Source organism: Lytechinus pictus, chromosome 4 (assembly GCF_037042905.1).
Source record: "Lytechinus pictus isolate F3 Inbred chromosome 4, Lp3.0, whole genome shotgun sequence".
NCBI classification, from domain to species: domain Eukaryota; kingdom Metazoa; phylum Echinodermata; class Echinoidea; order Temnopleuroida; family Toxopneustidae; genus Lytechinus; species Lytechinus pictus.
The window spans coordinates 19,858,983-19,931,071 of NC_087248.1; the positions used below are offsets into that span (position 1 = coordinate 19,858,983).

At 37.5% G+C, this 72,089-nt stretch overlaps 3 protein-coding genes across 4 annotated transcripts; 2 read left to right on the forward strand and 1 right to left on the reverse strand.

Annotated features, from left to right (window-relative positions):
• The first annotated feature begins 4,629 nt into the window (after positions 1 to 4,629).
• On the forward strand, positions 4,630 to 22,879 carry LOC129259396 (organic cation transporter-like protein). Its single transcript, XM_064098573.1, has 11 exons — positions 4,630 to 4,885; positions 10,107 to 10,388; positions 11,405 to 11,508; positions 12,033 to 12,187; positions 13,585 to 13,753; positions 15,519 to 15,660; positions 16,299 to 16,393; positions 16,862 to 17,070; positions 18,594 to 18,702; positions 19,429 to 19,638; positions 20,473 to 22,879. The coding sequence occupies exons 1-11, from the start codon at positions 4,736 to 4,738 to the stop codon at positions 20,522 to 20,524; spliced, it is 1,677 nt and encodes a 558-aa protein (XP_063954643.1). The 5' UTR covers positions 4,630 to 4,735; the 3' UTR covers positions 20,525 to 22,879.
• A 1,791-nt stretch (positions 22,880 to 24,670) lies between these two features.
• LOC129258331 (solute carrier family 22 member 13-like) lies at positions 24,671 to 40,172 on the forward strand. The gene is made up of 11 exons (XM_054896619.2): positions 24,671 to 25,298; positions 26,039 to 26,320; positions 27,232 to 27,335; positions 28,566 to 28,720; positions 29,688 to 29,856; positions 30,892 to 31,033; positions 31,902 to 31,999; positions 32,286 to 32,494; positions 34,872 to 34,980; positions 35,427 to 35,636; positions 39,735 to 40,172. The coding sequence occupies exons 1-11, from the start codon at positions 25,149 to 25,151 to the stop codon at positions 39,784 to 39,786; spliced, it is 1,680 nt and encodes a 559-aa protein (XP_054752594.2). The 5' UTR covers positions 24,671 to 25,148; the 3' UTR covers positions 39,787 to 40,172.
• Positions 40,173 to 41,004: 832 nt separating this feature from the next.
• Positions 41,005 to 50,898, reverse strand: LOC129258330 (uncharacterized). Of its 2 annotated transcripts, none has more exons than XM_064098575.1 (5): positions 50,535 to 50,898; positions 47,539 to 47,798; positions 44,682 to 47,142; positions 44,120 to 44,237; positions 41,005 to 43,745 (listed from the first exon to the last, which is right to left on the reverse strand). In XM_064098575.1, the coding sequence occupies exons 1-5, from the start codon at positions 50,567 to 50,569 to the stop codon at positions 43,140 to 43,142; spliced, it is 3,480 nt and encodes a 1,159-aa protein (XP_063954645.1). In that variant the 5' UTR covers positions 50,570 to 50,898; the 3' UTR covers positions 41,005 to 43,139. The 2 variants fall into 2 exon arrangements, with proteins under 2 accessions (XP_063954645.1, XP_063954644.1); XM_064098574.1 differs by having other exon boundaries at positions 41,412 to 43,748.
• Between the last annotated feature and the right edge of the window lie 21,191 nt (positions 50,899 to 72,089).

Consider the following 72,089-nt stretch of genomic DNA (forward strand, 5'->3'; position numbering starts at 1 on the left):
AAAATGACAATACTCGACTCATTTATATTACATTTTCCGCTTGCTATTATTATGGGAAAGGTTTTGACTGTTTTTTAAGGTTGTTGTGGCTTCACCCTAACTGTAGAACTACTCATCAATTTCTATTTGGGTTCTGTATCTACTTTGAATAATTTATATGTACCAACTCAACATCCCTTTAAATGGGCAATTAACTGTGGTAAAACACTATACATTGTGGATTTTAACTTTAATATATTCTCTTCCAAACATAGTGGTATTATTTTTACAAAGATGGGGAAATGACAGCTTAGTCTTAAAAACCATGCGATTTATCGGACAAATTCAATATTTCTTTAACTTGTTAACCAACGTATCAAATTCCGAATTACTATTTTATTTAAATATCAGTTGTACGAAAGACATGTTCCCTCTTTCAATTTACTCCCTTTAATTTACCCTCTCTGTATAGACATGATAGAGGTAATATAATATATATATCAATGCCTACGTAGGGGTATTAGGCATTTTATGACCTGTTTGAATATAATTATACTGAATTTTTACTCGGTACAAATTCAGCCTTTCGCTGCGAATTTGATTTCATTTAATACATATAATTTATCTATATTTATTGGATAGATATGTTCAAAATAATTATCTCTCCTGTCTGAGCTAATTATGTAAACAAATAAGCAAACTTTGAAGGACACAAATCATATTTTGCATCATAACAAAAAAATTGACAGATATGTTCAGTTATGTAAACCTTGTTTCTAAACTGATATCATTTCAAGTTATGCAAAAGTTTTTTCTGAGCTTTAGTTTCAACAATTTATAAAGTATCAGGGGCAACATGGTATTACATCTGCCCCCCCCCCCCCCCCCAGAATTAGGGTGGCCACATTTGGAAAGATTTTTTTTCTATCATAGCATCAGGGCACTGGGAACGATTTTTTGACAAGCAAATATATACACACACACACACACATATATATATAAACATATAAAAAAAGGGTCACTGAAAAATGAAGGTCACTTTGCTCCAGAGAAATTTGACAAAAAAGGGGGGGTCAATAAGAAAATCAATATCATTTTGGTTACATTTATCCATTTATTCACACCTATACCAGAATTCCGGGGGGTGCTGCCTATATGGAGAATAAAACACGCAGCACCCCCTAGCATGGCTAGTATGCACCTCCGCCTCCCAGGGCCATGTCGCCCTCGGAGGTTATATATTTCTTTTAAAATGCTGTTTAACCATTACCAATGCTGTGAACATTTGACACCGATAATAAAAGGGGACTTTATTTGTTTGAATATCATCTATGCCTTTCTCTACCATGTCTACTGCAATTACTTAATCGCAATTCTCAATCTAGGGAAAACAATTACAATGACTCTTTGCTTTGGTTGTAATCTCAGACACCAATCATGATATAATATTTCGCTATGAAATTTTAAATTTGGGGTGCATTGTATAATAAAAAGTGGATTTAACTGAATTGACTTTTACACTGATCTAGGACTTTGTTTACAACCACTTTATGTTCTTCAGATATGGGTTTTGTCAATAACATGAATAATGAGCATACGGCCACAACAAGAATTATTTGTTTGTGTGCTCTTTTAAAAAACAGTAATGTTAAAACTACACCGCCGGTGTTTAAAGAGGACGACCATACCAAGCATTGTACACTACAGCGTGTCCCACAAAAAAATTTAATGACACTTTATTTGAGTATAATGTGATAATTACTAGATTCTTTTGTATATATTTTTCATAATCGTAAATTAGCATCTTTTGTATACAACTGGTTTAAATTTAATGCGATATTATTCATTAAACACAGAGCTATGAGCCTTCTTTCAGAACTCATCAGAAAACCTCTTTATTGCGTTAAATAAAGTACGCAGTACAATCACAACTTCGTTCAATCTTTTTTTTTAAATAGATTTTTGACCCACAACTTGCAGGAAATTGAAATTGAAGGTTTAAGAAGATTGACATGGTATCTTTAATCAAACGTGAAATTGATTGATTGATTATAGGCCATATCTAAAGGACAAATACAAGGGAATGAATTAAAGTTGATATTTTATAATCCATGATCTCATCTAATAATCAGAGGGAACAAATGAATACGTCATCCCATGCAAGGTTCTCGGAAAAAAAGGAAATCCTTGCAAATTTACGCCCATGGTTGAACGTGACTAAATATTAGTACTTGGCTGGAGAGGTTCCCCGATGTGTAATGAACAAATGCTCATATTTTTGTTATAATTGAATCGTATCACATAAATCTTAATCCAGCTGTAGGAAATGAATTGTTTACGGGCATTAAGAATACAAACAATATGTAGTAATTCTAATATCATACCCATCTAGATTGCCATAACATTTTTCGTGGGACTCGCTGCATTATTTAATTCATGTTGTTATGTCAACACCACTGGCGTATCATAATACTTTCCATTTGATATTTTAACACTAGGCCGGCCTATATATTTACACGTGCAAACTCCCTGGTGCATATCAAACCTGAGGGTGAATATGATTCTCATGACACCGATTGATTCTACAAGCACTAGAGTGCAGAAGGGTAGCTTGTCTACATGCAGGGATAGCAAGGAAATGCTACCGCCCCCCCCCCCCCCATCGAAAAATAAAAACATGAAAAACGTGAAAATGGAAAGATTGTTCAAGTAAATTGAGTCAGTGAGTGAGAAACAAGGAGAAGAAAATGGGCAGACTACGTGGGCGTGACCCTTACCTCACACACCAACCTCGCTCCTTCCTCCTCATTGGTGGAAAAGTTGAGGCACGTGACCCCTTCGGTATCTTGGGGACCCGTTGCAGAAAGACTTGCAATCAAACGTAACAAAAAATGACTTTAAACCAATGGGAGGCACGGTAAGTGACTTGCAATTGATGTTTAGTTGTTTTTAAACGCAGCTCTTTCTGCAGCAGGACTAGCATTATGCCACCGAGAACATTCTGTGAAAATAGTCGATCCGAATAAAGAAATATCTATTCAGTCACTGGTTCTTGAGCTCAGAATCTACCATGAGCTGATGGTGCCTATATATATATGATTAGAGATCAGGGGGAAAATACACAGAGGTTGGGCATGGCCCTTGGAACCATATTTTAACAGGGGGTGCTGATGTAAATTTGACAAGCAAAATTTACCCCCCCCCCCAAAAAAAAAGCTAAAAAATGAAGGTCATTTTGTTCCCGAGAATTTTGACAAGCAAAAAAAAAAGGGGGACAAAGGGGGTGCTGTCAAGGGAGAGTTACACACGCAGCACCCCCAGGTAAATCTTGGGGGTGCTTCACCACCCCCGCTTCCTTGGGCCATGCTTAGCATGAGTATCCGTCGTTGAAATGTTAGTAAAATTCAGAAAATACTTTCTTAACATATAAAATTAAAGCTATCGCTCATTTACATATTTTTCCAGAAGAAAAGCATTATGTAATGTAAGGTATTACTTTCCTACCCTCAAAACAATTATTTTGCTGTACAAAGTTCCACGAACCATTATATTTACTCACACTCGATCCGCATGTTGATCGATGAAATGCGCGTGCTCTGATAAAAGCTCATCCTTGGAGCTTGTTTCTGCTAGCAATGGGAGTCTCTGTTACATGTTCTCCGTAATGCAATTGTCCCGGTATCCCCCTACGCATATGCGTACATCATCCGGCGGTCAATAGAAACAACCATTCCAGGTTGGAATGGTCACGCACCCCCATTCCCTCCCCTAGCCACAGCCTCTCCCCGAGGTTCAAGTTCAAGTTCATTTTCCAACAAGATTCCACGAGACTCGGGGTCAGTTTGCAGAGGTCACCTGAGGTTGTTATCTGTTGAACTTTAAACATATTGTTAACCCAGAAACTGCTACGATAGGATCTAGAAAAATGTGTCCCTTTTCGAGAAGACTGGAATAATTGTAAATGAACATCTTCTATGTTACATCTGCCGGCACCAGGATTTTTTTATTGGGATTTGGCAAGGAGAAATTTTTCGCAATGGTGTCGAGTTCAACGACCTATACCTCGTTAAAAATTGGGGGGGGGGGGGAGGGTTCAAGCCCCCCAAACCCCCGATCTGTACGCCAGAACAACCACAGTGGTTGTATCGCATCCTGTAGAGCTGTCCCTGTCATAATTTTTGAAACTACAAACATGAGAGCTTCTTTTTGGTGGGTATTATAATGTACACAAATAACTGTAAATATTTGTGAGATCAATAATTCCAGGGTGAATGCCTTTGACTGACATGTATGTCATAAATGGCTTACTAATAAACCTATATCCATTCGGTTTATGTGGCTATAAGAGAACATACAAAAAAGACAACAAAAAAATTATCACAAGGTCATGTGTGTCATTGACCATGTGTCATGAACTTGATTTGATATTATCAGTGGTTCAAAACCAAAAAAAGATACAGCTGTAGTTAAAACAATAGATCATTCTACTTTTAACAGTCTTTTACAGTTAATCCCCTTAGCGGAGAGTTATTGATACAATACTTTGAATCAATTGAATAAATAACTTGTTAATTTCAGTACTAATATTTGCTCTTAAAAGTTTAAAAGCTGGCATTAGTAGGATACTTCCGAAATTTATTGCAAGCGCATGCGCCACGATCGTGACCGTTTTAGTGCGACTATCGCTGAAGTTTTGTTCTTTATATAACATACACAAAGTTTGACTGGTCTGGTGTATACGTTTATAATTTGTATCATGGCTTTTGATGATATTCTTCTAACTTTGGGCGAGTTTGGAACCTATCAGAAAATTACCTATGCGTTGGTTTTTCTATTTTGGTTTCCGGCAGCTGCAAATGTTCTCGCGGTGGTGTTCTTGGCAGGACCAGCGGATCATTGGTGTAAGGTAAGTAGAGTCATAGCCACAACACTAAAAAAAACACCTGCGGAGTTAACAAAAAAAAACATGAGGTGTTAATAAACCTGAGGTGTTAAAAACCTGGGGTGTCAAAAAATGAGGTCTTAAAAACCCAAGGTGTTAAAAATCTGACGTTTTGATTTTGAACATATACCACCAAAGCCGTGCAAGTAAGAACCAAAGGTTATTACACCCATGGGTGTTGAAATAACACTGTCAGGTTAACACCATAATTAAATGCCTCTTATGGTCCTCTATCTACACCAGTCTAACACCACATTTTTTGATGCGCATTGTAAAATTGTCATTGTTCAAAATTCCACTGTTTGTTTGAAGCAATGATCTGCGTTCCCATTATCATAGGAAATGTAAACGTTATCTCTGCAGTTTTGCTGGACTCCGGTTAGATATGCATCGAGTATCTTGTCAACTATACGTTTTGTTTTTCAGCAGGCTGTCAATCAAAAACGAAATGACTTGCAAGACATATTAGTGATACAAGCACCATTTTACAAAGACAGAACTATTGAATTCTTGTTTGAAATGAAGATACATTTTTGGTTCTCTTTCTCCAAATAAGACCTAGTATAGCGGCATCAATCTAAAAAGAAGAATCTAAGCTTTAATTACCAAAATTGCGCCATTCATTGACTATAATTGTGATCAATTTATATTGACATCTTTCGATTTTTTCTGGAACACACTGTGAATATAGATCTTTAATTATGGAATGTATGCGAAAGCAGTTAGTGAATTGTGTTTTTGTAAAGTTCCCCCAAGCTTTGTTTATACCCGTTTGGTCACTTTGACAATAAGGTTAAAGTCTCCGCCGGAACTGACCCAGGCCTTTGTCAGTATATTGTTTTCCTATGTGAACGCTAATGAGTAACACATTCACGTTATGGCTTATAGATACATCACTTTGTGGTAGACAGTTTATAGAACCATACCATGGATATATATTAATTTGATATGATAGTTATTCACTCTCGACTGACGATGAAAACTAACTCCATTTGTTCCTAATAAGCATGAGAAATACAGTAATTTTACAGGGGCGGATCCAGCCTTCGCCAATAGCTTTATTCTTATTAATCAACATGAATATGTAATATCATAATCCTTATTTATATAATGCGAGCGCGAAGCGCGAGCTAAATTTTTTGGAAATCTTTCGTATTTTTTCCTAAATGAAAAAGGTACATGTTAAAGACTGCATGCAGTAAGCCATGAAGACGTTACATATTTTAAAAATCAAATTTTTGGACATTTTTACCCAAAGAATGGAAATTCTAACCACTTTTTGAAACTTAAACAGAATAGTTATATAACTAAACAATTGATGCGAGCGCGAAGCGCGAGCGGAAAATCGAGATTTAACGTAGACCTAAAAACGGGACACTCTATTCTTGTTTTGTAAATCATGAAACGAATGAATGATAGGGGATCTTTCTACATTTATAATGCGAGCACAAAGCGCGAACAGAGAATTATTGATATTGTGATCTGAAACTGGATAAAGATTTAAATAGAGAATAAGTTGAGTATCAAATAAACATGCGCGCGCGTGTTTCATATTTAGACCTAGAATATAGGCATTCTAAATCATCTTTTATCGTGAAAATCAAAGCGAGCGCGAAGCGCGAGCTTAAACTATTTTATATCCCGATATGAAAAAAGAGTCAATTTCAGCTCTATATTTCAAGCACTTTGTATAGGAAAATTGTGAGGTGGATAAAGATCGCACTTAATAAAGAGCTGATATTTTTCATTATTATTACTTTGAGTTTTGACATAGGACCGGCACATCCTTAGGACATGTCATCATATGAAAATGAAGACTGTCTTCCTATTCCTCTTGCTAAGCGCGAGATGAAACAAAAGGGACAATTCAATTATTAAATTAATATCTTATTCATTAATGCCTAATGAGGGCGCGAAATCTTATGATATGATGGCCTGAAAACTGAACATTTCAAGCACCTTTTGTAATTATAACTAGGATGCATCGATCGGTTAATATATTATTAACCATTAATGCGAGCGCAAATTACGAGCCTAAATTTTTATACTCTATAATTTTATACACTGTCATGAAAAGGGGATTTTAAGTAATTTGTTGTACATAACTCGCCAATCAAAATGCGAACGTGCAGCGCTAGCTGATACGTTTTGACAATCAGACCTGAAAAGAGATATTTCGAAAAATTTATGGAATACACGAAAATAATAGATACCTGATAAATCAAAATTTGCGAGCGCGCAGCGCGAGCAGAAAATGTCAATATTCAGACCATAAAACTGACATTTTTACAGAGCACTTTTTAAAAATCAATTTGTAAATCACACAAAATAATGAAGGTTCGATTTCCGAAATGAAAAATGTGTTTTGTATATTGACTTCCAAACTTGATATTTAAACTCCATATTGAACAAGATATGTAAATCACCTAAAAGGCAATGCGAGCGCGAAGCGCGAGCGAACATTTTATATAGTGATATGAAAAATTTGATAGGGGGGCGGGGCCCTCGCCCCCCTGGATCCGCCTATGGTTATTACATTTGTGGGTGCAACAGACCTCCCCCCTAAATTTGAGGTGGGGGACATTCCCCCCCTAAATTGTTAGTTGATAACCTTTTTTTTTTGCTTGACAAATTTGTACCCGTGTCCACCCCCCGTAAATTTTTTGGCTTCCGCCGCCAATGATCACACGGAGTGGACAAGAGAGTAGATACATATAAGATATGGGACAAGTAAATGCTTCATATGGGAAATGTAAACAATGCTGGTACATGAACTTGTTAAGAAGGAAATAGCATTTGGCTATTTGGTCATTACCATTTTATATGAACCCCCCCCCCATCCCCGGAATAACAGACTGCAGCTACACTTCCAATTGGGGGTAACCAAGATATCTATGTAGGGTGAATAAACTAAGCTTATCATGTTATGAAATTCATAACTCTGGGCCCGTAACAATATTTATCTTCCTCTTTATCATACAATGTGAATTTAAAGATGATTATAAATAGGTGACCCCTACTCAGTTCTAAATTTTGAATACTACTACCGTAAACTCACAGGATCGTTCGTGTGGCTGGGTGTCTCGACTAGCAGTTACCACTTTTTTTTTTACTTCTTTTTCGTAGCACATCAGGAATTATTTTATAATTTGCCATAGTGATATATCTCTTAGTGTACTCAGATAGGTTATGGTTGTTTATATATGCCTAATAATGATATTTGTTTTCATTTAAGAGAGAATTTATGCGTATAGCTCTGTGATTTATTACTGGTTTGCTCACTGGAATATTTCTTTGACAGTATAATGGCCTGTATGTTTTTCAGTGTTAGTTGAATATTACAAAAAAGTAGAAATTGATAATTTAGTACTGTCAAAACGCGGATTAAAGTTTCAAGCACGTTGGATAAGCACTTCACTGTAATAACTACTGTCAAGTTCTGAAATAATTGTTGATTTTTTCTAACAGTTTTAAAATAGTTCTTAAAGCTTTAGATAAGTTGTTTCAAAGAGTTTAATCATTCCAAAAGTCTAAAGTACTGTTTAATGTTTTGAGCAAGTTCTTGACTTGTTAGGAGTCTTATAAAGAACATGCCTAACATTTTAAACAGCGTTTTTACAGTGTATTCGTTTGCACTGAAGGCACACCTCGGCGATAAAATATTTTGAAGGTACACGTACATCCATTTTGAAATCTGTTTCAATATCAATAACTTTTTTTACCACCTAAATAACAACACAAAACAGAGAAATGTTTATTTAGTCAAATCTGGCTAAGCTTACGCGCTCTTATCCCCTCCATAATAATAATTTAAAAAAATGATCCATTATGATAGCAACAAGCACAATAATAATCACAAATATTCGCATAATACCAACTATTTGATATTACTATTTCGATGTGCAGTCCCATTGGCCGACGGACAGAAAACGTATTCATAAATGATACAGCGGACAAGCAAAATTTCGGGGTGGCTCCATCCGTTATTCATCCGCTCCAGACAATGGACAAAATGGGTAAACAATAAAATCACAGTGGACGGATGCTCGATGGGTAAAGAGCGTATGAAACATGTATAGTCGATTTAAAATTTTCCAAACCTAGAAATGTCTTGTTTCTTGATTCATTGGGTCCTAAAACAAATTCAACGTGGTTGCCCAAACAACAATTTTGCACAATTTTGCTAATTTGCATAAATCCAAAATGGCCGCCAGATGACATCTTGAATACTTAATTTTTGAACCCCTTACCTCAGAATGATGAGGAATAACACTTTTTAGGGGTTTAGGTGTGTGTAAAATCAATTTCTATTATCATTTTCGCAATATAAGGCCACCTTCAGTTCAAATCCAAGATGTCCGCCAGATGCCATCTTGAAAACTTGAATTTGACCCCCCCCCCCTTACATGAGCCCCTACACATAAGTCTCGGGAAGTGTATATATATTTTTCAATATGGCGTTTAGCAGCCATCTTGGATTTGATCTTAAGATGATCCTGTATTTAAAATTCGATAACAGAAATGGAATAATAACTCACGAGACTCAAATAACTCACGAAAAGAAATATCATTCATGATTCTGGGGCAAAGGGTTCATATGTTAATTTTTCCAAGATGACATCTGGCGGCCATCTTGGATTTGACCTGAAGATGACCTTATATTGCAATAATGATAATAGTAATCATCACTCTGAGGCAGCTGGAGGTTCAGGAGTTAGGTTTTCATCGCAGGATGGCACCTGGCGGCCATTTTGTATTTATGCAAATTATGCAAGTTGCCGTTTGGGCAACCAAGCTGACTTTGTTATAGGATCCCATATGGTCACGAATCAAGAAAAAAAAATGATCGGAAAGAACATTTCTAGGTTGGTGTATTGAGCCTATGGAACTTTCAAATCGACTAGTATGCAAAGAGTACACAACGGATTCATAATGTTTTCCAACGGATGGCCAGATTCTTTTCCGTTTTACATACATGTACTTTCTGCATCCGTAGGTGCGGTGAGACCAAGCCTTTATAGCTAAACTTTCGCTTCCAGCACTCTTTCGTGCTGTATAGGAAATGATCCTGCCGGGCATGCACCCATTCATGTAATCCCCAGGGTTGAGTTCATTACAATTCGGGTCAAAAGGCCGAGGGAATTAAAACAGAGCAGAAATAACATTCCATGTTTTTCCTCCTTAGGTACCAGAATGGGATGACGCAAACTGCACTGGGATGGGACTGAATGAGAGCGATTGTGCATACTACAAGAAGCATCTTAGCATTCCCCATACATTAGCAGACGACGATACCATTTTGTACGATCAGTGTCGCAAGTACGATGTATCGCAGGTATCGTTCGCGGATGCGATGACGTACTATAAGGAAGGCACCAATCAGAGTGAGAATATTTATGACGTCATTACATGTGATCAAGGATGGATGCATGACATGGCGCTATCAACATACACATTTACCCAGAGGGTAGGCAGAAGCCCCATGAAATTGAGCTTGTTCTAACATAATCTGATAATTTTTTTGATTTTTTTTTTTTACTTCATCTTTTATTTTTATTTTAAACACTCCCCTTTTCTACAGGACCCTGATGACGATTTTTTTTACAGGAATTTGACAAGCAAAAAAAAAAGGGTTCAAATACAAAATGAAGCTCATTGTGGTAATACTTGTACATTTTGCAACGCCTACCAGAATTCTGGGGGTAGGCAGATAATAACACACGCAGCACCCATCACCCCACTTTCCAGGGCCGTGCTATTCCCCCCCCCCCCGGTACTTCTCTCTCCTCTTCAATCTGTCTTTTTTCATCCCCATTTAAAAAAAATCAATTTGCATATGAATCACATATGAATCAAACCCCTAAATGTGTTTTTATTTCCTATCCCTTCTCACTACAGCCCCTCTGGCTGTGTTTAAGTGGTGCAAATTATGTTCATAAATTGATTGTATCTATTCATTCATCATCTTATCTCTTGGGGGTGGGGTTCCGGTATTTCAATCGCAATATTCGGTCTGCCTTGAAAGTTACATGTTAATAATCGTGAAGATTGGCACAGTTTCCCCTAAAAGTACGGTTTTATTTTCATCATTGTAACCAATCACCTTCATTGTAAAAAAAAAGAAAAAACAGGAAAAGTTATCTCAACTTGATTAGAATATCCCGTATAAAGGCCTTGCCTGCACACGTAACAATAGTGGCCGGTTTAAGAAACTGTTCGACTTTAGAACTGATATGTATAAATGTATATGGAAAGACACATTAATTCATTTAAGACAAATGCCTATGCAAGTATCTAAGTGGGGGACTCTTTAAACATATCATCATTTACTTGGAGCCTCTGTCTTCGAATATTTTAGGAATTGAATTTTACGCTTTAATGCAACTGTCTTCTGGAAGTTTGAAGGAGAAGTGTATATAAACAGAAAAAAAAATAATATATATGATTTCTCAATCAGGATGATTTTGTCTCCTTTGTTTTCAGTTCGACCTGGTTTGTGACCGGAAGTACCTGGTCAATTTGTCACAATCAATCTTCTTCGTTGGGGTCTTCATTGGTTCTGTAATACTTGGTGCAATTGCAGACAGGTAATATTACACAGGGGCCGATCCGTATTTAACGGGGGTGGGGCGAAATTGTCTCTAAGGAGCAAAAAAATAATAAATTAAAAGAGATCAAAGGTCACCAGCATCGTAGCCAATATTCTTTCCATTTTGATTTCCTGACAAGCAAAGAAAATATTCATATCAAAATATACCCCCCCCCCCTTAAAAGTGTCCATTGTACCCCCTTCCCCGATCCGCGATATGCATATTCATTCTAATATATATTCCAATCTCTGAATAAACATATAACGTTTATAAAAGTAAACACAATTTATGAATTTTATAGAAGTGCAAATATACATATAACTATACATATATAAATGGTGTGTCCAATAATTTTAATTTTTTTTGTTCAGCTATATTTCATCTTATTTTAATGATGTTGCTCGTTTTATTTTTCTTACTATCAAATCCTTTTAGGCCCCGTTGGCCGTTTTATATCTCCCCGCCGATGTGTTTAAGGTGCGTTTGAACTTAATTGAAATATCTCGCTGTTTTTCTGTTAGATATGGAAGGAAAATATCGTTAATCATTTCAAACATCATCGTTGTCTTGTTTGGTGTCTGTGCTGCATTTTCTCCGAACTACATCACTCTTGTTACCCTGAGGGCGCTCTCGGCTGTCGGATGCTTTGGGATGCTTCTTATATCTACGGTGATAGGTAAGTAGTATATTATTATAGAATGGTGTTATGGATCCGGATCAAAATTAATGATTGGGTAAGATCCATCACGTGACAGGTCATTTAAAAGAAAAAAATACTAATGACTTCTACTATTAACCAGTGCCGGTGTAGCGGCGGATTCGGTTCCAACGGCGGATATGGTATCCGTCGGCATGGTTTGACGCGTTTTGATGTTTGCAGATTTCGTTCCTCGGCGGATTTGGCTCAGATTGACTACGTTTATTCATTATGACGTCACCCTCGGCAGCACATGCGCGGCTCTGGCAATATCGGGAGGGGGGGTGGTTTAGTTTGAGATATCGCGCGCGGCCACATACCACGTGATGTATACGTATGTACGGTACGCGCATGAACGATAGCAAGAGCGATATCTGCCGAATAGAAAATTGGTACTGAATCCGCCGGAGTTGGAACACGATCCGCCGGCGGATTGTGTGCCTAGTACCGTATCTGCCAGGAACCGAATCTGCCGCTACACCGGCCGCACATAAACGTTGTTAGCATCACAGAGCGCTAACAGTAAATACAGTCACACCCTTCGGATTGTGAAGTGAAAAAAATTGTTTCAATGTGTAAGTAATGCACTGTTGTAACATTAGGCATTGTTGCCACATTTCCGGTTGTAACAGAGCCTCTATGTTAGCGCTAACAATGTTCCTGTGCGGTCAATACAGTTCTATTGACTGATGTGGGTTTTTTTTTAGATGACGATGGTTTCTCAAATAACTAGGATCCACATCACTATCTTATAAAACAAATAATACACACCATTTTGCTCAGGAATAAGAATAATAAAACATAACAGATTTGAAACAGTCCTAGCCCGTCAGCTTTCATATTTCGCATAATCACGCCTTTTACATGTTCTAGGGTGGAAATTGGGTCATTTTGCACATTTTGCATTCGTTTTCATTGTCATGTGGCACCAGAATCCGTTCTCCGTGGTGGTGCAAAAAAACATTACTCGCTATTGTGACATTTAGGTCGCATATTTTTCTAAGTGTTCAGATCTGTTTTAGCGATTTTAATCATCATGGTTTTAATGCTAGACAATGGATAGGTCTACATGAAAAAATCTGAAGACTTATATCATACATGTATTTCAAAAGAGAAAAACATGTAAATGTATATCAATCTGATTCACACTGGCTTTAAATACTATACAAAAAGTGCGAGACAAAATAACGCGTTTTTGGAATTGAGGAATCAAAGCAAGATTACCACTGACCAGAAAAAAAATATAAAATTCAGGAATCCTGATTTCAGTTATAACGTCGTAAAATTCATTCATAATACCACTTGCAATAGACATGTGGTGTACTGTTAACAGTTTCGTGAAGCCAGACCGAATCTCTTCAATTCTGTTTGCACAGGAACTGAGTTTGTCGGCCCATCGAAACGTGCCTTTGTGGGAATCTTCATCTCCGTGTCGTTTTCCCTTGGATATCTCCTACTCACAATCTACGCCTATTTTATCAGAAATTGGCGCTATCTTCTACTATCGCTCAATCTGACATTCGCTCTGTTTTTCTTCTTTTACCCGTGAGTATAGTTTTGATGCCCTTTCGTCTCAGCTGCTACGTGCGGAGGATTTCGAACAGAGTAAGCGTATTAAATTGCCTGTAAAAACAATTACAAAGAATAGCTGTGAGGTCTTTGTCGAAAATTGGTGAACCGGAACGTCAGTTTTGCCTTAAGTTTGAGAGCTAATGAAAAATTACAAATGTCGTTCATGTTTGCCAAGAATGAAGGACTAATCATCTGCTTTGATTCACCAATTTTCGACAAAGTCTTCTGTGCCCTGTTTGCTGTTCTTTGTCATGACGGTCATTTGACAATACATTTGCTCTGTTCTTGATTCCTCCGTACATAGCTGAGTAAAACACCTATCCTATCATGTGTTAGAGAATAAGCATTGTCTACATCGTGATTATACACATACACAAAATAAAAGTGTGTTTATATCCATAAATAAAGGTTCATGCATAATATTATTTTTGGTTCATAAGCACATAAGAGCCCTTTAATAAACTTTAACTTACTTCGATTACACCCATGACCATAATCACCAGTGGCTCTTGCCCTTGACTGTGTAAATATGGGAATTAATCCAAACGTATTTGAAATAATTCTATTAACTTTTCATATTCCAGGGCCTCTAAGTATAACAGTGTTTGAACCACTGACAGAGTCACCCTAGTAAAATAAGACGTAATAAATAAATAAATATTCATTAGTCTTTTTTAATTGCTTAATCGAATAAACAATCTATACATATGTATAGATCATACATCATAACACTTTTAGAAGTTACTAAGAATACCAAAGTATTGAAAATCAGCTCATGAAGTGCAGCCACAATACGAGCTCATAGAAGTGCTGGTTTAGCAACTTTTTTTAATATTAAGAGCGTATAGACTTCCATAAAGGTTGCTATTATAACCAGAATTTACCCCTTTTTATTTGTTGCCATAAAACCATAGGTTTACATTGCTCAAACGTGATGAAGAAATTGATTTGAAATACGATCTTACGTATGAACTATTTTTGACTTATTATGATAAATTTACAAAAGCATTTATCTCGTTGATTTTTACAATTTCATGATAATAATTTACAATTTCAAAATAACTATAGATGCACGCTTGTTTTTAGATAATGTGGAGTTTTAGCTCAGCGACTGTCGGAAGATTCAAGAACATAGAAAGCGTATTGTCAAAATATGATCATCATGACAAAGACAACAAAAAGTCTTTGTCGAAAATTTGTGAATCAAAACAGCAGTTGACTAGGACCCTGGCAACGATACATTCGCAATTGTTTGTCAGCTCCGAAACTTAAGACAAAACTGCTGTTCCGGTTCACCAATTTTCGACAAAGGCCTCTTAGTTGTTCTTTGTCATTTGATAGGCATTTTCAATACATTTACTGTGTTCTTGAAACCGTCCTCGTCGCAGTTGCAAACACTCCATAGTTTTGTAATCATTCAGTGTGTTATATGCTTTTCACACTGCACTTTTTGTCCTAAATTGGTGGGGCTAAGGGGGGGGGGGGTCTTAGCATTAGCCAATTACAGAAGTCGAAATTGCACGTTAATCGCGATCTGTATGGTAGAATCATCAATATTTATGAGCTGTGTGATTGCCCGGGGTCAAGGCGTTAACCCCGGCTGTGCAATAGTACGGGGTTAAGAAAGACAGTGTGAATCGAAAAAAAGATAGTATTGGGTTAAGGATAGTATGGGGTTAAGGAAATGCAGTGTGAAAAGCATATTAGTGTACCACATTTTATCCCGTTTTGGAATTAGGTTTATCCCTGAATCGGTAAGGTGGCAGATCTTCAAAGGTCGGTACAAAGAGGCGGAAGCTACCATCAGGAAAGTTGCCAGAATCAACAAAGTCAATCTCCCGGATGGCTTTTTCCACAAACACGACTTTTATAATTCAGGGGTATGTATATCTAAATGGGTGTGAAACACCTTGACCACGTATACATTTTCTGACTGGAAACTACAGGCGACTTGCCATGAGCACTGGTCATTTTCAACAAGATCCAAATAAAAAGTAGGTTGCCGTTTATCCTGCTAATGAAGTCGAAAAGCAAGAAATGTAAAAAGCTCACTTCTTTTTAGAATTACTAATTGAATACACAGTATAGCAAAATTTATATTTCAATATGTCATCTGCCCCCCCCCCCCCTTCTCCCACTTTGAAATCCTGGATCTGCCAATCATAAGTAAAGAACAACGAAAAGATTGCATAAACTTATGATAATTACGATGCAGATCGTGAGGATAACCATCGTCCGGAAATTATGGTTTAGTGGTAGAGTGCCCGCCTCAAGACGGAAGGTCACGGGTTCGATCCCCGCCCGAGTCATGCAAAAGACTTAAAATGTGACGTCCTGTCTTCTCTTTGTTATGTTATGCAGGACCCGCTGGAAGAACAGTTCACAAGAGCCGAAGTGGCTACCCTAGGCAAAATAAGATTATTATTGTAATTATTATTATGATTATTATTACTATTATTTTATCATCATTATCATTATTATTATTATCATTATTATGAATTTGTTCCCATAAACCTAGGAGAAACCAGCTGAAAAGGAACGTGATCCAACTCTACTTGATCTTTTCCGGACACCGGTCCTGCGAAAAAGGACGCTCGTTTTGATTGTTATTTGGTAAGTACGATTTTACACGTGCATGAGTGTGAACTCCACTATTAAAAACAATGATCTACAAACATAAGCGACAGTACCAATTTGTTTTCACATTCACATAATTAATATAGTGTGTGATATGGATATTATTGAAAAGGAAATTTACTACAGGCATTCCTCCTAAGGAGAGTATCAAAATTGGGGGAAGGGTACACTTTTCTCAGACATAGAGTGTATAAATTATTTTAATGAAAATGAAAATAGAATATTTTATGCAAGTTCTTAGAGAGGATGAGACATGTACAATTAGAATGAAGGATGATTAGAATCTGGGGTCCATTTCAAAAAGAGTCCATAGCATGGAGAGAGGGGATCTACATTCTAATGACAGTGTCCAGCCCCATTCTCCTCTTGTCCTCTTGACACTCCCCTGGTTTATAATCTCCGCCATGCTGATGGCGCTACACTTTTATTACCCCTTTTTTTTAGGTTAACCAACAACCTCATATTCTATGGCTTGCATCTGAGTACCGGGTCCTTTGGAGTCAACATCTATCTGAGTTTTGTTATATCCGGAGTCGTAGAGATCGTTTCTGTCTGCCTCTGTATCCCAGCGATAGAATGGATTGGTCGTCGGTACAGTATCATAGCCTGCTTCGTCATTGCAGGCGTGGCTAGTTGTATTGCCATTTTCGTCCGTAAGTACATAATAATAAATGTGAATTATATATGAATTGTAAATTTAGTCTGCTTGGCTTTCAAAGAATACAATAATCACGATTGGTAATAGTCCCAGGGGGGGGGGGCACTTCCATTGACGAGTGGATACCATGCGCGACCACGGGGTCTCGAAAAGCACCCTAAACACGTATTTTCCAAATTCTGAAAATGCACCCCTTAATAAGTATTGGCGTCTGAAACCCTACCCTTAACAAGTATTGGAAACAAAACGATACTCTTGGCAAGTATTCCCTGAAATGAACCCCTAAACAAGTACAGTGATGGGTCCGTCGGTCGTCGGTACCTTTTAATACACACCATTTGGTTTAGTACGGCCCCATGCACCTTCTACACCTCGCGCAAATCGGACTCTAAACACGAAGTGCTGGGGCAAAAAGGACATCCTTTATAAAACATTTTAATTTTGTTTTATCATCCCCGCAAATATGACCCTAAACACGTAGCTTTCCTAGCGAAATAGATACCCTTTTTTCAGTATTTTTGTGTTTTTGACACCCTTATCACGTTACGTGCGTAACGTGCCCTATCATGAAAAAGACATCATTTTTACGTGTGTTTTGGTCACGCGTGGTATCCACTCGTCAATGTAAGTGCCCCCCCCCCCCCGGGGTAATAGTAGAATGCAATAAACATAATTCAAATCATATATCATAAAATGAAACGGAGCTAAATCTCAACAATGAAATGCAAAGTCACACTTTTCGTTAGTCAAAATCCGTTTCTGAAACAGACGATAAGAGTGGACAGACGTAGTTATCTCGTCTGTTTCAGAAAGAGTACGTATTTGAATGTTATCTTTTTGTCACACCATGGACACTGAGACTTCTGTTTACGCGTATCCCTATGTCCTCTGAGGGAGGGCGCTATGAGATAGTGATGTCACATACTAAGGTCTGTTGCCCACCATGAATTCTTGATACCAATATCAACTAAAGGCAAAACAAGAAAAAAAAAGAGGGGGTCATCAAATTCTGACGGGAGGGTGGGGGGGGGGCACTCTGCCGTCCCCTTCAGGACTGATATGCTAGTGCCAACCATTGTTACCAAGATGCTGATCTGGACCCGTCTTACAGAGAGTTGCGATTGATCCAATCAACCACAACTATGGATGGCCAGCAATGTCACCATCTAATTTGTTTAAAATACTCATCGTTCTCTTGAAGGTTCAGTGTGATTATCTTTTTTTACTAAGGAGATTGTGGAAATTGCATGTAGAAAAAAAAATGGTATGGATGGATTCCCACACAGTTGTGATTGATTGGATCAATCATAACTCTTTGTAAGACGGGACCCAATAAAGGCCCATTGCAGAGGGGACTTTTAAAAAATAATATGCAAGTCACCAATATGCACTTCCGATTGGTTGAAAAAATTCGTTGTTATTGATATTTGAATTTGCAACTGATTGCAACTCTTGGTGCACCGCGCTCTAGATTCATCTCTGCATTTATTGATGTGGTTCTCTTTTTAATTCGTACAGCTACTGGGGTGGCCAAAACGACAATAGGTATGATCGGAAAGTTCGGTATCGCAGGGTCCTGGGCGATCGGTGGCATCTTTGTCCTTGAAGTCCTACCAACTCCTACAAGGTGAGTGAGGGGGGGGGGTACCTTTCTGGACGGGAGCTTTGAAGGAGGGTAACAGGGGAACAAAAAATATTCATCCAAGCAGCCCCCCAAAAAAAAAAAATAATAAGTAGATAAAAAACAAAATTCCAACACTCAGCGAATGCTTGGAGTTTGGATAAACATGATAGAACAAGGTTCCACTCCCACCCCTTTAAAGTAAAAAAAAAAGAAAGATAATATGATTGTACGCTTGTTTTCTGTAAACTATGTGAAAGCGCACGTGCGTATTGCTAACAGGAAGATCTGGGGGGAAATATCAACATCTTCCCCGATCGGCCGCTCAAAGAGGTAAAAGCATTTTTTGTTGTTGGGGGGGGGGGGGGTTAGTCCTAAAGACTGAGGTTTGATTATATTCTAGTTTTAGTTTCACAACAAGATAACTTATCCTACACTGTAAAAATATTGGGTAAAATTTTAACCAGAACGAGGGTAATTATGTGTCCAACCAATTTTGGGAAGTATTTTACCCAATGCGGGAAGCATATTGTCCAGTAAGGTTAAAAATAAGCAGCAATTACTTTAGAATGGGCAAAATTTTCATCACTTTGGATAAATAAAATGCCCAACAAAAATGCCCAATGTTGGTTGGACACGATGATTACCCTCATGGAGCATTTTTACCCAATATTTTTTAGTGTATAGGGCCAAAGTAACAACTGCTCTGCAATTGTTTCACCATTAACGCAGGAGTGTTGGTATCGGAATATGTTCCACGGCATCCCGCATCATTGCCATAGCAACCCCTCTCCTTCTCATTCTCTACGATGTTTGGGCACCTGGTCCCCTCGTTCTTCAGACCATAGCTGCTTTAATAACAGGGGGATTGTGCTTCATTCTCCCCGAAACCCGAGGCAAGAAGCTCCCAGAGACGCTGGAGGACGGAGAAACTTTTGGAATGTAGGTTAACGCAACCATTTATTAGTGATTTTCCCCTAACACTTTTTTATTTTATAATTGTCATTATTATTCTTTATTATTACTATTACCATTGTTGTTATCATTATCATAACCATTTTACATTATTTCAGTATTATCGGTTATCATTACTATTATTATTACTATCATCATCATCATTATCATTACCATCGTCATCATCGTCAGCTTCATATCCTTGTTATTCTGTCAGTACTATTAGAAGTAGTAGTAATAATATTAGGAATAGTAGTAGTAGTAGTATAGGCGTATTAGCAGTAGTAGTAGAAGTAGCAGTAGTAATAGTATTAGTAGTTGCAAAAGTAGTTGTAGTAGTAGTAGTAGTAGTAGTAGTAGTAGTAGGAGTAGTAGTAGTAGTAGTGGTAGTAGTAGTAGTAGTAGTAGTAGTAGTAGTAGTAGTAGTAGTAGTAGTAGAAGTAGTAGTAGGAGTAGCAGTAGTAACAGTAATAGTAGTCGTAAAAGTAGTTGTAGTAGTAGCAGCAGCAGTATAGTAGTAGTAGTTGTTGTTGTTGTTGTTATAGTTGCATAGTAGTAGTGGTGGTAGTAGTAGTAGTAGTAGTAGTAGTAGTAGTAGTAGTAGTAGTAGCAGTAGTAGTAGTAATAGTAGTAGTAGTAGTAGTAGCAGTAGTAGTAGTAATAGTAGTAGTAGTAAACGTAGTATAATCATTATTACAACCATCGTTAACATTATCACGATTATCTTCTTCTATTGTTTGATGTTGATTTTTCTTTTCTAATCGTTATCTTCGTTACTATCAAATACGTAAATTGATATTTATGTCTCGATTCTCACTCCAGAAAAACGCAAAAGGAGAAGGAACTTCACAGCATGGAAAGTGCTCCTTTTTAATTTTCTGGACGATCAGGTGCCGTAGGGGATAGAACAGGTATTATGGAGTTTTTGTACAACGACCTACGGAGGATCCAAGGACAGAGCAGAGGAAATATTTGTAAAATGCCCATCGTGACAAAGAACAACCAACAAGTTTTGTCGAAAATTTGTGAACCAAAACAGGTTTAGTTGTGAATCGGGACAAATTACATGTTTTCATTTTTCGTCAGCTCCGAAACTTATTAGGACGAAACTGTTGTTCCTGTCCACCAATTTTCGACAAAGACCTTTCAGCTGTTCTATGTCGTTTGACGGGCATTTTCAATATATTTGTTGTCAGGGGGCGGATTCAGGATTTTCAACAAGGGGGGACACATTTTCCCCAGGGAAACAAAGGGTTCTCACTTGTGTATGAACGACATAATTTCAGTGCCTCTCAAAGTGGGGGGGGGGCGACACTTGTGTATGAACGGCATATCTACATAAGAAATATTGACTATGACTCTCAAGGGGGGGGGGCACGGACTTGAAATGCCCCCCCCCCCCCTGGATTCGCCACTGTTTACTGTGTTTTTTAATCCTCTGTACGTCACGGAGCAAAAACTCCCTATTCTATCATCTTGTAACCCAATGCGCATGGACCCTACGAAGTTCGATCCACCGACTGCTTCAGCATCCCGTACTGTTAAGGGACAGCACCAATGGACCTACAAGAAGAGATGGACGAATCGAGTCTTCCAACGGTAGTTACCACTTTCCGATTACGTGGATCTTAATGAGAACATACTTTGCCAATTGTGCCGATTCCAAGGAGCCGGGGGGGGGGGGGGGGGCAGTCAATTATATTGCTGTACACATGCGTGACAAAAAAGGGTGTTTTTTCAGTTTTGGACGCCAGCCGCGCGTGCACTCGTTAAGGGTATCAAAAACACCGATTTTCAAAAAATAAAAAATAAATAAAAGTGGTTTTGAAAGACTGGTCAATGGTCAATCGCGGGGTCGAACGTATTTATGGGTTTTTTTTTCAAAGCTTTTTTTCTATTAAGACTAACCAAAAGTGTTTAGGGTATGTTTTCCCCCCCAAGTTTTTTCCCTGAGGCTTTTTCCTGAAGTATTCTAGTTCTTTCCGATTGTGGTATTTAAACCATAATTGTACTGGGGGTATGCAATACCCATGAATATAGTTTTGTCTAACAAAACTTGTTTAGGGGTCATATTCTGGCGACAACTTGTTTAGCAAAATGTGTAAATGATGCCCGCGAAAATTTTGTTTAGGGGGTTTATTTTGCACACATAGAAAAACTCGTTTAGGGGATGTTTGGAAATAATTTGGTCACGCATGTGTAGACCGATACATTTGACTGGCCTCCCCGGGCCAAGGAGTATCTGATCACTTGCAAAGGAATGGTTTCCTGGTCTTGGTGCAGAAAAATTGGACACAGACGTTTTTTTTTTCTGATAAAGAATTTGTTACTGCCGATTCGCGGGCTTCCGCACACACATATAATGACTTCAACAACAGTGAGAAATACACAATATCTAGGGGCTACGTGCCATGTATCTCTGGAATAGTCGGACACGGTCGGAGGAAACTTGAAATATGCAATGAAAAACAATAAATCACATTATATCCTCTATCTTGAAATATGCAAACATACTAGAATTTCACTTGTAAACAAGAATTGGACATTGATCTGCCAGGAATGAAGTGAATTATCATCTTCTGCGCATACATCCATACTGAAAAAACAGCGTTCCACAGTGTGTGCCACGGTGTGTTCACAGTGTGGAACACAATGTGAAATCACCCTCACACTTTTAATTTTGATCATTTCAATAGTGTGAATCACATATTCACAAAGTCGACCATGTGAACACGCTGTGAACACTCACACCGCGGTGTGCGCGACGCGTCGAGGTGTCCACAGTGTGAAAATATCTTCACATTATTTAATTTAAGCATTTTAACAGGTGAGTGTGAATGATATTTTCACATTGTCCACTATGTGAACATACTGTGATCTCATTGTGTAATACTGTGTTCTTTTCCAGCAAGGATTCGGGGCAAAATTGGGGTCAGATGTACAACAACAAAAAACACTGATCATTATACGAATTTTAAAACGTAATTTCAGTTTATAATCGAGTGTCAGTAAGACACATATCTCACACTAAGCCCACGAATATTCCGCTTCATATAAGTTTTTCTACTTTTTGTATGTCAGCAAAAACATATACGTAAATATTTGTCAACAAGTTTCTATACGTCTTTTACATGTATTATTCTATGTGGATTTCTAAGCTGAATAACAATATCAGCAGTCTGTCACTGAAATGTAAATCCATGTACTTTGATTAAACATGAATTCGATAATTTTATTGTCGTGAAGGTGTTTTATTGTTGTGTATTGTTGTACTCGAGATTATACTCAAAGAGTGATTTTTTTTTCATTAGGTCGCGAGAAAAATTTAGAAAGAATGTTATGATTATTTCAGTTATTCTCCATAAAGCTCAAGCAGGTTTTATTAAAATAAAATATTGAATTGCATCGCAAGAATTGAATTATAAAATTGTATCGTCCTGAACTAATGGTTGTGAAAATTAATTGAAAGAAAATGAACCCCAATCGAACAAAACTTTATACCTTCTTCTAGATAATAGATCTAACTCTGTGACTATATCCGAAGAGTGTCTTCCTTTGGATAATTGTATCCAAAAGAAAACACTCTTGATGATATTGTTGAAAGATAGTTCCTTTTGTATTATGTATCAATTTTATTCTCACATTGCTATACTGTGGATAATGTTATCAACAAATAACCCATTTCCTTATATTTCACACTGATGATTTTTTTATTATATCTCTAGTGTGAAAGTGGTTTGAAGTGTCTTGGAATGCCTGATGGTATTCAAATGTGAATAGGGATGAAAGGATATAATCAGAATAAAAAGCACAGAAATTGAAAGAATAAAGATTGTGAGGTTAATGATACAAAATTAGGAAAGATTGACTTCAATAGTCCACTGACATAATGTAGTGGAGAATAGGAAAATAATGAGGTTGTTCTGAATGATGTGGACGATCGAGAGAGAGAGAAGTGTTGGTCATGGTGCTGGAGAAAATGAACCCCTTTTAAGGGAAAATGCTGATGTAAATAAATAGTGATGATGATGATGACGATGATGATGAATAACGTATAGAATTATCATATTAATTCCATGCATTTATATCTGCTATGCAAATTGTCATGTTTCTCACAAGGAAATTGACAAGGTCAATGAAACTTGAATTTCGAGCAAAAGTGAACGAAAATTGTCCATTTTGAAAAAGATATACTTAGATGAAACAATCCTATACGTTAGACGCATTTCATGGGAGTAGGACTAAGGCGCCTTGGTCAGCCGGGTTAACAAAAATGGACCAAAATGGGGGGGGGGGGTGATAAAATGGGCATTTTGGGTTGACAAACTTTTTTTAATTTTTACCTAATACCCGGGAATGGCTACTTAACGTGTATAGTGAGGGTACCGAAAATCGATAGCGGGACAACAAGTTCTAGAAATCAAAGCCGGAGAAAAGGATCTGGCTGGACCAAAAAAAATATCCCAATTTATGAGCGACAGTGTAGTTCTGAGCTCAGGTATGGACATCGAAGATATTCCTTTTATATAATAAAGTAATGCTAATCAAGGTAAGCATGATATTTTAATCTTGAGCAAAATAATGCATATGACGATTCATAATTACGCTTACAGTTGTCCAGATTTTTCCACAATTTTGGTTGCAATAGAGCCCACATTTTGAGCCTAAATTGCAAATTGCCCCGTCCCCTCTTATCTAATGAACTTTATTGGTTTCCTTAGGCACATTAGCGTCAAACGAAATAGAAAACGGCAAGCGTCTAACTTTGCTCTCATTAAACTTTACGATATGAATGTAAACACGTCCTTGGTATGGCATTGACATTTTCCTTTGAACTTGACTAGACTGTTTAATGATCACTTGATACTCAAATATTGATATTCCTTTGCTTATAAAAAAAACACTTACTTATGCACATAAACATGCACACATGTGTGTTATTTTAGAAGAGAGACAAAGTAGATACAAAGGTCAGAAACCTTGAAGAACGTGGTAATGTATATTTGCAGAGCAGAAGGTCGAATCTTCGGAGTTTCTGTAAATGTTTATGGCATTTTCAAAGACCTTTTAAAGTTCGGATTTGTTTTATAATGGCCTATTAAGAGCTGAAACTTGGTAATTACTTTTAGGGTGATTTTTATATGGGGTAGATTTTCTTAGCACTCAAATGGTTCATGGACTAAATGGCTATTGGACCATCTGGTTATCAGACGAAATGGTGTAGCGGACGAATTTTTCAATTAGACCATGTGGATAGTGGACGAACTGATGGTAGACCAAATGAAAATAGACGAGTTGGCAATTGGACGAATTGGAAATAAACCCTTACAAAGACCAAAAAGTGACAAATCAGAACTGTGCTCTTCGATTTGCGACTGACAGTAAACATTCGTGCTACGGTGCATGCGTTGTCGCCCACGAACCGTCCCATTAAAGTTGTAAACTTTAGGAGGTGAGGAATTGGCACCCCTGGCACCTGAAAGGATAGCAAGAGAAACATGGCTTTCGACGATCTTCTACCCACACTTGGTGAGCTTGGTACCTACCAAAAGATCATCTCCATCCTGTTATATGCCTTTAAATTTCCAGCAGCTGCCAATGTCTTGGCGATAGTTTTCATCGCTGCACCGACTGAACATTGGTGCTCGGTAAGTAAAATGAAAGCACAATTTGATAGCTCGTGTTGTCTTTTTTGTTACACCGGCTACACTAGACATACCATTAAAAATAACATGACATATTATTTAATAGTACGGGGCAATGTTCAGATGTATCGATGGATTTTAAAGTTATTGATCAACCCTTTGTTCTTGTTTTGTTGACAAGTTCGCGTAAAATTTTGGACATTATTATTTTTTAAATATTAAATCAAGTGCGGCATGAACCGCCTCTTTCAATATTTTCAAATATTGAGAATAAAGAGAGAGGAGAAACAGAGAAATACATGTATGAGGGATAAAAAATGAATAACAGTTTAAAAAAGATAGGCCTGAGCCGTGCAATAATATCCGTAAGATATCTCTATTATGCTACCAAGAACAATTATGATGTCGCATTTAGATCTACCCTCCCACTTAAAATTGTCTTGGCATCGGCCTCTCTCCATCTAACAAAACCTTCCTCTTTATTTTTTCTAATCGAACTGAATCTCAAATTTTGTATTTCGCCTCACAAGTTTCGGTTGAATTCTGATTAGATTACAATTTTTTTATTTTCGAAGCATTTCTTTTTGCACACAACCTAAGCGTAATGTAAGAAGTTTTAAAAATACTTGGAAAATCGACAAATATTTTGGATCGATATGTTTATATTTTATCACATTTCTTCTGCTCTGCCGTTTTATCCCTCTTTTCATTTGTCAACATGACATATTTATAATTTTTATCAGGTATCGCATTGGGACAAAGCCAATTGCACGGAGCTGAGATTAAATGAGAGTGAGTGTGCTTTCTACAAGAAACACCTTAGTATCCCTCATAAAATAGCAGACGACGATACCATTACTTACGATCAGTGTCGCAAGTACGACGTAGCGCGGTTATCGTTTGTTGATGCAATGACGTTCTATGCGGAAAACACCAATCAGAGCGGAGATGTTTATGACGTCATATCATGTGATGAGGGATGGACACATGACAGCGAATTATCGGGGCTTACAATAACCCAATCGGTAAGTGGAGTGAATACTTAATCCCTTCTTAAAATGAATAAGGTATTCTTTGTTAAATCAAATGCTTTACGAAGAAATGACACCATTCGCAATCAAACAGTTCAAACAGTTCTCTTAGGCATGTTTGAGGTAAGGCCGGGGGGGGGGGGGGGTAAGTATAGTAAGTGAAAGGGTATGCATAGAAGTAGTTCAAATATGACTATTTTGTCTATAATTGATCAAATCTGTCACAAAATTAGTTCATTTAAAAATAGTAATATGTTTAGCTCGGATGCGACTATTAAGACCCCACGAACTCCCATGTATATGGGCGGCAATATGGGCCAAAAACACCATGTTTTTGATCGTCCTTTGTTTGTTTTTTTATCGTCCTTTGTTTTTGCAACTATCCTGTTTGTTTGTAATTGTCCTTTGTTTATTTCTACCATCCTTTGTTTGTTTTTAATCGTAGTGTCTGTAATCGCCCTTTTGTTTGTTTGTAATAGTCCTTTGTTCGTTTGACATGGACCTTTCACCGTTCGAAGTTTTTGTTTGTATTTATATCCTTTGTCTGTTTTTGACTGTATTTTGTTTTAGTTAATTTTGCCCTTATGGCCGCCCATACATGTATGGCATGTTCTGTCCCTAAGAATTTATTTTATTCTTTACGCTGCTACTGATTATTACAATTGGATAATAAAGCGTAATCCCCCAAGTTAAAATCGTGACTATCAATATATCTGGGAGAATTGGGCCCGATTCACCTTTTCAATGTTTTTGTTTAATCTCGAATCATACCGATAGTAATAAAATAGTAAGGAAGTAGGAATAATATAATCAGATCATTATCGTACACTACAAATTTGAAATTTTATCATAATAATTAAGCAATGTATCCTCTGAATTCATTATTTTCTTCATTTTCCAAACAGTTTGACCTGGTTTGTGACCGGAAATACCTGATCAATCTATCCCAATCCCTCTTTTTCGTTGGCGTACTGATCGGTTCTGCAACCTTTGGGGGAATAGCCGATAGGTAAGTGGATTTGAATTTGGTTCAATCCGGGCTCAGAAAAAAAAGGATTTCACTGTATGAAATGTGAAATATTGTAATTTTCTCTTTGTTGTCAAGTGAAACAAAGTTTTCGTTCCTCTCTTAACATGTTAAAGTACCATTGTTTTAACATTTTTGGGTTCAGTCAAGTTGGTCATTACCGCCAAATCTGTAGAAATTGAAATGTTGTATAATTCAAACAATAAAAAACAAACGAAATAGTGGATGATGTGATCAGTTTCCTCATTTGCATACCGACCAGGATGTGCATATAACTATTTTGTGAAATTAGGCGAAACTTTAAAATGTCCTAACTTTCTTATTTGACATCCGATTTTGATTAAATTTTCAGTATTATGTTTGTTGGATTTTTCTCTTTTTATTCTATCAACTTTTGCTTGGTGTGGACTTGTCCTTTAAAGCTCTTATGAACTGCGCCCTCAGCGGGCCCTGCACAATATATATTTTATGTTATATCCTACATAAAGTAAATCCTGTATAGTGATTGGTTCAAGTAGCATCATGTGACCGAATATATTTCAACTATGATGTTGCGTGACGTCAGACCTCGATATATTTTTGGATATATACCAATATTCTGACGTCATTATTTCACAAAACTGGATATCACGGCGCACCGGCTTGCGCGCTCTCTCCCGGGCAAGTCCAGCGCGATGCGTCAGCGCAGACACTAATCTGCGTTCCGCTGAGCGCGGTGGCTCGGAGAAAAGTAGGTAATTCAATGCAAGTAACAGGACTTTGCATGCTCAGCGCATAGATTTTGGTTATAAATCATTAAAAGTAGAATATAAAACAAATATATCAGGCGTTTCATTCGAAAGCATGGTGGGAATCATTAATCCTCGGTTGGACTGGCAAAACTACTATATTTCCCTCGGGGCTTCGCCCCTCGAGGAAAAAATAGTAATTGCCAGACCAACCTCGGATAAATAATTCCACTATACTTTCTCAAAGCCTGATATATTTGTTTATTATCATTTTCCTTGTAAGTCAGAATGTCCCAGTACAAGTCTTTGGTATACTCGGTCGCCGGTTGGGGACCGAACCGACGACCGTTCGTGTGACATGTCGCTATACCACTGAGCCGGTTCATTGTCCATACGTTTTTGTGTATATAGGTTGTATTAGTTTTCCGCTCTTTCACCTTCATTAATGGTTTGTTTATTCTGGCGCTTTCTTTCTTTTTTTCAGATTCGGGAGGAAAGTGTCTCTCATCCTTTGTAACGTGATCATTGTAGTCTCTGGGGTGGTTTCTGCCTTTTCACCAAATTTCATTACTTTGGTTGTGACGAGGTCCGTCGATGCTGCAGCCTGTTTTGGGTCAGCTATCATCTCATACATTATAGGTCAGTCGGCAAACTCGCGTATTTTAGCTTTCTGTAACCATGGTAACGTTCAGAACCCTTATAGGCCTTAGGCTGATATCTATACTAGATCCAATATTTAGATCCAATTCTTAAACATGGCATTATTCGACTGCAGGCATCAGACAGGTACAGATTTGATATAAAGTTAAAACCCTAGCCTAGGCTAGCCATAGCCATAGCCTAGCCTAGCATTTTGTCTTGTAATTAATGGCAATTTGATGAGTGTTTAACATGTTTTATAAGAATTGGATCTAGATATAGATCTAAGCCTAAGGCCTATATAAGGATACAGAAGACGCAAGTCATATTGGGGTCCGGAACTCTGGTGGGAAAAATAATTTCGCGTCCCGCTTAGCTGAGAATAAGACCCCTGGGACCCGTAACACAAACTTTTGAGATGGATTGCAAGTATGAAGGAATAATTTTAATTGGTTCCGGGTGTATGCTACGATGGTCTTGATTGGCCATTGCAAGTTAACAATGGATTGTGCAAGATTTTGTGTTACAGAGACCATGCAAACAGAAAGAACTCGTAACTGATATGATGGTACCCTTATCACCAAATCATAGCTATCTTGCACTGACGTACAGATGGGAGATCTTGGAGACCATGCCCCACAAAAATGAAATCACGACTAAATACCCTAAAAAATGAAGTGCTAATTTAGCACTGACAGAGCTAAATTAGAAATGGACTTTTTAGAGTAAAGAATAAGAGAAAAAAATGAAAGGGAAAGAGTGAAATATTTTATTATCCTCTAAATCCCCCCCCCAAAAAAAAATATTTTGACTAATTGCGCCATTGATATCTATAATTAATCGATAGTCTTCCGTTTCTGACCTAGAGGGTTTTATGTGCTTGAGTTAGACGGTAAATCGGACATTTTAATTTCGAATTCTGGACAAAGTTCTAACCGCCTTTAAACTTCATCGTTTTTCCCTGCAGCTACGGAGTTCATTGGCCCATCTAAACGTGCATTCGTTAGCGTCATCATGACGACCGCATTCCCAGCTGGGTATCTTCTTCTCACATTATACGCTTATTTCATCAACAATTGGCGTTACCTTCTCCTTGCATTACACCTAACGTTTGTCCTCTACTTCTTTGTGTTCATGTAAGTATACATTTCTTGGGGTATTATTTTTATATTGTTGATGGTATGCTCCATGTTATTTTCAACGATTCTCAGTATTTCTTCTTCTCATTCTCCGTTGCATTGTAGGTTGCACAGTTGCATTGTCCTATTTCTCTCTGACTTCTCTTCTTTTCTTATCTTCTACTTTTTCTCTTCTATCCTCTATGATCTCACTCTCCTCCTTTCCTTTTCTCTCTTTTCTTCTCGTACAGTTGTGCAATACATATTTTAACAGTTATGATTGTTTGTCAAATGTATTATTTATGCCATCTATTGTATTAATGTTTGTTACTTTATGCCCGAAAGCAAATTGTGTGTATTATTATGCATGACAATAAATTATCTTGAATCTTGAATCTTGAATTGTTTCTTCGGCTTTTATGTGATAATGGCCCCTCTTTATAAGTTAAACCATTCCTAGAAAAAAAACCTAATGGAATAGACCCTAGATCTAGAAAATCATGACGCTACGATTTACAGTTCACTATTTTCTGTGACATCTTCAATAATTTATCGTTATAAGTACCATATATACGTGCAAAAGCCTAATGCCAATAGCACTATTATCATTATCTCACATGTATATTGTTAACTAATCCCTGGATTTGGTATGATTACAATGATGCCGAAGTCTACAAATCCGTCCTGGTTTGAATTATACGGTGACCTGTAATATACTCCTATATTGATTCCACTATTTACATTTTAAGATTTAATTCATTTTCTCTACTTGTATAGTATGTTTTGTAACATATCAATACAAGAAAAATAACATGGAGATACAACTACAGTCGTATCAAAACCTTAATACGGTGATATGGGGATTTGTAATCAGGAAATAGATTAAATCAAATCTTAAGTAGTGAACCGGGATAGGGAAAATTGATTTAATTCATTCTATTCCGACTAGCATTTATCTTCGTCCGATTTGAAGGTTCTTACATGGTACACGATATAAACTAAGAATGTCAAAAAGGGTGATGTTATATAAGCCCACTCCCTCTTTGATTCTAGTTTCGTTCCAGAATCAGTCCGCTGGCAGATCTCCAAAGGTCGATACAAGCAAGCCCAAGAGACCGTTAGGAGGGTAGCAGAGATCAACAAGGTCAAACTCGAAGATGATTTCTTCTACCAACATGACATTTACAAACCTAAGGTAGGCCTATTAAATGATTACCTTAAAGTTGCCCAGTCTTGGTTAAAAAAAATACTTGTGAAACTATATCTGTTATCGAAGTATCTCATTTGATTGGTTCGTGCATTCGGAACTAGTCCGTTTGATCTTCTAATCGGTTAAGGGGAGTAATATAGATTTTATGTGGAGTAATATCTCCAAGAAATATTCCGTTGTTTTGTTCTGAATCTTATACAAAGGGTCTGTCTTTGATTGTATTTTTTCGAACGCCTGAAATTGAACATCCGTGTGTGTGAGGTTAATTTGGGCGCGCTCTCAGCCAGGATGAAAAACGCGGACACACACATGAAGTTCACGTTTGGACCGAGGACACACAACTTAGAGGACGTCCTCCATTCGTTTAACAAACCGCCCCTATTGCGCTTGCATAGATGGGTATTTCAGCAGTTTGAAAAGTCCTCGATTTGCAATGATATAAGATGTCCTCGGTTGTATAGTACATTGCAGATATGACAATTGATTGAGCAGGTTCCTACTTTCAGATTACAGATAGCACGATTGTGTAGATAATACTTAACTGAAATTCATGTCCTCGATTTCTGTCAATCTTGCAGGCCCTTCTTGGGTCAGTAGCGGTCGGTATGTGTGCTCATGTGTAAGTTTGTGTGGCCTGTGTGTGTGTTTTTGCGCGTGTTGGACTGTGATGAATATGATGGTTATTAGCCTTAGTGATAACACCTACATAGAAGACTAAAATTTGAGAGTAAATTTTCGCCGCGAGGACAACATCAATTAGTGATGTGTCTTAAATACATGAGCATCGCTATACAAATATCCTTATCAATAATCATAATTTTATTTTCATTACCCTCCTCATTGTCCAAACAAGGAAACTGGGATACTTGAAAAGAATCGTGATCCGAATCTTTCCGATCTTTTTCGAACACCTATCTTACGGAAAAGAACGATAGTATTGATCATCGTTTGGTAAGTGCATCGATGCTGATAAGACCCCCCCCCCCCCACCCGGAAAAAAAACAAGCTGGATTAAGAGAAATAATGATTGAAAATTGTAAAAGTATTCTAAATTCACATAGGCATAAATTGAAATGAAACTGAGACATTGACAATAATCAAATATCTGTATCAAAAATCTATCAAGAGATATTTGAGAATTCAATCGTCCACACTGGTTGATATTTTGTCTTCTAGCTGGAAAACGTTCCAAAACAGAATATATTAGTTGTTATTTTATTAATCCTATCATTTGCAGGATGGCTAACAATCTGATATTTTACGGACTGCATCTCAGTACCGGTAGCTTCGGGGTGAATATCTACCTTAGCTTCCTAATCTCTGGTATAGTAGAAATGGCTGCGATGCTGCTGTTTATGCCAATGATCGAAGTGATCGGACGTCGATACAGTATTATCGCTTGCCTCGCCATATCGGGAGTTGCTAGCTTTGTCGTCATTTTTACCCGTAAGTCAATCAATCGATTCAGCATTAATAGCATCACATCAGGGGCACCGACATCCAGGGGAGGGGGGGGGGTGGGAGATGCCTCGCAACTTTTTAGGTAAGGGATCCTTTGTGCAATGCCATACCCCCACCCTTTCCTGGTTTTCCGGTAGAATGTGTGGGTTTTTTTGCAATGATTTTATGTACACAATACATCGGGGGGGGGGGGGGCAGTCAAATATATTGCTGTACACATGCGTGACCAAAAACTCGTATAAAGGGGTGTTTTTTTTTCAGTTTTGGACGCGGGCCACGCGTGCACTCGTTTAGGGTATCAAAAACACCGATTTTTTTTTAAAAGGGGTGGTTTGAAAGACTGGCCAATGGTCAATCGCGGGGTCAAACGTATTTAGGGGATGTTTTTTTTCCAAAGCTTTTTTGTAAGACTAGCCAAACGTATTTAGGGTATTTTTCCCCCCAAGCTTTATCCCTGGGGTCATATTCTGGCGTGTTTAGGGGTCAAACTTTGTAAGTAAAGCCCGCGAAAAACTCGCTCGTTTCGATTTTGCACACAGAGAAAACTCTTTTAGGGGCTGTTTTTAAATAATTTGGTCACGCATGTGTACAGCAATACATTTGACTACCCCCCCCCCCCCCCCGATGATACAATTCAACTATTTTCATTGTATGTGAAAGTAATTCATTGAAAAGTATTTTTTCCTCGCTCGTTTTGATCACTCGCGATTAAACCAATAAGGTTGAAATTTTAAGATAAAGATGATTATTATTAACGATGATCACCTATGTATATATTCTTGCAGATATTTCTTTTTGATCAAGTCAAATGAACAATGAAACATCTCTGATATCTTATTTGTATTGTTACTCGAAAAAGTATGATATTGTATTGATTGAATTCAATAAACACAAAAAACAAGATAGGAAAGTGTGTGTACATACTATCATATATATGTATAATGTATACACACACACACACTCACATCCACACAATAGAAGTGAGGTCTTGGGGAAATTGTCCGTAACAAAGTTCCACAACCAAACACATTATCATAAAACAAAAGGAAGAAAAAGAAAGGAAAGGAACCTCAAATAGATTTTCAGTTTAAGAGGAAAATGTTTTTTGCTCGTTCACGCCATTTTTTTTCCAGAAATGAAGATTATGAAGAACGAGGTCTATACTGGAACGTAGTTGTTGCCTAATACGTGCCTCAAACGTGAATGAATTATTTTTAAACGCCCTTTAAAGACCTGTAAAGAAATACATAAATATTATGTATCAAATGTATACATACGGATGGACCGAGCTTCTATGGCAACAACATAGACATTGATTTTTCGGGAAATAAATATGAAAAGATCGACTTACCTTTATTTACAGCAGTCTTATTGACATCACAAACTGCAATCTTTCACATCCATAACGGCTTCTTCAGTGATCACAATGGACCACAGTTACAATCCAAGTTCAAGTTGAATCCTAGTAATGCACTGTGATTAATACAACTCACACGTTGTCATTCAAGTTTCCAAATATGTTGCTTCGATTATTAAAATTATTTTTGAGATATTTTCAAAAAAATCTCTAAGCACCACCTTTGAAAAAAGGCTCAAAATCTCATTCTGGTTGTGACATACCGGGTCGTGTGGTCCAGTGGTTAATCGCAAGGTTGTGAGTTCGAATCTCAACTCTGCCATTGTCTCCACTTTTATAAAAAGGCCCGAGAGTGATATCTGTCGTCTATAACGTCAGCCACTATGACTGATTAACCTACACGTAAAATGTTTCTTAGGTAATTGGTTATATACCAGCTTGGCGTTTACCATCAAAAATGCTGTCCTGCCGAGTTCTTACGGGAGTTACCTAAACAGAAACAGAAACACTGGTAGGGATAGTGGTATGTAGCTTTGGCAGAGCTGCATTCAGTGTCTGACCATGGACCTAACGAAATGGGCATTGATCGGTTGGTTAATGAATTCACTAATGTGTGATCAGGGAGTTGGTTGGAACTCTATAGTCACTTATGCAAAACGCATTGATGGGTTTCTGAAGCGTAACAATGGGATTCTGAACATTCCACTTGGCTTTGAGCCTCCATACAACGCACCGTTCTTCTGCCGAGGTGATTTTAGGGACCACAGAACCAGTTTCCATTGTGTTAATTTTTTTTTTTTTTTTGGGGGGGGGGCAGATGTAAGCTAAACATTAAGAATGCCATAACTTGTTTATCCTTCGTCCGTTAATTCACTTGATTTGTTTCATTTTTTCTCAGAAGGATATGTTGCATGTAGTTTTACAAATGATATGATTATATTTCCAATGTAATTCAGGGAATGGAACTGTCACAGCGTGTCCATATTTGTTTTTGTTCTCTAACAGCTATTGGTGTGGCAAAAACCAGCGTTGCCATGGTGGGCAAGTTTGGTATCGCCTGCTCATGGGCGGTAGGGCTGATATATCCTATCGAGGTATTGCCAACGGTAACAAGGTAAGACCCCCCCCCCCCGAAAAAAAGAAAGAAAAAGAAAAAAAACATAATAACGAATAAACAAATAAGAATGAAATAGTAACAATGAAAAAATTAAACAATTAATACATAACAGATGTTACGTAAAATGTAATAAATAAACCACAATCAATGTACAATTAGTCAAATTGAATGAAAACGAATAACGCCTATAAAAACACGATGAGATGGTAAAAAGAATACAAAATACTTAAACGTTTCGTTTTGTTATTTATTCATGACTCCGAGTGAAACATCCCGTAATATTTATTGTTAAAATTCGAATTCAACGCAAATAATTTGTGTTAATACGGACATAACTTAATATGATTCACAACTATGTATATATTGAAGGGGCGAGCTCTCATACCATACCTCGTACTCATACCCTTAAAACCTCTACTTCTTTTCTCATGACAAAAATAAAGGAGTGTGGGCGTTGGAATCTGCTCATCGGCATCTCGACTGGTTGCTATAGCAACCCCTCTTGTACTCCTCCTCTATGACGTGTGGTCGCCCGGTCCTCTCGTTCTTCAGACAGCAGCCGCGATGCTAGCAGCGGGCTTATGCCTCATCCTCCCGGAAACCCGGGGCAAGAAGCTCCCCGAGACGCTCGAAGATGGTGAAACATTTGGAATGTAAGTTGAATCCGCAATGACCTATCTGCCTCCGATTCAAATTCTAAGTAGAGGGCATTCAGGAAAGCCAAATCAAACTGAAGATTTGTGTTTATAGACGTATGGGAAGTAAATTTTCAACCAAAACCCGTTTAAACCCTGCTAAAAGTACAAGAACGATCAAGTAACGTTATATAATCTTAAGCCAGCCGCAGACTTTGCGAAAGTCTCGTATTCATAGCGATATTCAGAACTTTGATCATTAAGATTTTCCAAATTGGAATATTTTTATTATTAAAATGGAATAATCTTTTTCTTTAAAATCTGATCACAAACGGATTTCGCAATGTAAGCCGAGCTTTACAATTGAAAGCCGTTTGTTCTGTTCTATTTTATCTAGTACCTATCACTAGCTTCGAGTTAACCTAGATTTATGCATGAAATTCCTGCATTCAATCTTAAAATGAATTGAGATAATCAATTGTGTTGATAAATAATGTCAAAATATTCTTGACAATTGTCATGGTTGTCCCAAATTGGATTTCATAATGACTTTTATGTCTTGGATCATTTGGTATTTAATCGTTTGGAATGAACAAACGTCACAAAAAAGGAACCCACGGTGTAACACAAGTTATTTTGAGTTGGAAATGAGATTAATTCAATATCAGCCTGTCCTATGTTTTGTTCTGTCAAAAAATAATAATAATAACATGTCAATTTATAGCGCAGTTGCTATGTTTATATACCAAACTGCGATGTGATGATACTTGGTATCATATTATTAGCCCGGTCGTAGGTCAGCCGCCGTATCTGCGCTATTAAAGCGTCAAAGAATAGATCATACCGGGTACCCATCACCTCTCGTGGGTCGAATTCAGCACAATGTGGGCCCGAATGTGGGTAAATATCTTGCCGAAGGAAAACACGTCATGGCTGCAGTGGAATTCGAACCAACGTCCCCCTGATTTAAAGACGAGAGTCGTAACCACTAGACCATGACGCCTCTATATGGGTGATATGTAGGATTTGGAAACTTATATTCTGTTAAACAGATTTTGCGATATTGCACGAAAATCTTTTTTGATCAGATGGCAGATTTAGCTTCCTGATATCTCATCACGATTATTTAGTAAATAAGGTGTTCAAAAATTCTTTTAAAACAGTCGTCGAGAGAGGGCGGTAGATAATCAAGAAACGAATACTCCATCTTCAAAGAGAATCGACGGTTTCAATTGAGAGGAGAAAAAAAAATATTGGCTAATAAATAATATACTGCTTTCACACCAAGGTACGATCGCTGGGTATGGTACCAGAGACCGCACCCAGCGACAGATGAAATCATGATGTGAAAGCATTTCATCGTACTCAGCGACCGATCGTTTTGGTAAAAAAAAAAGGTCGGTAGCCGAGTACGGTCGGAGAGGTACTTCAGTGACCGATCGAAATACCCTATTCATCCTTTGTGATGTTAATAAGATAAGATTTTATTTTATACCCTCTATGGGTATGAGAGAACAACATATAAAGAACATATATCAAATTATTTTAAAAATGTATGCGTACATTGTATGCGATCAGTTATAACTTCACATCAATATAATATAACACATTATACAATATATTTACACAAGAAAACAAACTGGTCGTTTCACTATAACCTATCACTTCGAGTACGAAATGAACTAGAAGTAATACATGAGTTGAGAATGCATTCTTCTTTCTTTGGTTTGTAACAAAATTATATCATAATGAGGTTATGAAATTTATCATATTTTTTTAGGACGCCCGGTTTTTTGGTATACAAATCTTTTCCATGACGGGGGGAAGGGCACTTCCATTAACTAATGGATACCAGGCAAAACCAACGAAACGCTTAAAAATGATCTCCTTTTCATGATTGGGCACGTTACGTACGTAACGTAATAAGGGTGTAAAAAACACACACACAAAACAAAGTATATATTTCGCTAGGAAAGCTACGTGTTCACGGTCAAATTTGAAATAGTTGGCCGTTTGAGGCAGACGGAATGTCAAAATATAAAAGGACTAATATTCTTTATAAAGGATGTACTTTGTGTCACAACACTACGTGTTTAGAGTCCGATTTGAGCGAAATGTGGGAGGTTCGGCGGTACTAAACCCAATGTAAGTAAAGGTAAAGTTGACGTCCGTGACTTAACAATTGAAATATCGATGTACTTGTTTAGGGGGTCAATTTAGGGAATACTTGTTAAGGGTATCGTTTTGTTTTGAATATTTGTTACGGGTAGGGTTTCACACGCCAGTACTTCTTAAGGGGTGCATTTTCAGAATCTGGAAAATACTTGTTTAGGGTGCTTTTCGAAACCCCATGATCGCGTCTGGTATCCAATCGTCAATGGAAGTGTGCCCCCCCCCCCCCCGGGTTCCGTGACCAATACACTTGGGAACTTCAATGCACGGCGGATACTCTGTGTTAGCAATAAACTTTTTATGAAAAAGGACAATTAAACAAGTATAGATATCCGTCTCCTAAGTCAGAATAAAGGCAAAGTGTACACTGCCTTTCAGAATGAGGGATGTTATCATCAAAACGGCATTTGGTAACACGTAGTGCATGTGATCTACATCTGAATTTAGAAAGTGTAATAGCATCTTTCTTATTTAAACACTGTAAATAGTTTTCATATTAATGGTTACTTTTAAATAACCTGTAATTTTAGCAAATACGATTCGACAACACAGCTGCATAACCTCAATTTGACAATATGTGTAACAATCCTTACTCTCAAACCATTACATTGATCAAGCTAGAAAGTTGATTGGCCAGATTGATTTAACGTATTTTCAATTTATTTCAGCCAATAAGAGTTAAAATCTGTAAGCTCACCTTTATGCAACCTAAACATGAATTTCAATAGCACACTTGAATATCTGTTCCCTTGTCATTTAAAATTTTCAACTACAAGCCAACTACTCTACATTTAACCATTGACTTCCACGATTTAACATGATTCAGAATCGACTCCCGTCCTGTCTCCGGCCCATAGACCATACAATGCGCATAGCGTAACTGGGGTTACATTTGTTATTCCGAAGGTTCGAATATTCGTTTTCGGACTAGCGAACCTTCCGAATAACGAACCTTATTTCGTTTTCGGACTAACGAACCTTCGGAATAACGAATCCTATTTTGTTTTCGGATTAACGAACCTTTGGAATAACGAATCCTATTTTGTTTTCGGATAAACGAACCTTCGGAATAACGAATCCTATTTTGTTTTCGGATTAACGAACCTTCGGAATAACGAATCCTATTTTGTTTTCGGTTTAACGAACCTTTAGAATAACGCAAAAAATGTTCGGATTTATAAACCCCTTTTCGTTTTCGGATTAACGAACTTCGAGTTATAGGCAATTTACGTGTTTCGGAATTACGAACATAATAACGAACCTTTGGAATTACGAGGTGTAACCGCGTAACTGTGTATCATTATCAAATTTACTTTGTCTTATTTTGATATCCACTATGATTTTGAAGGATCAATCAAAGATACGCAAGTCTTTAAGGGGGGGGGCAAAGTTAAAAGAAATGTATTTCAAAGGAAAAAAATATTATTATAAATGTGATCAGATACAATCAAACATGAAATAAAAGCGTAACTAAGTAAAATATAGAGAGCAATGCTATTTATTTGTTTAGTTCGAAAATGATGAAAATATGCAGCGGACACATCCACTTTCTACTCAAATAGGACTGTCGAAAAAAAACCTAATCGGCTAGCAATTTGATAATTCGTAGTTCGTATAATGAGGAATTAATAACATAGTCATCATGGCAACTACATCCATAACAATAAATCAGATAACATACAATTAGAAAATAACGAATAATTTCTACTACATGCTGTATGAGGCTATGCCCCTGGCAAGATATATTCACTGGATCATTTAATGAGCACTGGATTTGCCAACAACAGCTAAAGCCGGCATGATAATGCTTCTAATATAGATTTGCTGTGAATTCTCTGGAAAAGTACTAGTACATGTATGAATCAAATTATTGTTATCATTATTATTTAGATATATATATATATGTATATACTTCTTTTTCTCCCAATCATTGTTATTTTTCAGAAAGATGAGGGAGATTTGCCACAGCATGGAAAAATTGCCAACAAAACTGTGAACAGCTTCAACTTGGAACATCTTGGAAAAGGCCTCTCTTCACGAAGATGGTTACAACGATTACACATTTACATTACACTGTTTTACGCAACTAAATTCCTGAACTTTGATTGGCTATGGACACACTATCGTTACAAATTTTATACAAAACGTGGCTCCAGAGTTGTCGCACGCATACAACCCGGAACGAATCGTGTTTTTTTCGAAGGCAAAATAAAATTCAATTTCCTAATAAACTCCGAAATTAAAATTATTTCAGCTGTTTAAATGGCATGTATTACTACGCCAAAGAGGCGGATCTAGAATTGAGCAGAATAGGGCATGGCTGTACAAAAATAATGTCAAAGGTGACCGACACAGAAGCCTTTGCAAAACAATGACAAGCCCCCAAAAATGGGAAGTCTGTTGGTCTTATGAAGGAGAGGGGCAGGACAAGACCCCATCAGACCCATGTATCAGCCCTTAGTTTTTTAATGTGTACAAGATTTAATTCTAATACATCTTTTACATTGATAACTTGGGTCTGTAGGATGCCCCCGAGGTAAAACACTTCAGCGATAACCTTCACCTTTTATAAGACTAAAGATTCATGTAAGCGTTTCGACGAATGCGTAGCAACTCCATTCTACAACATCATTTGCCATATTAACAGTTATCATACATTTCATCTACAAAACACAGCTGTGGATATGATTATTTGGACATACCGTATTTACAGTAAGTCATATAGTCCATTTACAAAATACAAGGGTAACAAGGAAATTGATTTTGGTAAAGTTGACAACAAAAATGTGAAGAAACAGTAAATTAAAAATTTCCCTAGAACTGTGACTATAAATGGCTTTCTTAGCATAGCTTAATAATAATAATAATATAGAGTATTTCTAAAGCGCCAAATCCACATTGATTATGTGCTCAAGGCGCTGCGAAAAGGAAATAAGATAAAACTTACATGGAGCAGGAGCATGGAGCTCGGAGCATGGAGCATGGAGCATGAGCTTAGAGCTCGCGGGAATTGGGCCCAGTGATCTTGCATATAGCATCGACTATGATACCAAACCAATGCCTAACTACATCTCTTCAGAATCACACGATAAACCACTGGGGCACAAATGGGATCTTGAGCAGGAGCATTCCTCCACCCCTTTAAAAAAGATTTAAGAAAGAAAAAGGAAGTAGAAAAGGAAAGAAACGGGGGTACTATGTGATACAATACAATACAATAATAATATGCTTCCTTTTATTTTTCATCACATGTTCTTAAAAAACAGTTCCTCACACAATTACCCTACTAGACGTCGCTATGATCTTCATTTGCCTATGCTTAGAACGCTGTTCGCCCAAAATACATTTATATATAGGGGCCCAAAATTTTGGAACTCTCTTCACCCTGATATCCAGTTTTCCCCTTCTCTTAATTCATTTAAAAGAAAATTAAAATTCATTTTGTTGCAGTCTTACAAAACCTCACATTGATTCCTTTACCTCTTTATTTATTTATTGTTTACCTGTTTACAGGTTACCCTCGGTGATTGTGTTAGATTGACTACACTTCTCTCTCTCTCTCTCTCCCTCTCTTTCTCTCTTTGCCTTTCTCTTTCTCCATTTCTCACTTCTTCTGATTTTCGCAGTTTGTGCAGCAATGTTTGTTTATTTTTACTTTGTTGTGTTGTGTGTCTTATTATTTTTTGTTGTTGTGTCTTTATGTCTTCTTTTGTCTCTGCTCACCTTTTAATATTAATTTCCTTTATTATAATTATTTTTTATATCTTTATTTCATTATCTATTTTGTATTGCTGTTTGCTTTTGGCCCATTTAGATTTAAGTGTTATACTTTGTTTTCTTCTTGAGTGGTCCACACTTTACAAGCTTTGCTTTTCAGTGGGCCACTCCATTTTTCCAACATATCTTGCATATTGTTATTATCAAATTGGAAATATTATCTTTTGTACCAGGTATATATTCTTTATATTTGGTTTATTTGAATATTTATGTCATTTATATTTTCTGCTGTTATGTTTTATTCATTGTAATTATTGCATTATAAATTTTGTTGGAAAAATGAATAAATAAATGAATGAATGAATGAATGATGTTATTTTATAAATATGTCAAAATCTGATACGAAAATTCGAATTTGATTATTTTTTTCAAAATTTTGGCTTGCTAAAGTTGCAAGCTTAGGATTTTTTTTGAAATTGTTCCACAGACGTTATATTGTGCCTCCTCATATTTTGGGGGCTCAATATGCCACTAATAGACCACAAATTTTCAAACATGAACGATTCCAAGCAGATACTAGGCTACACGCCGACAAATTCTCACAATAGAGAGTTTTCGCAATTAATAAGGAGACACTCTCTAAAACGCACAGTTTCCTTTGAAAATGCAAAATCACAATGGAGAGCTGAGAGGCTTTTGTCGAAAGTTGGACTGGGATAGCGGATCATCCAAAGATTTGCACCGGACGAACAATTGCAAATATGTCGTCGTCCAGAGTGAAGACATTCCGATGCTGTCCCGGTCCACCAACTTTCGACAAAAGCCTTTCAGCTCACCATTGTCAGATTGGATTTGGCTTTCATTATCAGAGGAATTGTTGCGCTGTAGAGTTTCTCCGTAGTAAATTGCGAAAAGTCCGGAATTTCATATCGCCATCGAACCATGCACCTCTAAATGAAACAGCGTGATACTATATCGATATGCGCGATACACACCCAATGTTGGCTCCGTTAGTGAGAGGCAGAGCGTCTGCCTCACAATCGGGAGGTCGGGAGTTTGAGCCCCGGCCGCGTCAGACCAAAAGATGTTACAAAACGGTAGTTGCTGCTTTTATAGGGCAACGCCGTTCTGGCGCTCCTGAGTGTCTGCCGGGCCCACGATCAATTGGGCAAGATGAATTCCGCGAGGATATCTATTTCTGATTTGTATTTGGAACAATCAAATATGGATTTTTCATTTTTCTTTTTTTCCTCAACTCTACATGTCCACCAGGGGGCGATTCATAAAACGGCTCGTTGGAAGTTTTATTCGACGAAGTCTGTTTTATCCGACAGTTATAATAATACCAGTGCCTGTGAGGAGTCTCAGCCAATCAAAATCAAGGAAAGTTGTCGAAACTTGTCGGACAAAACTGATGATGAAACATTTTCCATGTTACCAAAAATAACCACTATCATGACTATGTCACACTTCTACCGATTCACACGGTATTAAATAACTGAAAGACAAACTAGATACATGTACATCGTTAACTTGCCCATTAAAAATATGTTTGGAGAACAGATAACGAGATAGTAAAACTAAAAAGCGTAATAAGTTAAAATTAAATATGGTAACAAACTTATTTTATCCTCATTCGTCGTTCATTTGCTGCATGTACTCCATGACTTCATGTTTGCAATCCTCCCGTTCAATGCTCTCAAATACATCTGCCAATTCTTCAAGTGATGTAAAACATCTTCTCTCCATAGCAACGTCGAACAGTGCTTCCGGAGGATTTGGATGTCTACTCATGCGAGCTGCATACTTATCGATGTGAAATTTTTCAGCAAGAGCTCTCCAGTCATTGCCTGTGAAGGTATTGGATTGGAGTTGCTCTGAAAGCCTCATTTTGAGAGTGTGAGGCAAAAGAACCGGAAGAGAAACCATTCGCAAATGCTCCTCGGCTGACGTCATCTGTGGGTCTCCTACTCCGGAAGAAGATATCTCAGGAGACACCACAGCCTTTGGCTGATGTCTCGAGGAAGACGTGTCACACCGCTTGGGAGGCGGTATCTCTGGCATGAGTTCATTATCTTCTATATATTTAACTGACGGTCGTTGTAGAGGAAAGGTCGATCGCCACGATATCGATCTCTTGGGACGAGTTGCTTGTCCACTCCTGTCATCCCGCGCATCTCTGGATAGCTGTATTCCTTCTGCACCAGTAACCGACTGCCCTCTCCTTGATTCAGTTGGCTGCTTGAGGCAAAACGGAATGTCAAAATAGAAGTTTGCGATACAAAGATAAATTAATGACGATTTGGACGCACTTCCTATTTGAGGATTTTTTTCCCCAGGAGTTTCCTTGAAATGTACATAACTCTAACAATTGAAACCAAATGATAAAAGTTCAAATTTCATACATCATGCAAGAGCTTTTTTTTCAAATTTTATTACATGTTAAGTGAACGGAAGAGAAGAATATGTGTAGAAGCAAGCTGATGCTACTGAATCCAAAACTTCAAGAAAATGTGTAGGTAATCACACCTCATCTTGAAGGATATTGTTTTTTTCTTTCTGTCTTATGGACCACAAAGATTGCTTATCAAACATCTACATGGATAACCTACCTCCGAATCATTCTTGCAACCGGATGTCCCATGGACAATTGAAACGTCACAGCCCTTTCTTCGGATCTCTCTACAGACATCGAAGGGACCACTGGATTGCGTATTGCATCGAACAAGTCTGGGGAGAAACAACAAAAGTGGATCCTCTTTTTTGTCAGAACTTGCAGTTTCCTTTAGTTTTACATGAATTATTTATGTTAGGAGTTACAGATGAAACGATTCTTTGATTACACATTTTATTAAGTGTCCGTTATCACAATCATTACATGCCGTTCGACATTTTTTTTCTCGTTTCGTCATCACATTTGTGTAATAAACGGTTTGAACTATTTCTAGGATTAACATGGGTATTGACGGTTTCGAAACAAGTCTGTGAAAAAAATATTGAGGATCATTTTGAAAGAACTTATATTTTTTAGATTACTTGACACAAAACAAAAAGCGAGAAAACAATTCAGAAAAAATACATCAATGAGCTATTCAAACCCCCGTAAACATCGTCTGAAAAGTTCAATGGTCCTACTGTCTTAAGAATATTTATTGTTATAAAATTCTTATTTACCGTAAGTCAGTTACAGTGATCTTCTCAGACCTCATATCTTGGAGTATTTCAAGAGCTGCCGTGTTGCCAAGGGGTACATCCGTCATGGCCAGAATCCTGAGGTTTCGGAGCTTGCCAATCAGGTCGTGCATATTCCTCATAAGTGCAGGACTTGATGGTGGTCGATCTGAATAAGGGGTATCCGGAACAATGTAGCTGACATCTAGCTCAGTGATATTGCTGGAAGACGAAAGTGCCGTGAATGTATTGATTATGTCAGCCTCGTGCCTCCCACCAAACGCAAGTTTGAAATGTTTGAGACCCGGGATCTTTTGGAGGATGCAGTCTAGTGTATCCCGCTCGATTGAGTTCACTTCTACAAAAACCCTATGTACGTGCATCAAGGTTTCAAGAGACTCAATAAAACCCTCGTCAATTCCATCACATGCAAAGGACATGCTTCCTAAGATGTTGGTGCATGATATGATATGTGCTAGTTGCGATGGTACCACGGAGCAAGGGCACTTAATCGCCAAGGTCTCCAATTTCTCGAAACGACTGTTACACACCATGCAGCTCCCAGAGTGGCTGCAAAATCTCCTAAATGCCAGCGACAATTCCTTAAGTCCTGCACAGCAATCTGGAAGAGATGCCAGAAGCAGACATGGATATTGGTCCATGTTTGGAAGTCTGAGAGTAGTGAGGTCAGGGAGACGTGATAGGAATCGTTCGGGAGCATCGCTCAGGTCTTCTATCGATGTTGAACCGGACAGATCAAGTACCTGCAATGTCCTTTGAGTCAGTGCCTTGAAGAGGAGAGTACACCGGTGAAGGTCACATTCTGTCATAATCAAGGCACCTAAGTTAAAGCGAAGTTCTTGCAATTGTTGAAAAGCTTGCGGACTCTGAATATCCTCATCACCATACGAGGACATGTTGTGTATCGTGACTTCGCTTATGACGTTATTGGCATACTTGGCAACTGAGTAGAACCCTCCTATGGTGCGTGAGGTGGGATCTTTCAGAACGATAGCTGAGGGCCATGTAATGTCGTGGAAATCAGGAGGCACAATAACCAGATGTTCATCCTGAAGCGTATCGGAATTCTCATATACTTCTGCGAGGCTCTCACAGAGGATGTTGTGAGTGGAACTATTTCGTGCAAGATGATTTATAACATCTTTTGCTGTTTCGATGTGACTATCTCCAGAGACAAACCTGTAGACCCACTTGCGAAGAGAGGATACGCAGCTATCTAATTCACATAGAGTTTTGTTGAACTCCCTGGTTCCCCGATGGTGGAGTTTGACGATGTAGGCAGCTACACAGTAGGCTTGAATGATCGGGTGGAAAAATTCAATGCAGCTTCCTCTTTTTACCAGAACACCCGTTAGACAAGCTATCTTGTAAGATCTTGGACAAACGGTAAAATCGGCTTCCCGAAAAGAGATTGAATCTTTTTTCAGTTTCTTAAATGCCACTTGGCCGAGATTTTCCATGTTCTTCTGCAGGAGGTCTTCTGCATGAGCTCTGTTACCACAGTCTCCCGAATTCTTCAATTGTAAAAGGAAATTAAACCCTGGTGTGGGGGAAAGCAGGGGCTTAATGTCGGTGATTTTATCGTGTACCAATGCTTCAGCAACCAACTTAGAAAAGTGGGTAATACCATGGCAAAATTCCATTCGCTGTTGCATGTGACTTTCCTCTTGTTGTCGGCAAATGCTCCAGTGTCTACACATCACACCACAGAGAAGTGGAATGGAGCAGAGATCATTGCAAACGATGGAATTCCTTTGAAGGAATTCTACGAGTTTCCTTCCATGTTCCTCATCTTTAGGGGATGAATATGCATTCCGGACGTACATCTCTACTTCTTCGGCATTTAAAGAGTCGATCTTGAATTTCAGATCCGAACTGAAATAAGCCGAGTCTCTTGGCCTGGATGTGATAATCAAAGACAATTCGTACTTTGACATTCCCATACTGTTTTGGAAAGACCTTCCAATTTGAGTCTTCAATAATGATCGCATCTTAGGAACTGCATCAATGGCGATCAAACATCCATGTGGGTCCCCGATGATGTAATCAGAAAGTTCGTTTTCTGTGATGCCTTCACAACTGCCGAAATATTTCCGGTAGATTACACTATGCAGTGAGTCTTCTTCCTTGATTTCGTCGCTGGCCAAAAAGAATAAAAGAGGCAGGGACACTCCTCTCTTATACCTCCTTACCCACTCGGCCAAAATACCTTTCATAAGCATCGTCTTCCCCATTCCCACTTCACCCTCTATGATGATACTCTTCCCTGGCATTACCAAGCAGTCGTAAGGATCAAAAGCAGGTTGTTCAGATATCCCCGAATCACTGAGATGCTTTAGCCTTGGTTTGATGTAAGAGTCATCTTTCCATTTGTTTTCCTCTAACAGGCTCTCATACTTAAAGGCGAGAATCTGTCGACAGAGGGTAACATGTAAGATTTCGTCTGAAAGAGCAAGAGAGAGGGAGATGATGGTTGCAAGAAAAGAAAACTTCAATATGGAGTGGGCTATACGATGGTCAAAATTACAGTTTTTTCGTCATTTTACTAGGGGAACAGTGTTCATGGTGTTCATTGTGCAAGCCCAAACTCTAAGATGACTGTAATTTTCTGGAATTTCACATGATTATGCTGTGGTGACATGATTTGTATTGGGACCAGCGATTCCATTTATGCATACAAAAAAGACATAGATTATTGGAAAGTTGAATTGATGCAGTTTTTGACCAAATTTCATCATTTTTCATGATTCCATCAGAACTTTGCATATTTGACTTAGGGTGCATTGCGAATGGCGAATTCAAAGCTGGGGATGCCGAAATATCCTCAACATGAACTTACTTGATTCAAGTTCATCGGCCAGGTCTTGTCTCCCAGAAAGTGAAAGAGCTACGGAAAGCTTCGCCCTAGCTTCACTTGGCGACCCACAGCCCTTGTGCCACTCCAGAAGCAGCTTGAAGACCCGGTCTGGGTTGCCTCGAGTATCGTCGATTCGTGCCTGGGGGATGGTACATGTTAACCGATGTAGAACTTCAGTGACGATACTAAAACTCAGTTTACGGGATAGCTCGAGGAGTTCATTTTTCCTCAGAGTAGGCTTCCTGAAAAGCAGTAGTGAAATAAACTTGGTCAGAGAACAGAAATATCGTAACAGCATGGGTCTGATCAAAATTAAATGAAAGTGAGGAACATTACAACGTTAGGCTTGCTTGTTGATGCGCATATAGTTGAAGAAGTACTACCTTCAGTAGTTGATCCTGGGACCTATTTGCTTTGCCCACCGAAATCTTTCCTCTGTGTAAAAAAATGTGTACAAAAATTGCAACCGTGTAATATATATCATAATTATTTTTATTGCTTGTCAACGTGCCCCCTCCCTATATCTACCCCTAGTAACAGTAGTAGTGAGTACACACGTGCGACCACGGGTTCTTAAATATATACCAGGGGGATCCAGGGGCCAAGGTGTCTTGCTCCCCCGACCATTATTGGGGGCTTAACAAATGTTTGTTGTCATTTGCTCCTACGTTGGTTACATTAAACCTGATGGCCCGTATTCTGAAGTCAGGTTTAAGTTAAACTCATGTTTAAAGTTGTGGTTTAAGTATGGACAGCCAAAAGTATCAATTTTTTTTTAAGTTGTACGTTTCTGATGTTTGCTGTGCTCTTTCCTGCATTCATCGATGGTGAAGACAATAATCTATATATACTTCCTAGACAATTATGAATGATTTGAGAGCCAAATGAGCTGAAGTATGATATCTCTACTGTTAGTGATTTATGTAACAATTGGCTGTCCATACTCAAACCACAACTTTAAACCTGAGTTTAAGTTAAACCCGACTTCAGAATACGGGCCGATGACTTTTTCTGGCTTGGCAGATGAATGATGTACACCCCCCCCCATCGAATTCCCCCCTTAAACTATGAGCGTCTACTTTACTCGTCGAAATAGCAGATATCCCATAATTTACTTATCTACATGGATATACACATTTCACCTTTCATCCTTATGCTTCTTGTCAAGGAATTTTAGATTGCATGAAAACCCAGACCAAAATGGGGGACACGATACAGCCAACATGAATAAATATACAGCAATGCTGTGTTGTGTGTTTACCACATTCGTGTCAAGTTCACCCAATTCCATGACTTGATTCGGTAGCCTATACATACATATCACAGAAGCATGACCATGTTAACAGTTAAAATCTATGTGAAATCGTATGAACAATGACAGATCCACGGATGATTGAACAAACCATGTAGAGATTCTCGGTCTCTGAATACCAATTGAATTCGTTACTTCTGTACGTAGGAGTGAGCGGTTGCCCCCTGCGCCCACTCCATTTATATATACCGTGTGAGTAAAACAAATGAAACCTCACTCATCCCTAATTTAAGGAACAGATATGCCATGAACACATAATCATTATACATGACCTGAAAGAATATGTTCTCCCAAATAATTTGATACCATGTGGTACGTGTTCACGCTTGGATGACCAGGAGGTATTCTTTGCAGCGATGTACATTTTGATTATATTTCAATGACTTAAAACGATTTAATTCATGTTGTCTGTGATTGTAATACTGTCGCCGACAATTTCCATCGACAAATCAATAAAAAACAAAATAGAATACAAAAGAACACAAATTTGACACCGATTTCTTTTAAGGAAATTTGATCAGAATGTCAAAAAGCGACTCTCAACAAAAAATCAGCTGCTTTGGAGCTTTAATCTTATCTAGAGCAAATCGTACACCATTCATTTAAAGAAAAATGATCACTATTTTATTACAGTTTCAAGTGTTTTATTGTCTTTATTGTTTTAATATTTCTTCAAATGATAAGCTGATGCTTTTATTCTTGATATCAGTGTGATTTTCATAAGTAAAATTGTAAAACAAGATTATTACACACTTTAAAAAAATGAAAATGCACAAGAGATTGCCCCATGTTTTACCTCGTATGTCTTCATTCAACTTGAGCTTGACAGGAAATTGAAAATAGAGATAACTGAAACAAATCATAACTTGACGGCTTTTAAACAATGAGGTGAGTTACGGAAATCCCAAGTACTGAACAAAATTTTCATTTCATCGTGTGCTGCATGATGAGAACCGTAGTTTAAATTATGAAATTATGCAAGTAAACACTGCCACAAAATAAAAAAATTTCTCCGGAATTTACTAAAATTTAACAATGTGACGATTATTTTAGATTGGCATCTCTTTATTATGATGTTCACATCGTGGACTATTTGAATATATCATGATTCAGACTGGAAATTTTCAGATTTAACATTATCATGATTACAAAGATGATTCAACGTTACATGGTGGTCCACCCACAAGTGTGAGACACCCTGCCTTTCCGGCAAGGTTAGGAGACAACTGCAGCCCCTGGTATTGGTATAAAGTAGTTTTATTCATTTTATTTTATTGAAAAAAGGCAGGGAAGCCCATTGAACAATATGTTGGTCTCTCATGGGGCCCTGTGACAATGCACGTAGCATACAATATTTAACATCATAACATAGGCATAAATACATTTGTAAGTATATGGATCAATCTTAAAGCCAAAGTAAAAAAACATACAATTGACACTAAATACAATGACTTAAAAATGCAAAGCAAATGATGTGAAATAATTGACGCATGTATGATTTCAACTAGCGGAGATCAGAGAAATTCAGGCTTGTGAGTTAGTTGATAAGAAATAATATAATAGATCCGAGAAACTTAAGCTTGTGAGATAGTTGATAAGAATAATAGATCCGAGAAATCTAAGCTTTTTAGTTTATAAAGATAATATAAAATTATTGATCACTTACTCCGATTCCGGTGGGCGTGAAGGTGTCGGGCCCATGGTCCTACACTGCTTCCGGTGCTGCTTCGGGTTGCATTTAAATGTTTAATCTTCGTAAAAGGAACGAATCAACATGAGCAATCAACTGCCTTCCTGCAACACCAAACGGGTGTCCTGTATTAGTCGGTGAAAGTTGGTCTGTTCGGAAACATCCCGACGAAACTGTTGCCTCACATTTGTAGAAAGGTCCATCTTGTCACAACATGGCTGCGAACTATCACGTGACCCTTGCGATTGTCGATGGAGCGTGACAAAAGAGAGTTGACAGCTATAGAAAAGAGCTTCTATACAGAGAATACGCTTTTGAATTCACATTCACTCATACGTATTCTTTGGTATTTACTGTTGACGTCATGTTTGGTATTTACTGTTGACTTCAAAGTTAAAGGGATGGTCCTGGCCGAAAGTATATAACGCTTAATAAATATAGTATTATTCACTGAGCAAAATGCCGAAAATTTCATCAAAATCTGATAACAAATAACAAAGTTATGGAATTTTAAAGTTTAGCAATATTTTGTGAAAACAGTCATCATGAATATTCATTAGGTGGGCTGATGATGTCACATCTCCACTTGTTCTTTTTTTATTTTATTATATGAAATAAGGTTTATTCAATTTTTTTCCTCCAAGAACTAGAAAAATTGGATTGACAACTGATTTAGTGCATTAGATATTTATTGCTGCAACTTATTTCATTATAAGGGAGACATATTATTCACACAAGTATGAAATAATGAAAAAATTATGATTTTATGTAATAACATAAGAAAACGGAAAGTGGGGATGTGACATTGTATACGAAGTCAGGCAAGTTAAGTTTACATTTAATACAGAAATGGGATGAACTGAAAGTGAAAAGAGATTTGAATGTGAACAGGTGGGATGTGTCTAGTGTGGTGTGAATGTTGATGATTTTCTTTTTTCTTTTTTTTTTCTTTTTACTAGTTCCTTTCAATTCCCCCTTCTCTTGTATCAATATGATTTACAGGTTCTTTTCTTTCTGTATCCTATTTCGCCAAAATGTTAAACGTTCATATGCAGATTTGTATATATTATGTTTGTTTACGTATGCATGGTATGTGCATGTGTGTGTGGGTGTTAGGGGGTGTGTGTATGTGTGTATAATTATGTAAAGTTATGTTTGAAGCTTGATGTTAAATGGGATGCAATGATAATACATGTAGGTTGATTTCTGTTCTCCTGCAAATCATTTAATCATTTAGTCATTTAATATTAATTATTATTAAAATACATAGAGGGTTGGGGGCTCAGTTAAGTAATTTTTTTTTTTAGATATAAAAGTATAATTTTAAGGAATTTCATTCCGTCCTTATTTGCTTCAGTTTTTGGTGAATATTTATGTTTTTTTTTTGCATATCCTTGTTGATATAAAATGAAGATTTGTAATTTTTGGTATTTATCTGGAGTTTATGTAATTCATTTGAATGAAATCCTTAAAAACATGTTGAAAAAAAAAATATATATACACACATATATATATATATATATATATACATAATATATACATACATACATGCTTCACTACACCCATACATACATACATACACACACACACACCATTATGTGTGTGTGTACATATGTGAGTGTACGTACATCATACATCTAATTGTCTATAAAACAATATTTTAAGTAAGCGAAGCGACTGAGGGAAATCATTTTATCTTTGAATGAAATTCTATCATCGTATGATCTTTTGAAAGGATGATTATTAAACCCTAATAACAATAGTAATAATGATAAAAATGATTATTATGAGGATGATAATAATTATATCAACTGTTAGTTTGTTTTTCAAAATGTCATTACTAAACGTATACGCCTACTGTACATGTATTTCTTTTCTTGAAACCTGAGGGATGATACGGTAGTATCACCTTTCCCCCCTTTTATTTCTTAAACAGCTTCATTAGAATAAAACAAATACATGTATAAAACATAATGTGTGGACATCAAATTATGATTTACGAGGTATACGTTCGATTGCCTTCAGTAGGGTTGATTTTGTAGATTGTCTTCATTTTTGCAAATTTTTTGCACAATTTTTGTATTACCATGGTCCGCTTCGTGACGCCCTTTGTGAAAGCAATTCTTTAGATATGACTGACCCACTTGTTAAGAATTGAGTACTTGAGAATTCTGACCCGGAATTTATAGGCCCGGCTTTACTTTGACTATTCATTTCATACACTCCAAAAAAAGTTTACCGAATTAATTGGCGGAGAGGAAAGATGAATAATCGTTGAGTGAAATATCGGCAAATATTATGGATATCCTACGTAAAGCCCGTATCGCACTATGCGATTCGTTGCGATCTGAATTTCAAACTTTTGATATGGATATTCTAACTAACAAAATATTACGGATCAGAGTTCAGAATAGTGGTAGGACTACTAAAACTGAAATTCAGTCCAGTTCGAGCCTCCCTGAATGAATAAAAAACAAATTCAATTCCAAATCGTAATGACGTCTTCATCGGCTGCGACTTGAAGCCGATTTGGACTTTACTCCGACCATAGGGCTTGCCGCAAAGTAAAAATATGATGTTTTAGTTTTCCTAACAATATTCAAAATTTCTTCGAATTTTCATATTTAATGCAAAATGCGATTTCTTAAAAAATCGCGTCTCACCGGACCGCATAGTGTGTGACGGGCTTAATGTTAATGTTTGTCCATGTTAGTTGATTTTTTTACCAATGAAACATGATTTATTTCAATCCGATACATGCCATTTATACCAACAATCATGCATCACATGTTAAGTTTTTGCCCATAGTATTTACTACTTTTTACCCGTCCTTTTCAAACTTGTAAGTGTATGCAGTGGCATAATGAGCCTCCCCCGAAAAAAAATGGCCATGGCAAATCATATCGGGCAAAATTTATACAAAATTGCGAGTGAGCGAAAAAAAATCTACACTTTTATTACAAAACTCAAATTTGTGATATATTTTGACATAATATTCAGTAAATGATATTACATTTCACCCTTCTCTCTTTCCTTTTCTTTCCCTGTTTAATTTTTCTTAATCGTGATTTGTTTATCTTATTATTATTCTTTTTTTTGGGGGGGGGGGGCGATCAGTACGCCACTGCTATGAGGTGCTGATTGATGTGAAATATATTTTTATAGGCGGTAAAAATGAAAATAAAAATCCTGTGTCGGTTGGGGTCACAACAATTAATAGGCAAAGTACAAAAAAAGACAATCGCATGTGAGGCAAGACATTCAAATTTTCGTCCATATAGGGCTTCATCAGAAAATGATGAATTTATTCAATCAACGGCATCATCGAGAAGGGCCCGGTAACACAGCGGTCAGTGATTGGTCGCTAAATGAAACGGCCGATCAAGATCATCGTTACGTGCACATCTTGCTCAGTAGACTGACAACGAACCAATCATAATTGTTCTTTCAAATTCACGATTAACTGCTAACCTTTGTGTTACCTGGCTCTAATCATACACTGCAAAAACTCCGGTGTTGATTTAACACCAGTCCGGAATCTATTATGTCCACACCAGAGAAGTATTGAAATAACACCAGTTTGGAATCAAAACCGATGCTGTTTTGATACTAATTGGTGTTGTATAAACACCTATCTGGTGTTAGACCAAAATGAAACTGGTGTTGTCTAACACTTCTCTGGTGTGGACATATATAGATTCCGGGCTGGTGTTAAATCAACCCCAGAGTTTTTGCAGTGTAGAAACACAGTGTGCAGAAGCAAAGTCGAAGAAGTGCAACACATTAAAACCTGAAGCGCGAAGCGAAGCAAAACACTTCAGGTGCTTCACTTCAGAAAATGAGAAAAGGGTAATAAAAGGGAGATAAAGAAAGAAAAAAAAGAAGGGAAGGAAGAAAGAAAGAAACTAGGGGAATAGTAGACAGAATTACATGTATATTTACAATAGCGTATCTTTTCTCCGACATTTTATCCGCCAAGTCCTATTTTATCCGACTGTTACCATAGAAACAGTGCCTCTCAGCCAATCAAAATTAAGGAAATATGTCAGGTGTGACAACTTGTCGGGAAAAAATGTTGATGACACGCTCCCCAGGGGTCAGAGATAGACGTTGAAGCTGACTCCACTATAAAGACAGATCATCACGGATGAACGTTTCACAAAGTATGATGACCAAAAGGACAGGTTGTATTGACAACAATCCTCCCAATCCATTTCCTCGACGGATATAATTATACATGATGTTACAGAAGCTCCAGCTGATACTTGAGACAATGTCCGAACTCCGAAATAGTCAGTAATTGGTAAAGCACTATAGCTGTCATGTAGTCCTAAAGCTCTGTCTGAAGAGAGATGTTAACGGGTACGATAGCGTTGCAACATATCGATATACTTAATCGGACATAAATTGCACCGTATAAAACACACATTGCCGGAAAATTAGCATTGCCTTCCATTGTGTTTCCCACTCTAGGTCAAATACACAAAATGTGGCTGCAATCGTTTAGGCAGGCTTTAGATGAACGTCCATCAGAAACGCGTTCAAAATCAATATTGACGTTTTCCTTGTATGAGCGAACATTATCCCCGAGGCATCTAAAGACACACCAAAAATTGTTAGAACAACCCGATACCACGGAAAACCAACATCCTTTTTTATTTTTCCCACCTCAAAAGTGAGCACGGCGGGCCTGATGACTGATTAAACCATTACTCATGTTCTTGGTGAATGATCGGGGTCGATATTGCTAACAGCAATAGTTTGGAAGGTGGTTGAAATATTAATGATTTATTTGAGAGAAGGGGAGCTATATCATATGCGGAAGTGGTGAAATCACAATACATCATAGAAATCTTAATTCAAATCGAATAGGAACATTGTCATCAATATATTTATAAATTGACAAGTGTTTGGTCGATCATCACAAGCTAACTTTGCATTTATATCATCTTTTTTTAAGTATAACCTGACGAGTCCGGTTTTAAGTTTGGTTCATTGCGTCTCATAACAACATGCGACTTTTTTTTCTTTCCCACCTACTTCTTCCATTGCTTTTCATTCTCTTCCTTCTCTTAGTCTCTCATGCTTCTTCCTTTTTCGCATTATCGTGGTTTTGTCTGATGGGGTCTGAGGTAAAAAAAAAAATCAAAAGATAATTGGCGATATCAGACATCCAATGCATGGGCTCCGCGATCAAACCTGAATTTCTTTAAGCATATCTTCCTTGCTTCGGGATTCGTCAACAGGTACACTATCGGCTGGACCCAAGTACTACAGACTGCAATCTTATCAAGAATGGCGAGAACATGCGGTTCCCATGTTCTTGAGAAAAACACTACGAATGATATCCACGTAATGTAGAATGACCCAATCCAAACGAGAACGGTCGTGAGACCTTTGACAACCCTCTTCTTGGGTTGTCGTTTTCGGTATCTCATTGCATTCGGGTTAGGTCTGTTTTGTGGTAATCCATTCCGTGGCTTCCTGGCGTTCTGCATCTCGATATCCAGATGTTCGTTCCTGCAAAGCGCATTGTCTTGCTGATTGGCGACAGTCTTTTCTTTGTGACAAGCGATGAGTAAGAGTCGTATGTATATTATTGTTGTGAAGAACATCGTCGCAAGGACGGGAAACAGTAGGTGAAACATGAACACCATCGATGTCCACTCCCCCTTTGGATTTACGTCTAAAGTTCTACATTGTTCCATTTGGGTATGGATGAATGGCGATTCTGGAATCGGCAGGTATACTCCACATACCACCAACGTAGTTGCTCCGGTGAGCACTAGGGCTACAATCAATCTGGTCTTTGTCACTATCGTAGGATACCGGAGGGGCCTGGTGACCAGAAGGTATAAGTTGACACTGACTGCGAACAGTGTTTGCATGACGAACCAAAGCGATAAGACAAATACGAAAGGAAACGCGAGACTTATGATAGTGCAAATTTGCTCGCTTTCAAACGAAAACCAAATCATATTCCAAGTGTTCCATGTTACACTCAAGATCAGGTTACAAGCTGCCAGGATTCGATAGAGAACTTGCATATTAGGGTGAAGCTCTTTTTGGTTGCGAAGTATAATGAACAAAAGTCCGTTGGAAATAACAGAAAGAGCAATTGCCACCATGTAGAATATGGCACTTGGGGTGTCAAGGGTCTCCGAGGCGATTCCGTTCAATGGAGTTCTCGATGCCATTGTTCAATGAATGATCTTCCCTATGGATAATCAGCAGATTTTGCTCTGCTATTAGTTGTTGTTATAAATGATGGTATACAATGATTCCCATCCATCCACTTGTGTAGATGAAGATCGTGAATTAAGGACATTTCCTAGACCGTACGTAAACTGTACGTCATTGGTAGGTTTTTATGAAAGGATCCAAGGCTCGATCTGAAGAAAATCGATTTGTCAATTCAAACTTTCAGTTTATTGGAGAAAGGGATATACTAATGAATATGAATACAAATCATAATAATCTTGTAACTACTGTGACAATTAAAACCGAGAGGAGTATAGAGATGTAAAGTCAATATTTAATTTCCGTTGACGTGATATTGACTAAACTCGTTTCGAAAACCAATCTAAAATCATGTTGAAATGGTAAGCTCAATCCAGCCCCTATCTCTCTCTTTCTTTCCCTATTTCAATAAGCCTCTTGTTGAGGATTTTTTTTACCGGCGGCGATTCGAATCAGGGCTGCTTATCATGTTCATAGCATTGACTTAGTGGGGGGATTGTATTCAGGGTTGTATGATGTATACACCAATATTAGGCTAATTTTAATAGATTAACGCAAAAATATCACAGAGTCGATCAATTTGATCTGACTCTTCACTGATTTAGATTCTCCTCTGTATCACAAGCATGCACAAGAATGTTTGTGCTAGAACTTTAGTAGGATCACTTGGCGCAGCAAGACCTTACAAACTTCAAGAATAGTCCTCTTGCCTCAGGATTCGTCAACAAGTACACAATAGGCTGTATCCACGTGTTGTTCAGAGGAAAACAGACAACGATAGTCCGCAATGTGCTATCCATTGGTAGGACCAAGAAAAGGTACGGTAACCAAGAGATACAAAACGAACATGTCAGGATGAGGGTGGTTACCAAACCTTTGAACAATCTTCTCTTTCGACGTTTCGCGTTGCCACCCACTTGTAGGTCAGCTCCATTATGTGGCTGTCTATGCTGTAAGTCCAATTCTTCGCGCGGTCTTTCCAGGTTTTCCACCTCCTTTGATTTCTTCCTGGCAATGATCAGTAGCCTGATATAAATGATGGTTGTACATACCGTCGTCACGAATATTGGGAGAGAAACAAAAGCATAGTTGATCCCGAATATTATATTGTGCACGATTTGAAGAGTTTGACATAGGTTTATGATTGAAGTAAATAAGGGAGAACCCGGAAACGGAAGAAATATTCCACACGTCACCACTATCAACAAGTAAGCGCTTGAAAGAATACAGACGAATCGTTTTCTAGTTACAATTGTGTGATAGCGGAGAGGTCGTGTGATTAGGAGATAGAGGTTGAAACTAACACCGCAGAGGCATAACATTATGGACCACAGAGCCGTGGTATTCAAGAATGGAAAGACCATACTGATAATCAAACATGTCTTGTAGTCACCGAAGGAGAACATGAGCATTGTCCAAACACCCCACGTGACTGACATGACTAGATAAGATATGGTCATAATCTGATAGAGAATTCGCATGTATTCCTGCAGATTTCGCTGATGATAAATGATAACCAGAACTGTTCCATTTAACAAATAAGAAAGAACAATAGTCAATATAGAGAATGTTCCCCTTATACGATCTAGTTTTTCGGTTCCTCCGGCCGTTCCGTTCCTCATGGATTCAAATCGTTCCATATCTTGAGTTGAATTGATATCCATTCTGTGATTCAACAAGATCATTAATTAATGAAAGTAGTCAATAAATTATCAGATACTCTGCAGGTCCACAACAGATAGCATAAAATATTAAACAATCAAGACGAAGAAATGCACTTGGTACGTGTCGATAGGTACACAGAGCAATAATCATGATAATGTTGGAATTTCCATGAAGGCCTACATCCGTCTATTATACATCACGAAGGAGTCTTTGTTGATCGATGTAGAAATTCGGTTGCAGATAAAACTTAATCGTGTCAATGTGGTATAAAGTTAGTACTTTCCCAGTACTAGCTAAACAAGCGTCTATTCTACATCGTGGCAGTTTGAATGAGTATGTAATGTTAAAGAAAGCTTTACAATTTTCCTAGACTAGAAACAACACTGTCCACGCATCGAGCACCTATGCAATTGTTGTATTACTGCTCTCGGAGAGTTAAAAAACGTACATTCTCTTAAAGGTTCTCGGGTCAGTTCATCTAGCCTGGGACCCATTTCACAAAACTTGTTATAACAACAAATTTTTGATAACAGTTAAAAGCTACTGAAATCCTTCACCATGATTGGCGGACGGTAAATATGTTATAGAAAGTATGCATTTGTTACTATAAAACGTCTTTATGAAACGGGACTCCGATCATGCTGATGAGAGATCATTAAGTCGTGGTATGAATTCATGGTACATGTATATAATCACAATGTGATAGAATATTGTGATCACATGTCATTCTCACAAAGGTTCTTTTATCAGTCCATCTGCCTTAATTGGAGCTCATAAAGTCATATGATATTAATGTAATTCATCTTCATCAAACTCGGAGACGGCGGGAAAGTAACTATTGACAGTATTGAACACAGACAGCTTGGGAACATGATTAAGGAGAACAGGAGTAATTGCTTGAGTTGAATTTTAATAACGCTCTGACAGGCATGCCCATATCCTACATGATTTCCTTGTCATGAGCAATTGTTTTCCCGGTGTGTGATTCACAAAGCTGTTTGCAAGTTAGGAGCGACTTTAACAAGGAAGGATGAACCTTTCTAACGCGCTAAATAATCACCAATGAACATTTAATGGTGACTATCATTTACCAAAAGGAAAGATCACCATTCGTTCTTAAAGTCGCCCTTAACTTACGAACAGCTTTAAGAAACGGCCCCCGATTAGCTTTCCATCTCCCTGTTATGTGATTGAAGAGTATGGATTGTCGATTGCTTTGAGACTCATTTACCTTAAGTCAACCAGTTTCATGTACTCCTGAAGACTTTGCTGGTGATAAATGACAACCAGTACAAGTCCATTCAACAGAGAGGAAGGAGAGCGTAATACATGTATACTAAAGATATAAAAAAGCCGCCGCAATACTGGAGCTAGGATTCCAATGCCTCTTATTGTTTCACTTCCTACAAACGCTGCTCCTGTCAATTAAAAAGTTGAATTTATATCCGTTTATCAAGGTCATAAAGTTTTGTGCCTTTTTTAATCATATAAAAAATTGAAATGTGATAGTGCCCCCAGCTATCAGAACGGTATGGTCGTTGATCGGTTTTAACGCTTCACCATAGATACAGATCACGCGGTACGGAATACTTTCGCGTTAAAAGAAATGCCTTTGGCAATTCACCACTAATGTCAAAAGGAATTTGTTGAGCTTTAGCTGATCATGTGGAACACTTTTACGCTACTCTGCAAGTGCAGACTCATATCAAGGACACTTTAACCAATCATACTATGTCTAGTGTGAAGACTAGACGCCAAGCTATATGTCTGTGTCAGAGCATGGACCTATGGTCAGAGCCAGCCATAGGATAAAGTAAAGCTAGTCTCACTTCTTTAGACTCTGCATAATGTACAGGTGTGCAAACTGCAAAAACCAAAGGGTATGAGTCTGTAGACTACTATTACTTCTTGAAGACAATCCGTGATTTAGCACCCATATATAAAATAAATCATTCTCACAAAGATTTGAAAAATAACCCAGTTCATCCGCCTTTAATAATTTAATTTCATAAACTACTTTGTTTAATCAATCGATTAAAGATATTACTACGTGCCATAATGACAGTTTTCTTTGATCGATCCATCTGCCTTGAATCGGAGATTATGAAGTCATTTTGGAAAACCTCGAATCAATGGAAACCATTTCGATATTGTGTTATCACGGTTGGTCTGATAAAACATACAAGCTAAACGTTAAAATGTGACAGGCATGTAAGACGTGGTGGTTTAATGAAATTGCTTTAATAGCTACTCTGACAATGACAGGAACGAGTAGTTATTTAAACATCTAAAGGATGTATCAAGAAATTGGAGTAGTGACGTGGAAAGAAGTTCATAATCATGGCTAGTTGTAATATGAGAGATCATAATTCCACTCGGATGAACCCTTTCTTTATTCAATAAAAAATTATTCCATGTTTTTCAGGGTTTTTTTTCAACATGACAACATAAAAAGGACTTTGCAAGATCAAGAGAAACACATGTCGCGAAAAGTGGACGTTTTTCTCATCCCTTGTTCTCACCGGGTTTCTCACTCGAGCAACTTTTTTGCGCTACAGGTTGTTAGTTGAGTGCTCACTATAATGAATTGTACGACAAATCGCGGGGTCACCATGGCCTGTGATCACAGCTAATACCTGGTTAATGCGGTTCTTTGTACATCTATAAACATAGCGGTTCTGTACGAGATCAATCTTCAGAGAGAACTTCAGGATACGATGCTACTGCTGCGTCGAGTTCTTACGGCAACCACCCTAGCAAATGGCATTTTGTGGAATCTTTGGTTATTCTGTTTCTTTGCATTAAATGATAAATATTCTTGTTCAATAAAGATCTCTCATGTTCATATTTCCTACTTGCGCCACCATCATAGTGCGAATGGCATGCCTCTGTTGTATCAACTTGAACTTGTTTATCTTAATCACTCGCCCTATGCGCTATCACATGATCGTTACAAGATAACGGATCCAGATCACATTTGCCGTCGTCACCTTGATCGTTCTGTTGACGAGTGCATGTACCTTCCCCGTGACGGAGTCTCCTTTCGTCCAGTATAGAATCGACCAGTGTGTCACAAAGAAAAGTATTCTGCGACATAATGTGGCCGAGATTCTTGACGCTCTATGTGTACTCTTTCCGATCAGTGTTACGTTCGTCCTTTCGGGGGTGATCTATGTAAAGCTGTTAGGGATTGCTAGAAGGCAGATGAAGACGATTCGAGAGCTCGGACCACATAACCATCACAAAAATCCAACACAGGTGAACGATGGATGCGATAAGCAAGATGATCAGAAATCGCAAGCTGGATCACCAGGACGATTCAAAAGGTTTTTCACTAATTGCTCTTCAATCTGGTTCGTTCCTTCTCGCCTGGACACATTTATATGTTTCTTACGTTGTCCCAGAAGCTTCTTCGGGGCTGTGGCTAAGGATCCTTGACACAGTGGCCGCGTCAAACTCTTGGGTGCAGCCATCTATCTATTTACTGACTAACGGAGAGGCGAGACGGCTTTGTTTTAATTTCGTCCGACGTTGTCTACGACGCCATTGAGGAGACGCATTTAAATCATTTTCATGTAAACACCACCTTCAGTAGGTTCTTCAGTAGGATCACTTGGTGCAGCAAGACCTTATAAACTTCAAGAATAGTCCTCTTGCCTCAGGATTCGTCAACAAGTACACAATAGGCTGTATCCACGTGTTGTTCAGAGGAAAACAGACAACGATAGTCTGCAATGTGCTTTCCATTGGTATGGCGAAGAAAAGGTACGGTACCCAAGAGATACAAAACGAACATGTCAGGATGAGGGTGGTAACCAAACCTTTGAACAATCTTCTCTTTCGACGTTTCGCGTTGCCACCCACTTGTAGGTCAGCTCCATTCTGTGGCTGTCTATGCTGTAAGTCCAATTCTTCGCGCGGTCTTTCCAGGTTTTCCACCTCCTTTGATTTCTTCCTGGCAATGATCAGTAGCCTGATATAAATGATGGTAGTACATACCGTCGTCACGAATATTGGGAGAGAAACAAAAGCATAGTGGATCCCGGATATTAGAGTTTTGTGCACGACTTGAAGAGTTTGACATTGGGTTATGACTAAAGTAATGAAGGGAGAATCCGGAAACGGAAGCAATATTCCACACATCATCACTATCAACAAGTAAGCGCTTGAAAGAATACAGAAGAATCTTTTTCTAGTTACAATTGTGTGATAGCGGAGAGGTCGTGTGACTAGGAGATAGAGGTTGAAACTAATACCACAGAGGCATATCATTATGGACCACAGAGCCGTGGTAGTCAAGAATGGAAAGACCATACTGATAATCAAACATGTCTTGTAGTCACTGAAGGAGAACATGAGCATTGTCCAAACACCCCACGTGATTGACATGACTAGGTAAGATATGGTCATAATCTGATAGAGAATTCGCATGTATTCCTGCAGATTTCGCTGATGATAAATGATAACCAGAACTGTTCCATTTAACAAATAGGAAAGAACAATAATCAATATAGAGAATGTTCCAATTATGCGATCTAGGTTTTCAGTTCCTCCGGCCGTTCCATTCCTCATGAATTCAAATCGTTCCATACCTTGAGTTGAATTGATATCCATTCTGTGATTCAACAAGATCATCAATAAATGAAAGTAGTCAATAAATTATCAGATACTTTGCAGGTCCACAACATATAGCATAAAATATTAAACAATCAAGACGAAGAAATGCACTTGGTATGTGTCGATAGGTACACAGAGCAATAATCATGATAATGTTGGAATTTCCATGAAGGCCTACATCCGTCTATCATACATCACGAAGGAGTCTTTGTTGATCGATGTAGAAATTCGGTAGCAGATAAAACGTAATTGTGTTAATGTGGTATAAAGTTAGTACTTTCCCAGTACTAGCTAAACAAGTGTCTGTTCTGCATCGTGGCAGTTAGAATGAGTATGTAATGTTAAAGAAAGCTTTACAATATTCCTAGACTAGAAACAACACTGTCCACGCGTCGAGCACCTATGCAATTGTTGTATTACTGCTCTCGGAGTGTTAAAAAACGTACATTCTCTTAAAGGTTCTCGGATCAGTTCATCTAGCCTAGGACCCATTTCATAAATCTTGTTATAATAACAAATTCATAATAACAATGAAAAGCCACTAAAATACTTCATCATGATTGGCTGACGGTAAATTTGTTATATAAATTATGCATTTGTTACTATAACACATCTTTATGAAACGGGACTCCGACCATGCTGATGAGAGATCAATAAGTCGTGGTATGAATTCATGGTACATGTATATAATCACAATGTGATAGAATATTGTGCTCACATGTCATTCTCACAAAGGTTCCTTTATCAGTCCATCTGCCTTAATTGGAGCTCATAAAGTCATATGATATTAATGTCATTAATCTTCATCAATCTCGGAGACGGCGGGAAAGTAAACATTTACAGTATTGAACACAGACAGCTTGGGAACATGATTAAGGAGAACAGGAGTAATTGCTTGAGTTGAATTTTAATAACGCTCTGACAGGCATGCCCATATCCTACATGATTTCCTTGTCATGAGCAATTGTTTTCCCGGTGTGTGATTCACAAAGCTGTTTGCAAGTTAGGAGCGACTTTAACAAGGACTGGTGAACCTTTTTAACGCGCTAAATAATCACCAATGAACATTTAATGGTGACTTTCATTTACCAAAAGAAAAGATCACCATTCGTTCTTAGAGTCGCCCTTAACTTACGAACAGCTTTAAGAAACGGCCCCCGATTAGCTTTCGGCAATACTGATATTACCTGTCATCCTCGGCTTCCCTCGAAACCTAAATTCCGTCTCCCTGTTATGTGGATGAAGAGTATGGATTGTCGATTGCTTTGAGACTCATTTACCTTCCTGAAGTCGACCAGTTTCATGTACTCCTGAAGACTTTGCTGGATATAAATGACAACCAGTACAAGTCCATTCAACAGAGAGGAAGGAGAGCGTAATACATGTATACTAAAGATATAAAAAAGCCGCCGCAATACTGGAGCTAGGATTCCAATGCCTCTTATTGTTTAACTTCCTACGAACGCTGCTCCTGTCATTTAAAAAGTTGAATTTATATCCGTTTATCAAGGTCATGAAGTTATGTGCCTTTTTTACATATAGAAAAAATGGAAATGTGATAGTGCCCCCCAGCTATCAGAACGGTATGGTCGTTGATCGTTTTTAACGCTCCACTGAAAATACAGATCACGCGGTACGGAACACTTTCGCGTCAAAAGAAATGCCTTTGGCAATTTACCACTAATGCCAGAAGGAATTTATGGAGCTGTGGTTGATCATATGGAACACTATTTCTTTACTCTGCAAGTACAGACTCATATCAAGGACACTTTAACCAATCATACTATATCTAGTGTGAAGACTAGACGCCAAGCTAGTCCGTGTCAGAGCCAGCCACAGGATAAAGTAAAGCAAGTCTCACTAATTTAGACTCTGCATAACGTACAGGTGTTGAAATTGCGAAAACCAAAGGGTATGAACCTGTAGACTACTATTACTTCTTGAAGACAATCGGTGATTTAGCACACAAATTAAAAAATAAATCATTCTCACAAACATTTGAAAAATAACCCAGTTCATCCGCCTTTAATAATTTAATTTCATAAACTACTTTTTTTTAATCAATCGATTGAATATATTACTATGTATGCATGCATGAAATGAGTTAGGTTGGGACGTATCTGAAGGACAATGCAGTTTAGTACCTATTAACAGTTTGGATATTTTAGTAAGATGGACTATTTGACCTGCGTTTGTTTTTTCATCTAACGAATTTTTTTTTTCTTTCCTAATGATTTAATAGTTTGATCACATTCCTCTGAACTGCAGTTCAGAATTTAAAACGGTCATGGTTGCCTTTCTGCTGTGGATTTTTTTTGAGAGTCCACTATCGGGCACTGAAATAAACCAAGATTGGAATTCAGATGAACAGAAAGTACTGAATATCTAAGCTTTTATTCAAGTATTAAATAGTATATCAGTTTCATCTTTTGGATCTTTAGTATTTTAGTTAGGAATGAGACAATGAGAAGTTTTGGAATAGTTTAGTAATCGGAACTATTGTCAGTGCAAGGTATATGAGTTACTCAGACATGTTCGAATTGGATAGTTTGCTTGCTTCATCAATACCTAATAACAGTCTGGAATTCCTATAAGATGGGGTAATTTGTGAAGCATTTTCCGGCATTTTAACATAAGGGTTTGTTTTTGTTACATAAAGAATATTATGTAGGACATTCCTCTGAACTACAGATGGTTTCAGAATAGTATGTCTTACATAATGAATAGTTTTAATGACATTCTGAACTACTGGTAGGTCAGAATTAAAAAAAGTCACTGTTAATATTATTTCTAAAATGCCTTTCTGGCGTGGATTTTTTTTTGAGCCCACTACCAGGCACTGAAGTAAATGGACCAAGATTGGATTGGAGTTCACATAAAAAGAAAGCAATTGATATTCTTATAAGCTTTTGATGTACAAACAATAGAATGTTAGTTCGTCCTTTAGTTACAGGATTCTTGATGTTTTTGTTAGGAATACGACTGAGGGAAGTTGGGAATAGTTAATAATGGGTATACTATCAGGCACTGAAATAAATGGACCAAAATTGGAGTTCAGATAAAAGAAAGCAATGGATATGATAGTTCATCCTTCAGTCCAGGATGCTTAGTATTATTATTTTTTTTTAAATAAGACAATGGCAAGTGGGAATAGTTAGAAATTGGAGAAATGTGCTTGAATGTGGGTGAATGGGTGGGGGTCGGACGAGCGAAGCAGTAGATTTTGCATTGTTCCGGCATGTTTCTGGTGAGGCAGTTTTGTGCGCGTTGTCATGGATGCGAGGCGGGTAGGCTGACGGGGTGGCGTCACCACTTTCCCTTTTTTCTTCCTTCAGGAGGAATACGTTAAGGTTTCGTTTGTGGGGATGCGGCACCGTCGGTTTTATTCGTTGGCTGCTTATTCGTTGGGACGCGGGTGGGGCTGGTGTCTTCGGAGGGTTGCGAGCCTTTGGAGATCGGTAGCTTCGTTTGTCCATCTTCCAAATTGGTGGATTTTTTTTTGCTTCCCTCTTCTATATCAGAATCATACATTGCATCAACTAGGGGTGTTTTTGGTGTTCCCATTTATTTATGTGTGTATAAAAAGTATACAAGGGTTTAATGTGAATGGGAGGTTAACTTTAATCAATGTGCGTTTTTTTATATATATGATATATATTTGTATATATAATTTTTTCAAATTTATTGATTTTTTTTTTTTAATACGTAGGAGAAGGGTCCCTTAAATCGAAGTCATGCTTTTCCCATCTCTTGTCGACAAGGGTGAATTTACTCTTGGTAGTAGATTCATGTCAGACTGGGTGGGAGGTTCTACTTGTGTGGGGGTAATGGGAATCGTGGAAGGAAAAAAAGTGGAATACATAAACAACAAAAAAACAGGATTTTATATCAGTTCTCATTGTGATAAAACTTATGACCAAAATCAAATTCAGAACATTATGGTTAGATTCTTGGATGCTGCACGTCTGGCTCTTCCTATGGAAGCACCATGTTTTGTTTCGCTTTACCACCTGCACAATGATGAGTAGAAAGATAAATTGGAAACTGTGTTCGCTTAACGTAAGAGGGATCAGAGAAAATGCTAAAAGGGGGATAATATTCTCTTGGTGCAGAGAAAAGGGTGATATCACATTTCTTCAGAAAACATTTAGTACAAAAGATATAGAGGACAGATGGGGCTCAATGTGGGATGGGACTTGTTTTTATAGCCATGGCTCTGCTCACAGTAAAGGGGTCCTTATTTTGATTAAAAATTATGTAGATTTTAAACTAATAGAGATAGAGAGGGATGATAGTGGACGCTATATAATAATAGACTGTGAAATAGAAGGAAGTATAATTTTGTTGTGTAATGTTTATTTTCCGACCAGGGACAAAGAAAAACAACAAATAGATATGATTCAGGATTTATGTAAAAGGTTAAAACAAAAAAATAAGGACAAAAATCATATTATCATCGGAGGGGACTTTAATTTGATTATGATCTATGACTTAGATTACAATGGCAAAGTAAAAAAAAAACTAGTAATAAATTTAGTAAAGAAGTCAGCTTGGTTATGGAAGAGCTACAGTTAATAGATATATGGAGAGAAATAAATCGACTGAAAAAACAGTACACATATACCAAACAAAATATATTTATGCAAAGTCGTTTAGACTATTGGCTTATGTCTGAAAATATACAAGGTTTGGTTACAAAGTGTGACATAATATACTCTTTAGCTCCCGATCATTCTGCAATACTTTTGTCTCTTGATGATACTGGAACTGATGCAGAAAAAAGTAAAAAGGGGTCTTATTGGAAATTCAATAATAGTCTTTGCAAAAATGTAGAGTATGTTAAGCAAATGAAAGGTGAATTAATTCGTTAAAAAAATTATTTGAAAACAGACATCAAAGATAAAAGAGTTCTCTGGGACTACATCAAAATGAAGATAAGAAATTTTACACAGGCCTTTTCAAAGAACTTAGCTGTAGAAAGAAGAAAGAAAAGAGAAATTCTTGAAAAAAAAGTCGAGAATTTAGAACTTAATCTTTCCGAAGTAAGCAATGAAGACAAATTTGAAAAATTGAAAAAGAAAAAAGAAGATCTAGCAGCTACTTTTAATTATATAAATGAAGGCATAAAAATACGATCCAGGGTAACTTGGTACGAAAGTGGAGAAAAGGATACTAGATATTTTAGTCAACTGTTACATGCAAATAAGAAAAAGTGTATCATAAGGACTTTGGTAAATTCGGATGGGAATATAATAGATAAAGAAACAGACATTCTAAAGATGATTAAATCATTTTATTCAAAATTGTATTCCAATGATGATTTAGAAGATAATGTATCTGATATAGATTTTTTCATAAACTTACCGTCATTGTCATATGAAAGCAAAACAAATTGTGAAGGGAAAGTTTATGAAGGAGAATGTTTTGCAGTCCTTAAAGGAATGAAACAAAATAAATCACCAGGGAATGACGGACTGACCGTAGAGTTTTTTACTACATTCTGGACAGAAATAAAATATATTTTACTAGGGGCCTTTAACGAGGCTTTTGAAGCAGGAGAACTAACTGCATCACAAAAACAAGCTGTGGTCATTCTGATTGCCAAAGATGGGAAGGACCCTCATTTACTTAAGAATTACAGGCCAATATCATTATTAAATGTTGATTATAAAATTCTATCTAAAGTCTTGGCAACAAGATTAAAAGATGTTTTAGAAGACATTATTTCAGTATATCAAATATGTTTTATAAACGGGAGAACTATTGGAGAAGCAATCCGAATAATAGACGACGTAATATTCCATGCGACACAAATGACTTACCAGGGTATATGATAGCAATTGACTTTTAAAAGGCTTTTGATTCGGTGTCCCACGATTTTCTTAATAAAATATTACATTTGTATAACTTCGGTCCACAGTTTTGCAGATGGGTGGAAATTTTGTACAAAAACTCATTAAGTTGTATTTTTAATGGAGGAATGTCAACGGGATATGTTGATGTACGTAGAGGCGTAAGGCAGGGGGGTCCCCTCTCCCCATACATGTTTATTTTATGTTTAGAAATACTGATACATAATATAAGATACAATAGGAAGGTTAAAGGTATTTTGTTTGGAAAGGAGGAAATAAAACAAATCATGTATGCAGATGATATGACCCTTTTTGTTCAAGATGAAGATTCAATTAGAAAAGTCAAAGGTTTATTAGAGAATTTTGGAAATATTTCAGGATTTGGTGTTAATAAGGATAAAACAAAAGTTCTCTTGATTGGGGCTTTACAAGGAAAATCTTATGAAATACATTCCGGCCAGAGAGTGGATTTTGTTAAGATATTAGGGGTGTTTTTTTCTTCGAACAATGAAGTAAATGAGAATTTGAATTATAAAGAAATATTAAGAAAAACAAAAAAACTTTTAGGTTGGTGGAAACAGAGGGATTTGACGTTGATGGGTAAAATACAGTTACTAAAGTTATTTATATATTCAAAATTCATATACACAGCATCCCTCATGCCAGTTCCAAAATGGGTTTATGAGGAGTTAGAAAATATAACTTTTGAGTTCCTGTGGGGTGGAAGAAATAAAATTAATAAAAATACGATGTATCTGGCTTACCATTTGGGAGGTCTGAAAATGATGAATTTTGAACTGTTAATAAAAGCACAGAGAGTTACGTGGGTAAAAAAACTAATGGAAAATAACGAAATGAAATGGAAGTTATATTTTAATCACGCTACACAACATGTAGGCGGAAGTTTCATTTTTTCTTGTGACTATTTACTTGACCTTTTGAATTTAACATTGCCAAAGTTCTATACAGATCTTCTGGAAGTGTGGATAGAAACGAGGAATTTCCAGCAGAAATATGAACCTTACAAAGGAAATGAAATAATTTTTGATAATAAATTCATACGAGTTAACGGAAAGTGTATATTTGACAGAACCACATAATGGATAGTTACGGAAATTTAAGATCCCATGGATACTTTCAACGACGAGGATTAGAATATAATGACATTGAATTGATTGGCAAGATCTATGGTACACTTCCGGTCAGCTGGAAGAGAAATATGAGAACAGTTAGAGACACAATTCCTGATGATCCTGACATAGTTTTTTTATTAGGTAAAAATGTTGTAGCAATAAATGATATTGCATCAAAAAAACTTTATACAACATTTCTTTACCAGAAAGCAATAACACCTGGAGTCAGGCGCGTAGCCAGGGGGGGCGGTGGGAGCGGTCGCCCCCCAAAAAACGTCCCCAAAAAGAAAAAAAAAGAAGGGAAAAAGAAAGGGGAAAAGGAAAAGCGAAGGAAGGAAAGGGAAGAAAGGTAGCTTTGTGGGTTTTTCTGTTTATTCTTTTTTTTTCTCAAAAAAGAAACTCCTTCACTCTTGCTCTAAATTTATATATACATGTATGAATTTTGCTTCCGCGCTGCGCGCGGTTAAATGACAATATTGCAGTTTTCCTTTGTTTCCCTCACCCTTTCTCTAACCCTGTTTTTCTACCTCGGCTATATGTGTTTCTTGCCAGTTAAAGTTCAAATATATACATTAAGGCATGAAATTAGAGTTAGGATAGGCCGAAGTATATGAAGTTATATTTGTTTTTTTTTTATTGATCGCGCAACTTCTGGTCGGGTCGTCTCCGGGCGGGTAAAATCTTTATATCAATTTCTGCCGTCACCTCCATATAGGCAACTTCTCCCGCTTTTCAGCTCATTACTAAACAACCATAATTTTGGGGCAAACAGGTTCCTAATTTAAAAAGAGGAAGGTATAAAATTCATGTCGTATTAAATAAAAAAGTACAATATTTTTTATCAAATTCTACTAAACTTCATGTCATTTCCCTGCACATTCATCTCCTGAATGACACTTAAATTTCGTTATCATTCAAAATGAAGCACATCAGGATAAGTCATAGAAATTATACATTATCCTGTTTTATACAATTTCAATAAATCACAGAAGTTTCAACTTTTTGCGCACTATTTTCCTTGTAATGAAGTTCAATAATCTTAGAAAATCAAATGAATTAGAGCCGATGGGGGTATTAGAGATATCTGCATTTGACGAAATGTCCGCCCTTTGAAATTTCAGAGTTTCATTACTCTGCACGGGGAGGAATATCTTCCTCCCAGCATATATCCTTCTTCTCCTCTGTTTTGCAAGTTAAAATATGCACTGTCGCTAAATTGTTTGTAATCAAATCTGATCTTCCCGAGGGAAGTATTTAATATAACTTAGAGAATACCCTTTTCTCGGGACCCTTTTCTTTGCAAAAAAATGGACAAAACGCTTTAGCTTCCGCGCTTCGCACGGGGTTAATATTATTTTATTTTCCTCCATTTTATCCCTTTTTGTGCGTTCACAGTCACTTTCGAAAACAAGGTTCAAAATCACAATATAGTCAACTGAATTGGGGCTAATATAGGTACTAGAGACAAGAGAGGCGGCTCCTTTTCATTTTAATTTATGAAACATCGAAAGCTTCGCGCTTCGCAAGGGAGGGGGAAACTCCCCTTCCCTGCACCCACCCCCTAGGCATCGCGCTTCGCGCGCTCTGTAAGTGTTGGCACCGTTGGCACGCTTCGCGTGCATTTACCGCCCCCTCCAAAATGAAATCCTGGTTACGCGGTTGCCTGGAGTATTCACAAGACTAAAGTGTAACTACCGTCTTTCAGATAAAGACATAGAAAATATTTTTAAAAGACCAAGTCAATGTACATTAAACAGCCGACTTAGAGAGTTCCAATGTAAATTAATTCACGGAATCATTTATACAAATCACCATTTGCATTTATTTGGCCAAGTTGATTCTAATATGTGTAGCTACTGTAAAAAAGAAGAAGAGACTTATCGTCATTTATTTTTTCAATGCGAAAAAGCAAAATTAATATGGAGAGACTGCGAGAATATTTTTGACTTTGTTTCTTTCACCAATCTTACTTGGGATTGGGAAGACATATTTTGGGGGATAAAATTAGCAGATCAAGGAAAAGA

What these genes read in the sequence shown, in the direction of transcription:
- LOC129259396 (XM_064098573.1), top strand. Translation starts at nt 4,736, where the DNA reads ATGGCTTTTGATGATATTCTTCTAACTTTGGGCGAGTTTGGAACCTAT. An exon ending in CTGTTTTTCTTCTTTTACCC is followed by an intron (nt 13,754 to 15,518) that starts GTGAGTATAGTT and finishes TTTTGGAATTAG; the next exon opens with GTTTATCCCTGAATCGGTAA. An exon ending in ACGACTTTTATAATTCAGGG is followed by an intron (nt 15,661 to 16,298) that starts GTATGTATATCT and finishes CCATAAACCTAG; the next exon opens with GAGAAACCAGCTGAAAAGGA.
- LOC129258331 (XM_054896619.2), top strand. Translation starts at nt 25,149, where the DNA reads ATGGCTTTCGACGATCTTCTACCCACACTTGGTGAGCTTGGTACCTAC. An exon ending in CTCTACTTCTTTGTGTTCAT is followed by an intron (nt 29,857 to 30,891) that starts GTAAGTATACAT and finishes CTTTGATTCTAG; the next exon opens with TTTCGTTCCAGAATCAGTCC. An exon ending in ATAGTATTGATCATCGTTTG is followed by an intron (nt 32,000 to 32,285) that starts GTAAGTGCATCG and finishes TATCATTTGCAG; the next exon opens with GATGGCTAACAATCTGATAT.
- LOC129258330 (XM_064098574.1), bottom strand. Translation starts at nt 50,569, where the DNA reads ATGGGCCCGACACCTTCACGCCCACCGGAATCGGA. An exon ending in TCACGCCCACCGGAATCGGA is followed by an intron (nt 47,799 to 50,534) that starts GTAAGTGATCAA and finishes ACTGCTTTTCAG; the next exon opens with GAAGCCTACTCTGAGGAAAA. An exon ending in GTTGCAAGAATGATTCGGAG is followed by an intron (nt 43,749 to 44,119) that starts GTAGGTTATCCA and finishes TTTTGCCTCAAG; the next exon opens with CAGCCAACTGAATCAAGGAG.